The sequence below is a fragment of the Triticum urartu genome, chromosome 7A (assembly GCF_056163025.1).
Source record: "Triticum urartu cultivar PI428250 chromosome 7A, HENAU_Tu73, whole genome shotgun sequence".
Taxonomy (NCBI): Eukaryota; Viridiplantae; Streptophyta; class Magnoliopsida; order Poales; family Poaceae; genus Triticum; species Triticum urartu.
This window is the reverse complement of record NC_141879.1, coordinates 343,540,305-343,612,393: the sequence shown is the minus strand read 5'-3', so window position 1 is coordinate 343,612,393 and position 72,089 is coordinate 343,540,305. Positions and strand designations below refer to the sequence as shown.

General features: G+C 46.3%; 1 protein-coding gene across 3 annotated transcripts; it reads right to left on the bottom strand.

Moving 5' to 3' along the window:
- Positions 1 to 28,752: 28,752 nt before the first annotated feature.
- Positions 28,753 to 63,662, bottom strand: LOC125522068 (sec34-like family protein). Of its 3 annotated transcripts, none has more exons than XM_087533458.1 (25): positions 63,501 to 63,662; positions 63,336 to 63,419; positions 62,924 to 63,010; positions 62,718 to 62,762; positions 62,555 to 62,629; positions 62,366 to 62,461; positions 60,711 to 60,788; positions 60,092 to 60,177; positions 59,938 to 60,004; positions 59,786 to 59,848; positions 59,609 to 59,713; positions 59,349 to 59,453; positions 59,175 to 59,267; positions 58,331 to 58,419; positions 37,024 to 37,243; positions 36,169 to 36,246; positions 35,719 to 35,835; positions 35,584 to 35,616; positions 35,385 to 35,471; positions 35,246 to 35,308; positions 32,397 to 32,513; positions 31,890 to 31,982; positions 30,094 to 30,219; positions 29,913 to 30,013; positions 28,753 to 29,074 (listed from the first exon to the last, which is right to left on the bottom strand). In XM_087533458.1, exons 1-25 carry the CDS (start codon positions 63,582 to 63,584, stop codon positions 28,945 to 28,947), a joined length of 2,322 nt encoding a protein of 773 aa, XP_087389584.1. In that variant the 5' UTR covers positions 63,585 to 63,662; the 3' UTR covers positions 28,753 to 28,944. The 3 variants fall into 3 exon arrangements, with proteins under 3 accessions (XP_087389584.1, XP_048543098.2, XP_087389582.1); XM_048687141.2 differs by having other exon boundaries at positions 59,609 to 59,710; XM_087533456.1 differs by lacking the exon at positions 63,501 to 63,662 and having other exon boundaries at positions 59,609 to 59,710; positions 62,924 to 63,044.
- Positions 63,663 to 72,089: the final 8,427 nt, after the last annotated feature.

Genomic DNA, 72,089 nt, shown 5'->3' with positions numbered 1-72,089 from the left:
TGGAGTAGTTAGGAGGCTCCCAGGCAGGAGGCCTTGCCTTTTCGATCGATGTTGTTTTTGTGTTAGCCTTCTTAAGGCAAACTTGTTTAACTCATGTCTGTACTCAGATATTGTTGCTTCCGCTGACTCTGGTGTATTCGAGCTTATGTATTCGAGCCCTCGAGGCCCCTGGCTTGTAATATAAAGCTTGTATTATTTTATTTTGTGTCTAGAGTTGTGTTGTGATATCTTCCGTGAGTCCTTGATCTTGATCATACACATTTGCGTGTATGATTAGTGTACGGTTGAATCGAGGGCGTCACAAGTTGGTATTAGAGCCGTTTGCCTGTAGGAATCCCCCTTCCACACTCCTTGGCCGGAGCTGAGTCTAGACATTGCAAAACTTTTACTAACATGGTTGTGTGTCTTACGATCCCACGTCGCCATTTGGGTGGTATTAGGATCTTTTATTCCTCATCTATACTCTAGGACTCTAATCTCTCTTCTATTCGGGTTTAACAAATTTACTAAAATCTAACTTAGGTTCTCGAAAATACTTTCTCTCGAAGAGCCCCTTCAGTCCAGATGATCGTCGGCTGCACCAGAAGATTTCAAAGATACTCTTCGATATTCTCTCAAGACCTTGTGCATGTTGCTTTTACAATTCCATACCACCAAAATATCCCTATGGATAAATGCTTACACCTGTCGTTCTTGTTTTTATTTCCACTCGATCTTCTTATTACAAGATACCCCGAGAATACTTTGTGCCACTGCCTTGTAGTTCCTTGCCGCAGAAATACCCATACGGAAAATTCTTCGCACTTATCAAGTATCCACTCATTCCCAGTTGTTCTTGTGTCCCGCAAAAGACTCCGAAATACTATTTGATCTTTCGAAAATCCTCAACAGCCTGTTGTTCTGGGAATTCTTGCATACTTGCATTCTGGTTAATTCCATTGGTCTAGCAATTTACTTTTAAAAAAACCTTTGTGATTGTCATTCCGATCCTTTTGATTCAACATGTGTGTGAATGCACACAATCATCAGTTGTTCCCTGGAATTTATCCTTCCAATTCAGACGTCATTCCGGACATGTGCTGGATCTCGACCAATCAAATTGCCATCGATTGTACCCCTAAGGCTATTCAGCTTATCCATCCCTAATCAGAGCATTTCTTCTGATCCCTTGTCTTGGAATTCTTAATTCCTTTGCATTTGAGCTTTGAGTTAGTCGGTTGTTTCTATAATCCGATGCACTTGCATTCCTTCTTCCTTTGATAGAGTACCGATACTCACATCATCTCCGTTGTAGACCACCAGACCTCTTGTTGGATTATTATCCGATAGTGTCCTTCATATTCAAATAACCTTGTGAGCCTTCCCACGGATATATAAAAGCCTTGGTAAATTATATCCTCTGCTTTCTCAACCATGCTCTGTTTTCGAGCTGGTGGTATTTACTATTGAAGCTTGTGGTATATGTTTCCATGATACCCTACCGGGTTGAACCTATGCCTTCCTTAATATGTGTGAACTCGAAAGTTTTCACGAGTCATACTCTTCTAGTATTTTGCTAGATAAAATTTCAACACTACAACTTCTTCGAAAATGAGAGGTGAATGGAAGGTTATACCTTGAAGAAGTGGGAGTCGACCTTGAACTTTGTGTTCATGCCCATGGACACGATGTAGATCCTACCATAAAAGCTTCTTGTAATAATAACTATTTCTTTGATATAATAACATTTGGTATCTGTGAATTGATCCTATGCAATCGTGGTTCCGACCATATTTTCTCTTTGATCCCATTTCTCGAACAAGTTAAAGCACTTGTCTTTTGCAAGTCAATACACCAGTCGAACCTCTACTTTGATCTACCGTCGAGTATTACCCTCTGGTATCTCGAGCATATCTAAGAACTTTGTTGCATCTTATGAGTCTTCATCAGCTATTATTTCTCCCTGATTCCAAATTTTTCATGGGTTCTGAGTTGTTAGTCGCGCAAGAACACCGGTAAGTGAACCGATTCCGCACTCGGGTTCGATAACTCTAAGTAACCTTCATTGCTTATGAGTTTAATAATCCTTTAAGTCATTCCTAGCCCGATCGGCTATATCATTATCATGCAAAATTTTAACTGTGCTACCCGGTCCTTCTTCCCCGAGCACAATTTCCGACGATGAGCTAAGCTTACGTCGATTTTCCTCGTCATATTATTTGTCCTTGAACAACAAACTTGATTTCGAGTTTGTGTCGTACCCGTGGTTCCAATAACCTTTTTCTTTCATCATTCCTTTGACTTGATGTCATCATTGATCGATTACATCTTCTTGAAACCTCTCGACAATGTGTCGTGATCATCATCAACATGTTGACCCCTTCCAGGATATCAATTGAATTCATGATGAGAAATACCATCCTTGCCCTCGGTGATTTGTGTTATCATCGAAAACATTTTTGCCTTCCCTCCAACACAAACCTGCTCATGTTTGTGATGTACCTTGAGTTCCTTGCTATCCAACTTATGTTATGTTCTACCTTGGAGTATTACTGACTATTATGTCAAGGATGTTGCAAGGATTCCTCCACCTCTTAAGAATTCTTGGTATAGCGATACTTCTCACAAGCACCATTCTTTCTAGGTTCTCGTATTGACTAACCGGGAATATCAAGAAGTGAACGATGCTGCTTGGATTCTGTAATTCTAGCAACCCTAGTGCTTATAAGTTATTGGTCGATAGTTTCATTCTAAGTCTATTTCTTATTGAATCATCATTCAAACATTGACCATGCTACCCAATCTAGATTTCAGGGTGCACCTTTCTATCATTGTTAAATTGTGTATGTTTTCCTTGAGCATACATCATTATACCATTTGATCTTTTTGGAAATCTTGATGAATTGTCGCTGAGTTCATCAGTCACCTCCTCATCCTCTCCTTGGTTTAAATGATGAACTCTTGTGTCGGAACTCGCTCCCGTAGTTCATTTCCCGAGAATCTTATATTGTTTGTGTTGCAACCTTTATTCTCGGGTATCCTAAGTCTGAGGTTTTCCTGACACGAATCAAATCTGAATCTCGGTCGGATATGATGGTTGGGACATTTTCCAAGAGCCAAAGCATTGGTCCTATTATGACCCATTAAGATGATGTCATGCCTAGCACGCCTGGCCGGAGGACCTATTGCTATAGTTTCCTTTTCAGTAAGGTTATCCATTCTTCCATGAGGAAATTGTAAGACTTATTCTATAAGTTATTCCTGAGGGATCCTTTGTGTTTCCAAAGTCTGATCTTCACCTGTTGACCATGTCCATGCTATCTCGAAGCATGTCTGTGGTACTCCGATTTTCAATAAGAGCATTGAAAGTGCAATGCTAAGTTTTCTTTAACCATTATCCAAACACCGTTGTATGGGTAATGCCATGAAAATTCCTCTCCCATTACCTAAATGGTTTTCTACTTTCTATCCTCTCATGGATATCGTGTTCTGCTTGTCCTTAGGAAGGATATACCCTTGAAATATGTGTTTAAACACATTTCCCTTCCATTGTTCTGTTTAATCTGATAATCATATTTTCCTTTCAATTGTTTGGTTTAACCTTCTTGTGAACTATATGATCTAAGCAGTAATATTCTCCTGCTTATGTAACCCCCTCGGTGTACAATTATGTCAGCAAGACCCTGTTACTATTGTTGATGACATTCCGGTAACCACCGATGGATGAGAACTTTACCTATTGGTCCGCCTCGTTCAACGAGCAGGAAGATGGTTCTCTCCATCCCTTGCCCTTGGTACCGACGTTGCCGACATAATTGATAGGCTATCCTCTGACATGCCTTGTTATCATGACTGTGCAAAATATCACCGCCTTTTCTACTTTTAACCCACATGGTGGGCCCATAACCCACGGTCCCACAGGATCGAAACCTGACTCTCCTGTACACCCCCGGTTCCCAAAGTTATTCCTCGCGCTTGATCTCGTATGTAATTCATGGGTCATCTTCCTAGTAAGCTACTTTTGAATCAGACACAATACTTATTCCCGTGATTTGAACCCCTTTCACGCCCCATTTCAGGCATCGAACGTTTGCCTGCCCACTCGAAACTTCCTAGGATACCTTCTTATTTAGCTCTCGATTTTTTTCTCAAGTTTCAATTCGAGAGTTACTCTCTGCCACCTTCCCCGATGTTATCGACCAGGTAGTCAACCTTGCAGAGGTCCGTTCTTTCGGAATAACCACCCTTTATTCTTTCGTAAGTATGATGAAGATCCCGAAGAAAGGATGCGTACTACATCATCATGACCTGAAGCAGAGAAATGAAGACATCAACATAATGGATCGACAGCTTCAAGAAGAGCAACCAAGATTGAGGACGCTCATTAGAATTTCGTAACCAAATCCCTTCCACCTCCCTTCCCCTCTTAAATCTCGAGACGAGATTTCTTGTAGTGGAGGAGAATTGTGACGCCCGTATATTTAAGCTACAGTAATACCCTGCTAATGATGCCACGTCACCACAATTACTGTTGTTAATCCCGCGTTAGTTCAAAGCGATTCAAATTCAAATTTGAGTTAATGGCAAACATCAAAAGTTTTCAAACATTAAAACTAAAATGTTCAGTTTGCGGCAAATAATCCATACATTAATTTGGTCAAGAAACCACATTTTATAAAATAATTAAATGCTCTAAGATAAGTAAAACAACAGCTGAAACAATTATTTAAACATCTCTTAAATGATAAAATTATTGAAAACCACATTTTTATAACTAAAAAGATAATTGAGGCGGTGGTATAACTACTATTACTAATTTAGGTGCTAACTATATGATTTAAAAAAACTAAAACAATTTGAAAGTCTAAATAAACAGAAAAGAAATTGAAAAAGAAAAAGAAAAGACAAAAAAATAACTCACGACCCAACTGGGCCACGGCACAGCTGGCCGCACACCCAGCCGGCCCAGCTCCCCCTCCCGAGTCGTCTTCATCCACTGTGCGTGCGACCGAGCGTCCGCGCCCGCGGTCGTCGCCGGACCGGCTCGCCGTCCATACCGCTGCAGTTACGCGGGCGGATAAGGGCGCCGTCCACCCCAGGCTAACCCTAGCCCCAGGTCCACTTCCCCCTCCCCCCGTCGCTCTCCCCCTGTCGCCCCGGTTCCGCTTCTCCCCTCTCACCCGAGTGCCATCGCCGGCGTCCACTCACGCCCTCATGGCCACTGAGCTCCCCGGCGCCCGAGCTGCTGTCCAGGAGGACCGCCGTCATCTCCTCCATCGCCTGAGCCACTAGTTGGAGCCGGCGAGCCGCCTCGACGCCATCTGCCTCGATCCCCTTCGCCGGACGCCGTCGATCCCCTCGACTCCGGCACCCCCTGGCTCGCCTGAGCCCCCTACCGGCCCTCTGTGAGCCCCCACATCCTCCCCTCTTCCCTTGAGCTCTGGCTCCCCCACTAGCTACCACCGCTACCGCGTCCGAGGACTCATCACCGTCGTTTGAGTCTCCGTCGTGGCCACAGCTCGCAGGACTCACGACTGAGCTTTGCCTCGTGTTCCTGAGCCCCCAGGAACCATCTGATGCCCTTGGGTCGCCTCGCCATACGCTGCGACCCTGAAACCGAGCTCATCGAGATTCGGCCATCGCCTTTTCCCGTCGCTGGCGTCGCTTGGGACCTCCCTCGCTCCTGCCCCTAGCACCGTTGGACGCGGGACTTCAAGCGCGTTCGAACGCGACCAGCGGCGCCCGTTTTGGTGGCATGTAGCCGTTTTCTGATGACATCCCGTGCGTCGCCGCCGTGTTTTCGTCGCCGGCGGCTAAACGTTGGTGCCGCTGACGTGTCCGCTTAACCCAGCCGCTAATGACGTCTAGTGCCACTGACTGCTGGGACCCGCCTCCTAATTAACCACAACTTAATTAAATTGGCTAATTAACTAACCTAATTACTCCCTGACATGTGGGGCCTTCCCTGTATTTTGCCCTGGGTTAAATTTAACCACTGATTAAACGGTTGAAACAATGACAGGTGGGACCACTCCACTGTTCTAGTGGATAAGGCTGACTTGTCAGCGGCTGACTCAGCTGACTGGACCCACCAGTCAGCCTCTTTGTTGCATTTGCTGGGTACACTTCTGTGTACCGATAGTAATTAAATATTAATTTATTTTCAAATTAAATTAAATCCAAAAATTAGTAATTCAATTAAAGGTTTGAAAATTAATCTAAAATAAACGGTAGCTCGGACGGAAAAACTTTGTACATGAAAGTTGCTCAGAACGACGAGACGAACCTGAATACAATGAAGGAAATATGCCCTAGAGGCAATAATAAAGTTATTATTTATTTCCTTATATCATGATAAATGTTTATTATTCATGCTAGAATTGTATTAACCGAAAACATAATACATGTGTGGATACATAGACAAACAGAGTGTCACTAGTATGCCTCTACTTGACTAGCTCGTTGATCAAAGATGGTTGTGTTTCCTAACCATAGACATGAGTTGTCATTTGATTAACGGGATCACATCATTAGGAGAATGATGTGATTGACTTGACCCATTCCGTTAGCTTAGCACTTGATCGTTTAGTTTGTTGCTATTGCTTTCTTCATGACTTATACATGTTCCTATGACTATGAGATTATGCAACTCCCGTTTACCGAAGGAACACTTTGTGTGCCACCAAACGTCACAACGTAACTGGGTGATTATAAAGGTGCTCTACAGGTGTCTCTGAAGGTACTTGTTGGGTTGGCGTATTTCGAGATTAGGATTTGTCACTCCGATTGTCGGAGAGGTATCTCTCGGCCCTCTCGGTAATGCACATCACTTAAGCCTTGCAAGCATTGCAACTAAATGAGTTAGTTGCGGAATGATGTATTACGGAACGAGTAAAGAGACTTGCCGGTAATGAGATTGAACTAGGTATTGAGATACCGATGATCGAATCTCGGGCAAGTAACATACCGATGACAAAGGGAACAACGTATGTTGTTATGTGGTCTGACCGATAAAGATCTTCGTAGAATATGTGGGAGCCAATATGAGCATCCAGGTTCCGCTATTGGTTATTGACCGGAGACATGTCTCGGTCATGTCTACATAGTTCTCGAACCCATAGGGTCCGCACGCTTAACGTTTCGATGCTGGTTATATTATGAGTTTATGAGTTTTGATGTACCGAAGGTTTTTCGGAGTCCCGGATGTGATCACGGACATGACGAGGAGTCTCGAAATGGTCGAGACATGAATATTGATATATTGGACGACTATATTCGGACACTGGAATGGTTCCGGGGGTTATCGGATATATACCGGAGTACCGGGGGGTTACCGGAACCCCCCCCCCCGGGGGGGGGGGTTATTGGGCCTCATGGGCCCAAAGTAGTGGAAGAGGAGAGGCAGCAGAAGGTGGCGCGCAGCCCCCCTTGCCCCAATCCGAATTGGGAAAGGGAAGGGGTGCGGCCCCCTTCTCCTTCCTTCTCTCCACCTCCTCCTTCCCCCTTCTCCTAGTTGGAATAGGAAAGGGGGGGGCAAAACCTACTTGGAGTAGGATTGCCCCCCTTGGGCGCGCCTCCTCCTCTTGGCCGGCCCCCTCCTCCTCCACTCCTTTATATACGTGGCCAGGGGGCACCCCATAGACACAACAATTGATCTCTAGATCTCTTAGCCGTGTGCGGTGCCCCCTTCCACCATAATCCACCTCGATCATATCGTAGTAGTGCTTAGGCGAAGCCCTGCGATGGTAGAACATCATCATTGTCACCAAGCCGTCGTGCTGACGGAACTCTCCCGTGAAGCACTACTGGATTGGAGTTCGCGGGACGTCATCGAGCTGAACGTGTGCTGAACTCGGAGGTGCCGTGCGTTCGGTACTTGGATCGGTCGGATCGTGAAGACATACGACTACATCAACCACGTTGTGCTAACGCTTCCACTTTCGGTCTACGAGGGTACGTGGACAACACTCTCCCCTCTCGTTGCTTTGCATCACCATGATCTTGCGTGTGCGTAGGAAATTTTTTGAAATTACTACGTTCCCCAACAGTGGCATCCGAGCCAGGTTTTATGCGTTGATGTTATATGCACGAGTAGAACACAAGTGAGTTGTGGGCGATATAAGTCATACTGCTTACCAGCATGTCATACTTTGGTTCGGCGGTATTGTTGGATGAAGCGTCCCGGACCGACATTACGCGTACGCTTATGCGAGACTGGTTCTACCGACGTGCTTTGCACACAGGTGGCTGGCGGGTGTCAGTTTCTCCAACTTTAGTTGAACCAAGTGTGGCTACGCCCGGTCCTTGTGAAGGTTAAAACAGCATCAACTTGACAAACTATCGTTGTGGTTTTGATGCGTAGGTAAGAACGGTTCTTGCTAAGCCCGTAGCAGCCACGTAAAACTTGCAACAACAAAGTAGAGGACGTCTAACTTGTTTTTGCAGGGCATGTTGTGATGTGATATGGTCAAGACATGATGCTAAATTTTATTGTATGAGATGATCATGTTTTGTAACCGAGTTATCGGCAACTGGCAGGAGCCATATGGTTGTTGCTTTATTGTATGCAATGCAATCGCCCTGTAATGCTTTACTTTATCACTAAGCGGTAGCGATAGTCGTAGAAGCATAAGATTGGCGAGACGACAACGATGCTACGATGGAGATCAAGGTGTCGCGCCGGTGATGATAGTGATCATGACGGTGCTTCGGAGATGGAGATCACAAGCACAAGATGATGATGGACATATCATATCACTTATATTGATTGCATGTGATGTTTATCTTTTATGCATCTTATCTTGCTTTGATTGACGGTAGCATTATAAGATGATCTCTCACTAAATTTCAAGATAAAAAGTGTTCTCCCTGAGTATGCACCGTTGCCAAAGTTCGTCGTGCCCAAACACCACGTGATGATCGGGTGTGATAAGCTCTACGTCCATCTACAACGGGTGCAAGCCAGTTTTGCACACGCAGAATACTCAGGTTAAACTTGACGAGCCTAGCATATGCAGATATGGTCTCGGAACACTGAGACCGAAAGGTCGAGCGTGAATCATATAGTAGATATGATCAACATATTGATGTTCACCATTGAAAGCTACTCCATTTCACGTGATGATCGGTTATGGTTTAGTTGATTTGGATCACGTGATCACTTAGAAGATTAGAGGGATGTCTTTCTAAGTGGGAGTTCTTAAGTAATATGATTAATTGAACTTAAATTTATCATGAACTTAGTCTTGGTAGTATTAGCATATCTATGTTATAGATCAATAGCTCGCGTTTAGCTCCCCTGTTTTATTTTTGATATGTTCCTAGAGAAAACTAAGTTGAAAGATGTTAGTCCGTGATCTGAGGTTTATCCTCATTGCTGCACAGAATAATTATGTCCTTGATGCACCGCTAGGTGACAGACCTATTGCAGGAGCAGATGCAGACGTTATGAACGTTTGGCTAGCTCAATATGATGACTACTTGATAGTTTAGTGCACCATGCTTAACGGCTTAGAATCGGGGCTTCAAAGACGTTTTGAACGCCATGGAGCATATAAGATGTTCCAAGAGTTTAAATTGGTATTTCATACTCATGCTCGTGTCGAGAGGTAAGAGACCTCTGACAGTACTTTGCCTACAAGATGGAGGAGAATAGCTCAACCAGTGAGCATGTGCTCAGATTGTCTAAGTACTACAGTGTCTTGAATCAAGTGGGAGTTAATCTTCCAGATAAGAGAGTAATTGACAAAGTTCTCTAGTCACTATCACCGAGTTACTAGAACTTAGTGATGAACTATAATATGCAAGAGATGACAAAAGTAACTCCCAAGCTCTTCGTGATGCTGAAATTGACGAAGGTAGAAATCAAGAAAAGCATCAAGTGTTGATGGTTGACAAAGACCACTAGTTTCAATAAAAGGGCAAAGGGAAGAAGGGGAACTTCAAGAAGAACGGCAAGCAAGTTGCTGCTCAAGTGAAGAAGCCCAAGTCTGGACCTAAGCCTGAGACTGAGTGCTTCTACTGCAAAGGGACTGGTCACTAGAAGCGGAACTGCCCCAAGTATTTGGCGGATAAGAAGGATGGCGAGGTGAACAAAGGTATATTAGATATACATGTTATTGATGTGTACTTTACTAGTGTTTATAGCAACCCCTCGGTATTTGATACTAGTTCAGTTGCTAAGAATAGTAACTCGAAATGGGAGTTGCAGAATGAACAGAGACTAGTTAAGGGTGAAGTGACGATGTGTATTGGAAATGGTTCCAAGATTGATATGATCATCATCGCACACTCCCTATACTTTCGGGATTAGTGTTAAACCTAAAATAAATGTTTGCGTTGAGCATGAATATGATTGGATCATGTTTATTGCAATACGGTTATTCATGTAAGTTAGAGAATAATTGTTGTTCTGTTTACATGAATAAAACCTTCTATGGTCATACACCCAATGAAAATGGTTTGTTGGATCTCGATCATGGTGATACACATTTTCATAATATTGAAGCCAAAAGATGCAAAGTTAATAATGATAGTGCAAATTATTTGTGGCACTGCCGTTTAGGTCATATCGGTATAAAGCGCATGAAGAAACTACATACTGATGGACTTTTGGAACCACTTGATTATGAATCACTTGGTACTTGCGAACCGTGCCTCATGGGCAATATGACTAAAACGCCGTTCTCCGGAACTATGGAGCGAGCAACAAATTTGCTGGAAATCATACATACAAATGTGTGTGGTCTGATGAATATTGAGGCTCGCGGCGGGTATCATTATTTTCTGATCTTCACAGATGATTTGAGCAGATATGAGTATATCTACTTGATGAAACACAAGTCTGAAACATTTGAAAAGTTCAAAGAATTTCAGAGTGAAGTGGAGAATCATCGTAACAAAAATAAAAGTTTCTACGATATGATCGCAGAAGGAAAATATTTGAGTTACGAGTTTGGCCTTCAGTTAAAACAATGTGAAATAGTTTCACTACTCACGCCACCTGGAACACCACAGCGTAATGGTGTGTCCGAACGTCGTAACTGTACTTTATTAGATATGGTGCGATCTATGATGTCTCTTACCAACTTACCACTATCATTTTGGGGTTATGCATTAGAGACAGCGACATTCACGTTAAATAGGGCACCATCTAAATCCGTGGAGATGACACCGTATGAACTATGGTTTGGCGAGAAACCTAAGCTGTCGTTTCTTAAAGTTTAGGACTGTGATGCTTATGTGAAAAAGTTTCAACATGATAAGCTCGAACCCAAATCGGAGAAGTAAATCTTCATAGGATACCCAAAACAAACTGTTGGGTACACCTTCTATCATAGATCCGAAGGCAAGATATTCGTTGTTGAGAGATCCTTTCTAGAGAAGGAGTTTCTCTCGAAAGAAGTGAGTGGGAGGAAAGTGGAACTTGATAAGGTAATTGTGAAGGAAATATGCCCTAGAGGCAATAATAAAGTTATTATTTATTTCCTTATTTCATTATAAATGTTTATTATTCATGCTAGAATTGTATTAACCGGAAACATAATACATGTGTGAATACATAGACAAACAGAGTGTCACTAGTATGCCTCTACTAGACTAGCTCGTTAATCAAAGATGGTTATGTTTCCTAACCATAGACAAAGAGTTGTTATTTGATTAACGGGATCACATCATTAGGAGAATGATGTGATTGACATGACCCATTCCATTAGCTTAGCACCCGATCGTTTAGTATGTTGCTATTGCTTTCTTCATGACTTATACATGTTCCTATGACTATGAGATTATGCAACTCCCGTTTGCCTCCGGCAAACTTTGTGTGCTACCAAACGTCACAACGTAACTGGGTGATTATAAAGGAGCTCTACAGGTGTCTCCAAAGGTAAATGTTGGGTTGGCATATTTCGAGATTAGGATTTGTCACTCCGATTATCGGAGAGGTATCTCTGGGCACTCTCGGTAATGCACATCACATAAGCCTTGCAAGCATTGCAACTAATGAGTTAGTTGCGAGATGATGTATTACGGAACGAGTAAAGAGACTTGCCGGTAACGAGATTGAACTAGGTATTGAGATACCGACGATCAAATCTCGGGCAAGTAACATACCGATGACAAAGGGAACAACGTATGTTGTTATGCGGTCTGACCAATAAAGATCTTCGTAGAATATGTAGGAGCCAATATGAGCATCCAGGTTCTGCTATTGGTTATTGACCGGAGACATGTCTCGGTCATTTCTACATTGTTCTGAACCCGTAGGGTCCGCACGCTTAAGGTTTCGATGACAGTTATATTATGAGTTTATGAGTTTTGATGTACCGAAGGTTGTTCGGAGTCCCGGATGTGATCATGGACATGACGAGGAGTCTCGAAATGGTCGAGACATAAAGATCGATATATTGGAAGCCTATATTTGGATATCGGAATCGTTCCGGGTGAAATCGGGATTTTACCGGAGTACCGGGGGTTACCGGAACCCCCCCGGGGGTTATTGGGCCTACATGGGCCCTAAGGGAGAAGAGGAAAGGAGGCAAGAGGTGGCCGCGCGCCCCTCCCCTCCCTAGTCCGAATAGGACAAGGAGAGGGGGGCGGCGCCCCCCCCCCCTTCCTTTCCCTCTTTCCCACTTCTCCTTCTCCAACTAGGGAAGAAGGGAGTCCTACTCCCGGTGGGAGTAGGACTCCCCCTTGGCGCGCCCTCCTTGGCCGGCCGCCCCCTCCCCTTGGCTCCTTTATATATGGGGGCAAGGGGGCACCCTAGAACACACAAGTTGATCTTCGTGATCGTTCCTTAGCCGTGTGCGGTGCCCCCCTCCACCATATCCCACCTCGGTCATATTGTAGCAGTGCTTAGGCGAAGCCCTCCGACGGTTGAACATCAAGATCGTCACCACGCCGTCGTGCTGACGGAACTCCTCCCCGAAGCTTTGCTGGATCGGAGCCCGGGGAGCGTCATTGAGCTGAACGTGTGCCAAGAACTCGGAGGTGCCGGAGTAACGGTGCTTGGATCGGTTGGACCGGGAAGACGTATGACTACTTCCTCTATGTTGCGTCAACGCTTCCGCTTCGGTCTACGAGGGTACATAGACAACACTCTCCCCTCTCGTTGCTATGCATCACCATGATCTTGCGTGTGCGTAGGAAAATTTTGAAATTACTACGTTCCCCAACAGTGGCATCCGAGCCTAGGTTTTATGGTTTGATGTTATATGCACGAGTAGAACACAAGTGAGTTGTGGGCGATATAAGTCATACTGCTTACCAGCATGTCATACTTTGGTTCGGCGGTATTGTTGGATGAAGCGGCCCGGACCAACATTACGCGTACGCTTACGCGAGACTGGTTCTACCGCCGTGCTTTGCACACAGGTGGCTGGCGGGTGTTAGTTTCTCCAACTTTAGTTGAACCGAGTATGGCTACGCCCGGTCCTTGCGAAGGTTAAAACAGCACCAACTTGACAAACTATCGTTGTGGTTTTGATGCGTAGGTAAGATTGGTTCTTCCTTAAGCCCGTAGCAGCCACGTAAAACTTGCAACAAACAAGGTAGAGGACGTCTAACTTGTTTTTGCAGGGCATGTTGTGATGTGATATGGTCAAGGAATGATGCTAAATTTTATTGTATGAGATGATCATGTTTTGTAACCAAGTTATCGGCAACTGGCAGGAGCCATATGGTTGTCGCTTTATTGTATGCAATGCAATCGCCCTGTAATGCTTTACTTTATCACTAAGCGGTAGCGATAGTCATAGAAGCATAAGATTGGCGAGACGACAACGATGCTACGATGGAGATCAAGGTGTCGCGCCGGTGACGATAGTGATCATGACGGTGCTTCGGAGATGGAGATCACAAGCACAAGATGATGATGGCCATATCATATCACTTATATTGATTGCATGTGATGTTTATCTTTTATGCATCTTATCTTGCTTTGATTGACGGTAGCATTATAAGATGATCTCTCACTAAATTTCAAGATAAAAAGTGTTCTCCCTGAGTATGCACCGTTGCCAAAGTTCGTCGTGCCCAAACACCACGTGATGATCGGGTGTGATAAGCTCTACGTCCATCTACAACGGGTGCAAGCCAGTTTTGCACACGCAGAATACTCAGGTTAAACTTGACGAGCCTAGCATATGCAGATATGGTCTCGGAACACTGAGACCGAAAGGTCGAGCGTGAATCATATAGTAGATATGATCAACATAGCGATGTTCACCATTGAAAACTACTCCATTTCACGTGATGATCGGTTATGGTTTAGTTGATTTGGATCACATGATCACTTAGATGATTAGAGGGATGTCTATCTAAGTGGGAGTTCTTAAGTAATATGATTAATTGAACTTTAATTTATCATGAACTTAGTCCTGGTAGTATTAGCATATCTATGTTGTAGACCAACAGCTCGTGTTGTTGCTTTCATATGTTTATTTTGATACGTTCCTAGAGAAAATTGTGTTGAAAGATGTTAGTAGCAATGATGCGGATTGGATCCGTGATCTGAGGTTTATCCTCATTGCTGCACAGAAGAATTATGTCCTTGATGCACCGCTAGGTAACAGACCTATTGCAGGAGCAGATGTAGACGTTATGAACGTTTGGCTAGCTCAATATGATGACTACTTGATAGTTTAGTGCACCATGCTTAACGGCTTAGAATCGGGACTTCAAAGACGTTTTGAACGTCATGGACCATATGAGATGTTCCAGGAGTTGAAGTTAATATTTCAAGCAAATACCCGAGTTGAGAGATATGAAGTCTCCAACAAGTTCTATAGCTAAAAGATGGAGGAGAATCGCTCAACTAGTGAGCATGTGCTCAGATTGTCTGGGTACTACAATCGCTTGAATCAAGTGGGAGTTAATCTTCCAGATAAGATAGTGATTGACAGAATTCTCTAGTCACCATCACCAAGTTAGTAGAACTTCGTGTTGAACTATGATATGCAAGGGATAACGGAAACGATTCCCAAGCTCTTCATAATGCTGAAATTGACGAAGGTAGAAATCGAGAAAAACATCAAGTGTTGATGGTTGACAAGATCACTAGTTTCAAGAAAAGGGCAAAGGGAAGAAAGGGGAACTTCAAGAAGAACGGCAAGCAAGTTGCTGTCAAGTGAAAACCCAAGTCTGGACCTAAGCCTGAAACTGAGTGCTTCTACTGCAAAGGGACTGGTCACTGGAAGTGGAACTATCCCAAGTGATTGGCGGATAAGAAGGATGGCAAAGTGAACATAAGTATATTTGATATACATGTTATTGATGTGTACTTTACTAGTGTTTATAGCAACCCCTCAGTATTTGATACTAGTTCAGTTGCTAAGATTAGTAACTCGAAACGGGAGTTGCAGAATAAATAGAGACTAGTTAAGGGTGAAGTGACGATGTGTGTTGGAAGTGGTTCCAAGATTGATATGATCACATCATCGCACACTCCCTATACTTTTGGGATTGGTGTTGAACCTAAATAAGTATTATTTGGTGTTTGCGTTGAGCATGAATATGATTTGATCATGTTTATTGCAATACGGTTATTCATTTAAGTAAGAGAATAAATTGTTGTTCTGTTTACATGAATAAAACCTTATATGGTTACACACCCAATGAAAATGGTTTGTTGGATCTTGATCATAGTGATACACATATTCATAATATTGAAACCAAAAGATGCAAAGTTAATAATGATGGTGCAATTTATTTGTGGCACTGCCGTTTAGGTCATATTGGTGTAAAGCGCATGAAGAAATCCATACTGATGGGCTTTTGGAATCACTTGATTATGAATCAGTTGATGCTTGTGAACCATGCCTCATGGGCAAGATGACTAAGACTCCGTTCTCCGGAACAATGGAGCGAGCGACAGATTTGTTGGAAATCATACATACTGATGTATGTGGTCCGATGAATATTAAGGCTCGTGGCAGGTATCATTATTTTTTGATCTTCACAGATGATTTGAGCAGATATGGGTATATCTACTTAATGAAACACAAGTCTGAAATAGTTGAAAAATTCAAAGAATTTCAGAGTGAAGTGGAGAATCATTGTAACAAAAATGAAAGTTTCTACGATATGATCGCAGAAGTAAAATATTTGAGTTACGAGGTTGGCCTTCAGTTAAAAACAATGTGAAATAGTTTCACTACTCACGACACCTGGAACACCACAGCATAATGCTGTGTCCGAACGTCATAACCGTACTTTATTAGATATGGTGCGATCTATGATGTCTCTTACCGATCTACCACTATCGTTTTGGGGTTATGCATTAGAGACAGCTGCATTCACGTTAAATAGGGCACCATCTAAGTCCGTTGAGACGACACAATCTGAACTGTGGTTTGGCAAGAAACCAAAGTTGTCATTTCTTAAAGTTTGGGGTTGTGATGCTTATATGAAAAAGTTTCATCCTAATAAGCTCAAACCCAAATCGAAGAAATATGTCTTCATAGGATACCCAAAGGAGACTGTTGGGTACACCTTCTATCACAAATCTGAAGGCAAGACTTTTATTGCTAAATTCAGAGTTTTTCTAGAGAAGGAGTTTCTCTCGAAAGAAGTGAGTGGGAGGAAAGTAGAACTTGATGAGGTAACTGTACCTACTCCCTTATTGGAAAGTAGTTCATCACAGAAATCTGTTCCTGTGACTACTACACCAATTAGTGAGGAAGCTAATGATGATGATCATGTAACTTTAGATCAAGTTACTACCGAATCTCGTAGGTAAACCAGAGTGAGATCCGCACCAGAGTGGTACGGTAATCCTGTTCTGGAAGTCATGTTACTAGACCATGACGAACTTGCGAACTATGAGGAAGCGATGATGAGCCCAGATTCCGTGAAATGGTTTGAGGCCATAAAATCTGAGATATGATCCATGTATGAGAACAAAGTATGGACTTTGCTGGATTTGCCCGATGATCGGCAAGCCATAGAAAATAAATGGATCTTCAAGAGGAAGACGGACGCTGATAGTAGTGTTACTATCTACAAAGCTAGAATTGTCACAAAAGGTTTTCGACAAGTTCAAGGTGTTGACTACGATGAGATTTTCTCACTCGTATCTATGCTTAAGTTTGTCCGAATCATGTTAGTAATTGCTGCATTTTATAAAATCTGGAAAATGGATAAACAAAACTGCATTCCTTAATGGATTTACTAAAGAAGAGTTGTATACGATGCAACTAGAAGGTTTTGTCGATCCTAAAGGTGTTAACTAAATATGCAAGCTCCAGCGATCCATCTATGGACTGGTGCAAGAATCTCGGAGTTGGAATATACGCTTTGATAAGTTGATCAAAGCATATAGTTTTATACAGACTTGAGGTGAAGCCTGTATTTACAAGAAAGTGAGTGGGAGCACTACAGCATTTCTGATAAGTATATGTGAACGACATATTGTTGATCGGAAATAATGTATAATTTTCTGGAAAGCATAAAGGAATATTTGAAAGGAGTTTTTCAAAGAAAGACCTCAGTAAAGCTGCTTACATATTGAGCATCAAGATCTATAGAGATAGATCAAGACGCTTGATAAGTTTTTTCAATGAGTACATACCTTGACAAGATTTTGAAGTAGTTCAAAATGGAACAGTCAAAGAAAGAGTTCTTGCCTGTGTTGCAAGGTGTGAAATTGAGTAAGACTCAAAGCCCGACCACGGTAGAAGATAGAAAGAGAATGAAAGTCATTCCCTATGCCTCAGCCATAGATTCTATAAAGTATGCCATGCTGTGTACCAGATCTATTGTATACCCTACACTGTGTTAAGCGAGGGAATACAATAGTGATCTAGGAAGTAGATCACTGGACAGCGGTCAAAATTATCCTTAGTGGAATAAGGATATGTTTCTCGATTATGGAGGTGACAAAAGGTTCGTCATAAAGGGTTACGTCGATGCAAACTTTGACACTGATCCAGATGATTCTAAGTCTCAATCTGGATGCATATTGAAAGTGGGAGCAATTAGCTAGAGTAGCTCCGTGCAGAGCATTGTTGACATAGAAATTTGCAAAATACATACGGATCTGAATATGGCAGACCCGTTGACTAAACTTCTCTCACAGGCAAAACATAATCACACCTTAGTACTCTTTGGGTGTTAATCACATAGCGATGTGAACTAGATTATTGACTCTAGTGCAAGTGGGAGACTAAAGGAAATATGCCCTAGAGGCAATAATAAAGTTATTATTTATTTCCTTATTTCATGATAAATGTTTATTATTCATGCTAGAATTGTATTAACCGGAAACATAATACATGTGTGAATACATAGACAAACAGAGTGTCACTAGTATGCCTCTACTAGACTAGCTCGTTAATCAAAGATGGTTATGTTTCCTAACCATAGACAAAGAGTTGTTATTTGATTAATGGGATCACATCATTAGGAGAATGATGTGATTGACATGACCCATTCCATTAGCTTAGCACCCGATCGTTTAGTATGTTGCTATTGCTTTCTTCATGACTTATACATGTTCCTATGACTATGAGATTATGCAACTCCCGTTTGCCGGAGGAACACTTTGTGTGCTACCAAACGTCACAATGTAACTGGGTGATTATAAAGGAGCTCTACAGGTGTCTCCAAAGGTAAATGTTGGGTTGGCGTATTTCGAGATTAGGATTTGTCACTCCGATTGTCGGAGAGGTATCTCTGGGCCCTCTCGGTAATGCACATCACATAAGCCTTGCAAGCATTGCAACTAATGAGTTAGTTGCGAGATGATGTATTACGGAACGAGTAAAGAGACTTGCCGGTAACGAGATTGAACTAGGTATTGAGATACCGACGATCAAATCTCGGGCAAGTAACATACCGATGACAAAGGGAACAACGTATGTTGTTATGCGGTCTGACCGATAAAGATCTTCGTAGAATATGTAGGAGCCAATATGAGCATCCAGGTTCCACTATTGGTTATTGACCGGAGACATGTCTCGGTCATGTCTACATTGTTCTCGAACCCGTAGGTTCCGCACGCTTAAGGTTTCGATGACAGTTATATTATGAGTTTATGAGTTTTGATGTACCGAAGGTTGTTCAGAGTCCCGGATGTGATCATGGACATGATGAGGAGTCTCGAAATGGTCGAGACATAAAGATCGATATATTGGAAGCCTATATTTGGATATCGGAATCGTTCCGGGTGAAATCGGGATTTTACCGGAGTACCGGGGGTTACCGGAACCCCCCCGAGGGTTATTGGGCCTACATGGGCCCTAAGGGAGAAGAGGAAAGGAGGCAAGAGGTGGCCGCGCGCCCCTCCCCTCCCTAGTCCGAATAGGACAAGGAGAGGGGGGCGGCGCCCCCCCCTTTCCTTTCCCTCTTCCTCCTCTTTCCCACTTCTCCTTCTCCAACTAGGAAAGAAGGGAGTCCTACTCCCGGTGGGAGTAGGACTCCCCCTTGGCGCGCCCTCCTTGGCCGGTCGCCCCCTCCCCTTGGCTCCTTTATATACGGGGGCAGGGGGCACCCTAGAACACACAAGTTGATCTTCGTGATCGTTCCTTAGCCGTGTGCGGTGGCCCCCTCCACCATATTCCACCTCAGTCATATTGTAGCGGTGCTTAGGTGAAGCCCTGCGACGGTTGAATATCAAGATCGTCACCACGTCGTCGTGCTGACGGAACTCCTCCCCGAAGCTTTGCTGGATCGGAGCCCGAGGAGCGTCATCGAGCTGAACGTGTGCCAAGAACTCGGAGGTGCCGGAGTAACGGTGCTTGGATCGGTTGGACCGGGAAGACGTACGACTACTTCCTCTACGTTGCGTCACGCTTCGGTCTACGAGGGTACGTAGACAACACTCTCCCCTCTCGTTGCTATGCATCACCATGATCTTGCATGTGCGTAGGAAAATTTTGTAATTACTACGTTCCCCAACAAATTGTACCTTCTCCCGAATTGGAAAATAGTTCATTACAGAAATCAGTTCCAGTGATGTCTACACCAACAAGAGAGGAAGTTAATGATGATGATCATGAAACTTCAGATCAAGTTACTACAGAACTTCGTAGCTCAACCAGAGTGGTACGGTAATCCTGTTCTGGAGGTCATGTTACTTGACCATGACGAACCTACAAACTATGAGGAAGCGATGATGAGCCCAGATTCCGCAAAATGGTTTAAGGCCATGAAATCTGAGATGGGATCCATGTATAAGAACAAAGTATGGACTTTGATTGACTTGCCGATGATTGGTGAGCCATTGAGATTAAATGGATCTTCAAGAGGAAGACGGACTCTGATAGTAGTGTTACTATCTACAAAGCTAGAATTGTCGCAAAAGGTTTTCGACAAGTTCAAGGTGTTGACTACGATGAGAGTTTCTCACTCGTATCTATGCTTAAGTCTGTTCGAATCATGATAGCAATTGCCACGTTTTATGAAATCTGGCAAATGGATAAACAAAACTGCATTCCTTAATGGATTTATTAAAGAAGAGTTGTATATGATGCAACCAGAAGGTTTTGTCAATCCTAAAGGTGCTAACAAAATATGCAAGCTCCAACGATCCATCTATGGACTGGTGCAAGCATCTCGGAGTTGGAATATACGCTTTGATAAGTTGATCAAAGCATATAGTTTTATACAGACTTGCGGTGAAGCCTGTATTTACAAGAAAGTGAGTGGGAGCACTACAGCATTTCTGATAAGTATATATGAATGACATATTGTTGATCGGAGATAATGTAGAATTATTCTGCAAAGCATAAAGGAGTGTTTGAAAGGAGTTTTTCAAAGAAAGACCTCGGTGAAGCTGCTTACATATTGAGCATCAAGATCTATATAGATAGATCAAGACGCTTGATAAGTTTTTTCAATGAGTACATACCTTGACAAGATTTTGAACTAGTTCAAAATGGAACAGTCAAAGAAAGAGTTCTTGCATGTGATACAAGGTGTGAAACTGAGTAAGACTCAAAGCCCGACCACGGCAGAAGATAGAAAGAGAATGAAAGTCATTCCCTATGCCTTGGCCATAGGTTCTGTAAAATATGCCATGTTGTGTACCAGATCTATTGTATACCCTACACTGTTTTTTGCAAGGGAGTACAATAGTGATCTAGGAGTAGATCACTGGACAGCGGTCAAAATTATCCTTAGTGGAATAAGGATATGTTTCTCGATTATGGAGGTGAAAAAAAAGGGTTCGTCATAAAGGGTTACGTCGATGAAAATTTTGACACTGATCTAGATGACTCTAAATATCAATTTGGATACATATTGAAAGTGGGAGCAATTAGCTAGAGTAGCTCTGTGCAGAGCATTGTTGACATAGAAATTTGCAAAATACTTACGGATCTGAATCTGGCAGACCCGTTGACTAAACTTCTCTCACAAGCAAAACATGATCACACCTTAGTACTCTTTGGGTGTTAATCACATAGCGATGTGAACTAGATTATTGACTCTAGTAAACCCTTTGGGTGTTGGTCACATGTCGATGTGAACTATGGGTGTTAATCACATGGTGATGTGAACTATTGGTATTAAATCACATGGCGATGTCAACTAGATTATTGACTCTAGTGCAAGTAGGAGACTGAAGGAAATATGCCCTAGAGGCAATAATAAAGTTATTATTTAATTCCTTATATCATGATAAATGTTTATTTTTCATGCTAGAATTGTATTAACCGGAGACATAATACATGTGTGGATACATAGACAAACAAAGTGTCACTAGTATGCCTCTACTTGACTACCTCGTTGATCAAAGATGGTTGTGTTTCCTAACCATAGACATGAGTTGTCATTTGATTAACGGGATCACATCATTAGGAGAATGATGTGATTGACTTGAACCATTCCGTTAGCTTAGCACTTGATTGTTTAGTTTGTTGCTATTGCTTTCTTCATGACTTATACATGTTCCTATGACTATGAGATTATGCAACTCCCGTTTACCGGAGGAACACTTTGTGTGCCACCAAACGTCACAACGTAACTGGGTGATTATAAAGGTGCTCTAAAGGTGTCTCCGAAGGTACTTGTTGGGTTGGCGTATTTCGAGATTAGGATTTGTCACTCCGGTTGTCGGAGAGGTATCTCTGGGCCCTCTCGGTAATGCACATCACTTAAGCCTTGCAAGCATTGCAACTAAATGAGTTAGTTGCGGAATGATGTATTACGGAACGAGTAAAGAGACTTGCCGGTAACGAGATTGAACTAGGTATTGAGATACCGACGATCGAATCTCGGGCAAGTAACATACCGATGACAAAGGGAACAATGTATGTTGTTATGCGGTCTGACCGATAAAGATCTTTGTAGAATATGTGGGAGCCAATATGAGCATCCAGGTTCCGCTATTGGTTATTGACCGGAGACATGTCTCGGTCATGTCTACATAGTTCTCGAACCCGTAGGGTCCGCACGCTTAACGTTTCAATGTTGGTTATATTATGAGTTTATGAGTTTTGACATACCGAAGGTTGTTCGGAGTCCCAGATGTGATCACGGACATGACGAGGAGTCTCGAAATGGTCGAGACATGAAGATTGATATATTGGACGACTATATTCGGACACCGGAATGGTTCCGGGGGTTATTGGGCCTCATGGGCCCAAAGTAGTGGAAGAGGAGAGGCAGCAGGAGGTGGCGCGCAGCCCCCCTTGCCCCAATCCGAATTGGGAAAGGGAAGGGGGCGCGGCCCCCTTATCCTTCCTTCTCTCCACCTCCTCCTTCCCCCTTCTCCTAGTTGGAATAGGAAAGGGGGGGCAAAACCTACTTGGAGTAGGATTCCCCCCTTGGGCGCGCCTCCTCCTCTTGGCCGGCCCCCTCCTCCTCCACTCCTTTATATACGTGGCCAGGGGGCACCCCATAGACACAACAATTGATCTCTATATCTCTTAGCCGTGTGCGGTGCCCCCTTCCACCATAATCCACCTCGATCATATCGTAGTAGTGCTTAGGCGAAGCCCTGCGACGGTAGAACATCATCATCGTCACCACGCTGTCGTGCTGACGGACTCTACCATGAAGCTCTACTGGATTGGAGTTCGCGGGACGTCATCGAGCTGAATGTGTGCTGAACTCGGAGGTGTCGTGCGTTCGGTACTTGGATCGGTCGGATCGTGAAGACGTACGACTACATCAACCGCATTATGCTAATGCTTCCATTTTCGGTCTACGAGGGTACGTGGACAACACTCTCCCCTCTCGTTGCTATGAATCACCATGATCTTGCGTGTGCATAGGAAATTTTTTGAAATTACTATGGTCCCCAACATACACTACCCACATACCTGTCAGATGCCCCTAACTATCTGAACATGGAACTTTCCCCCTCCGGTCATCTATCTGACACAGGTCCGGAACCGGGAAAACATTCCCGGTTGTTTTCCCCCTTCACCTTTATCGCGTAGCCATACGTTAGGTCACACCCGGCACATCTTATTGCCATGTTATGCTTTGTGGTGCTATGTTGCTTTATATTTACTGTTTCTTCCCCCTCTTCTCTCCGATAGACCCCCAGACCGATGTTGCCCCTGTGATCGACTACGTCGACGACGACCCCTCCTTGCTAGAGCAACCAGGCAAGCAAACCCCCCTTGAGCATTCCGATATCACCCATCTCTTTCCCTCTCTTGCTTGCATTAGAACTGCTACTGCTTTATGTATGATCCTACTCTGATGCATAGCCTGTTTTTGTTACCTGCTTTCATACCTTACCTGCTTATCCTAAACTGCTTAGTATAGGTTGGTTAGAGATCCATCGGTGACCCCCACCTTGCCCCAGTTGCCCCGCTTTATGTTCGATGACTCTACCAACGTGATTGATGTCCAGGCCCCGACACCGCACATCACCCCCCCTAGTTGTATGACTCTACAGAGTTACCATCGAGTGCCGAGGGTGGAACCTCTTACATCACTCCTGATGAGATCCCTGTAGTGTAGCTATACGGTCGAGGTCATCGAAGGTGATTTCCTCCTTAACCACTTCCGTTACGGCTCTGTCGTGCGACCCCTCAAGTGTGAACCTGGAGGGTGGATCCTCTTACGTTCACCTTGATGATAACATCGAGTGGATTTCACCGGGGGTGATTCCTCGGGTTTCCCCTTGGTGTTAGACACACAGTTACTATGGTTACTATGACTTTATACTAAACCATGTTACTAAAGACGGGTCGGCCCTGAGGGGTACCCGCGCGAGCTTATTAGCGAGTGATGTGGAGTCGGGTTGACCTGGAAGGTGCCCGCGAGATACTTACGAGGCGTGGCCGGGCAATCTTAGCCCTTGCCGCAAGTACTCGAGACGGGGCGACGGGGTCACATCAATCATGAGTCTCTGCTCGTTACCGCGTGCTCCTAATCCACTACGGTTTGGATATTTGATCCGAGGGGCCTCTGACCTGATAGCACTAACCATCACGTGGGCATAGTATGGGCGTTCTGCATCGTATACATCAGCTGAAGCTTAATAGACGCCAGCGACTGAGCGGCGCGCGCCGGGTTGGACTGCGTAAGCTCCTGCCTTGTTGAAGGAGGTAGCTAGGTCTGCTCACCGGCCGCCCACGCAACGTGCATGAGTTCTCGGGGCGATGGCCCATGACCCCTGGGGGCATAGGTTTAGTCTGGCGTGCTGGCCTCTCCATTAAGCCTAGATCGGGTTGCGGCGTATTGTTTGGCCGAGGTCGGGAATGACTCGGGAAAGTGTGTCCGGCCGGAGTTAATCGAGCGTGGTGGGTAAGTTGGTGCACCCCTGCAGGGAAGAAAACATCTATCGATAGCCTGTCCTATGGTAACGGACACTTGGAGTTGTATCCCGATCGATACAACTAGAACTGGATACTTGAGATGAGAAATGGATATGAGACATGGTTATGATGAATGGATAGTATGGCTCTGGGATTGCTTTCTCGCAGGGAGTCGAGAAAGGATCTCTGGCCGAGGTTGATAACACTACTGCTACTTTACTTTATGCTACTCTACTCCCTCATGTTGCTACAAGATGGTGGTTTCCAGAAGATGCTAGTCATCGATAGGACTAAGCCTTTCCTCTATTCTGGCATTCTGCAGTTTAGTCCACAGATACAGTCCATTTCCTTTGATACAGATGCATACTTAGTTTAGATCTGATGTAAGTCTTGTGAGTACTTTGGATGAGTACTCATGGCTGCTTTGCTACCTCTTTTTCCCCATACCCGATTGTTGCGACCAGATGACGGATCTCAGGAGCCAGATGACACCATTGATGACTACTGCTACCCTGAGGGTGCCTACTACTACGTGACGGCCGCTGACGACTTGGAGTAGTTAGGAGGCTCCCAGGCAGGAGGCCTTACCTTTTCGATCGATATTGTTTTTGTGCTAGCCTTCTTAAGGCAAACTTGTTTAACTCATGTCTGTACTCAGATATTGTTGCTTCCGCTGACTCTTGTGTATTCGAGCCCTCGAGGCCCCTGGCTTGTAATATAAAGCTTGTATTATTTTATTTTATGTCTAGAGTTGTGTTGTGATATCTTCCGTGAGTCCTTGATCTTGATCGTACACATTTGCGTATATGATTAGTGTACGGTTGAATCGAGGGCGTCACACATTGTCACAGGTCTGCTACATCTGTAATCATACATTCAACATGTAATTTAGCAAATCTGCATGTTATCCCCTATCAAACATAATTTTAGTATGCTAGTGCGGCCTCTAGATAAGCTTTCTGAGTCAACTGGATCATGTGTAAATGAGATATTTGTTGCCTCTATTTACATTCCTTCAATTAGGTAAAATTTGTTAATCATGGTGGAGGTCGGAATTTCGGAGTCGTCGCCAGTGCATGTAGTCACCATTGGACGGCTCGTCGTAATCTCGGCAGCGGAAGCGAGCACCCAGAGCGGTTGTATTCGTTCTAGGCTTGTAGCTCATATTGACAAAACGGCAGTCAACTATCTGCCTTCAGGAGAGGCTTCAGGTTCTTCTCCTATTGTGAGTGATGTAGCGTGGGATTTCTATTACGTCAGTCAAGAAGCTGAGAACCTCACCCAAATTTCTTTCATAGCAACTGATGCGATCTGGACCATAGGCATTTATCCATATGATGAGGAGTCTAACTGCTTTGAGTTTAATGAGTTCCTCGGTTTCTGGCCATCTGAGGGCCGTGGACAACTGTGGTGCAAGTCGCTTTGATGATGAAGACTTCCTCTTCCACGAGAATGACTGAAGCTTCAGGCACAAGAAGAAATTGAGGCCCTTTTGGTTTATCAGCAAGCTTTGCTTAAGTGCCGTGCTTAGCTTTAGTGCCTCTATTAAAGTGTTATGAATTAGTGCAGTATGCACCTATGCAACCTTAGTGTAAATTTTTTGTAATGAGTACTATGAACCAGTGTTCTAGATGGATGATAGCAGACAATGTATATCTGCATAAGACTGCTACCCCTAGGCTATTGTAATTTATGCACCTGTCAAACGTTAGATTTGGTTTATGTGTTTATCTATTCTGCTTCTGCTTGTCACTAAGGTTGTTTCTTTGTTTCCCTTGTTGTATTTCTGTAAGGTGAACCTTTTTTCCTGATACGGTCAAGCATTGATCTTAAAAGAAAGACAGAAACATATGTTACAAAGGAAAAGACATTGTTAGCCCTGAATGTGGTTTGCTTGCTCAATATTGATCTCGCTGCCACTGCTTCTGCTGCTCTATATCACTGAGTTGTATGCCCTGCTTCTCTTAATCAAACTAAATGGTTCTGCTTTGTGCTCAACTCCTGTTGTTATTAATCAGGATAAATACTATTGCTTTATCATGCGCAAGTAAACATGCTAACCTGCCTCGTTGGCACACGCGCTTAGGCACAACGTTTGGACCCCGACACCGCGTGCCAGGGCGCGCTGTAGGTCTAGTATTGATTGTATGCGTGGAGTACAGGTTGGTTCGGTTGTGGTAACCGAAAAATATCTACACAAGGGAGAGATAGAGATAAACAACATAGGATGTGTCTAAAGCACATCTAGATATGCTTTAGTTATTACACATCTAAGTGAATGAGTCAAGCATAAAAAAGAAAAAAAAAGAAAAAAAATCCACAAGCATCCCGACGTAAGATCAATGACATAGGACTTAGATGTGCAATAATTATGGCACATCTAGATGTGCTCTAGCAAAACTAAACAACATATGTAAACAAAAGAGAATATATTTCTGTCCTAACAAGATGTAACACACAAGTCATGGTGCAGCTAATGCTAACAACCTACCTGTTTAACATGTGATTGGATGGTTAGAGGGAATGTGATATCCCCAGTCCAGTAGGGTTCAAATCCTGGTGCTCGTATTTATTTTTGGATTTATTTCAGGATTTCCGGCGATGCGCATTCGGTGGGAGGAGACGTTTCCGTTGATGACAAGGTGCCTACGGCGACTTCGTAAATTTCAAGATAATATGACGGCTCGGTCTTTCGAAGGTGCTCATAGGAATAGGGTATACATGTGCGTTTATAGGAGTGAGTGTATGCACATGTATATGAGCCCTTGCATTTGTATTGTGTTAAAAAAACACATTGATATGGACATCTAGGCAAAATTGTATGTGCTTTGATGCAGCCTAAAAAAAAGTCTAATGTAGGTCTTCAAATGGTGATTGACATCGTGTGGGTGGATGTTGGTGGCTATTTTCATGTTGTTCTTTTCTGAACTTCTGTTCTTTTTTTTCTCTAGGTGAGTTTCTTAACAGTTGTAAGGCAACTTTTCTTGATGGTCTTCTTCGTCTTTGGCGGTGGATCAATCCCATCTAATACATGGATAAATACGTCATTGCCAATGTAACTAGAGTGGGTGAGACAATGAGACAAAATATTTCAAGGACAATGAGACACAAAATACTGCATGGAGCACTCCTCGCTAAAAAGAAATGCAGTATTTTTAACTGGTTGAAGTGTTTGACTAGCAAGGAGCTGATGTGTATGGAGTACTATCTCCGTCTAGGTTTATTTGTCCTCATCATATTTTTGTCAAAGTTTGACCATGTATTAAACTTACAAAATGTTAATGCACATCACTGAAAATTATATTGCTGGATTTGTATGTGAATGTAGTTACTAATGATATTGTTATTTCTATGTATAACTTATACTCCTTCCGTTCCAAATTACTCGTCGCAAAAATGAATGTATCTAGAAGTTACTTGTCGCAGAAATAGATGTATCTAGAACTAAAATACATCTAGATACATCTATACCTACGACAAGTAATTCGGAACGGAGGGAGTATAAGTTAAAATCATGGTTAAAATATGATCTAAAATACAAGGAGACTAGTAAACCAGGATGTAGGTAGAAAACATAATTGCAGACACAATCGACAGCTCCATGTCTTAGATGACATTTGCCTTAGTCATTTTTCCTTGCGCATGTCAAAACGGGAATAAGATTCTCTGTCCAATGTCCTGGAGATTAGTTTTCTGCTGCAACGTACATAGTTTTTTTTACACGACCTAGAACGTAGTTTTTGGTGCATGTTACATTCAAATGGATTGGTGCATCTTAAATAGTTTTTATTAGTTGCCCTGTTATGATGTTGAATGCAAGAAATGCAAACATTCAATAGATGTAATCAGTGTCCAATAAAATGCAGCCACTACTTGCAGCCTAACTAAAAATTCATAAGCTAGCCCATGGAAAAAACACAAAACCTATGATTGTGACACACTAATGGCAATTGCCAAAGCAACGAATTCCATATAAAAGGGGGTAAAGCAAAGAAAGGAAAAAAACAATCGAAGAGCAACACACATATGCTTCTAGTATGTGAGTACAGGAGCAACGAAATAATCAATCCGATATGCTAACCCATTAGCAACAATCTTGTATTAGCCATCCACCATGATTGATGTCATATCAAAGTGTGTTTAAATTTGATTACAGGATTAAAAATAACATCACTCTAGTTGAACAATCGAGTGCACTTCTTCACTAAGACTCAGAGGACAAACCATAACAAAACAGATGAAAATGTATGGGCTACAGAAGACTGTCGAGCTGAGATTGCAGATCAGATATAGACAGCATACCAATAGACTGAATTTCTTCAGCCGAGTATTCTGAGTTCAGAAGGGACTGTAGCTGTATATGAGCCTCAACTATATTCGACCTACAACAAAGAAAAAAGCATAAGAAGAAACTCGCAGAAAACAACTTTAGTAGTACATAAAGTGTTTGACCCTCTTCAGTGTACAATCACTAGTGTCAGCATACATGTTAGAATTTCATAGTATAAGAAAACATGAATAAAGGACAATCTTGTATTCAGTCATAACCAAAAGTTAGCTGCGTACAGCTTAGCACATTTCAACTTACTAAACGAGGTACTTGTGTGAAAATCTAGATGATGCACACAAGTAAAAAGTACCACGATTGACAATGATGTATGGAAGTGTACTGATTTTACGAAAACAGTGGAATGGTAAGGTAAAAATTTGCTCAACTACTAGGGACCTTTGAAAAATATAAAAATTGCGTCTGTAGCAGTACTAGGTGGAGATATGCTTCAAGTGCTCTAGTTTGCATAAATGACAACACAGAATAGAAACGGGTAGAAGCGGAGCTTGATCAAAGAACCTCTAGTTTGCAGGCTTTGATCCCCGCACATGCTGCTGAACTCTTGTACCTATTTACTTCTCCACTTAATGAAAAGAGTTGTCTATTCATAATTGTGTAATACCGCCCCTAAGGATGATGAGGATCTACAAAGGTTCTTTCATCAAGCTCTCGCTTTGGGCTCCAGTACATTTATATATATCGGCGTATGGCATCCTGGGAATACAAGTTGCTATTTCCCTAACAAGGATTTGATTTCTATCAATATATGAATGATTTCTTATGGCAAAAACTTAAGTTGGTAGCTAACTTTGGCCAGGTAAGCATTACTACTCAGTGGATAAATAATGCCATGGTATTCTTGATGGGTGTTGTAGGACGTAGAACCTTACTTGATGGGTTTGAATATAATTAATCTTGTCGACGGATTTTGCAAATACAACATCAACTTGGTCATTGCTTTGGGCAGATCTTGTTGAATAGCAGTCCCAACCTGTTTTGGCAGAATGAATAGTTCCATAACATATGAAAAGCAGCACAGTAGTAAATAGCTTTTCATAAAATGACATGTACCTTTTGAACCAGCTCTGCAACTTTATCGGATGAAGCAAATGCTTGTGTCTTAAGGGGTTTTGCTAGAACAGAATCCAAATTCTGGCCCTGGCTACCTGAGGACAGTGCAACTTTGACAGCAGTTACCTGCCATACAAGTGAATCGTGTTACAATCAAAATTTTAGAGTATAGCCTACAACACTGGATATAACACTGATTTCTAAGATTGTGGTCACACATCTCACATTCTGGCTTCGCTGTTTGGCCTGAACTATAAAATGATGGCCTGATTAATACTAGAGATTCGGATAGTCACAACTTGCAATACAAAATGGCAACATTTCAGGACTGCTACAGTTATTACAGCAAGAAAGAAGTCCACTTTACTCTTCTGCAGCATTTCCAATGTCCACATAACATCCAATGTATCATGCTGTTTACCACCACCCCACCCCCCACCCCTAGAGCTAGTTTTGCCCGCTACAAGTTCGAGTATATTGGCCACATATGAAAGTCATGTAACCTGGTTTTGTTTTGCACATCATGGCGTCCATGTCACCCTTCTTCTATCTCCCGTCCTCTCTACTTGTCTCTGCCATCCCTCCATCTTTCCCTCCAACTCTCATGGCTCTGCATGTAGAAGACCTTTCTCCCCTCCATCTTTCCCTTCCACTCCCATGATACTCTGCACGTAGAAGACCTATACACAGCGCCCACACGCTCAACGGCCACCTGAGCTTGCTCTCAGTGCTCATGACATACGATCAGTCCCGTTGAAAGAAACGCTCGTCAAACTAACGGCAAAAGAACATGCCTTGTTTCTAAGGCGTCCTGCTTTAGACGCTTAAGTGATAAGGCGCCCTGACAGCGGCTTAGAAATATGCCTGCTTTAGGGGCATAGGTGCCGCTTAGGCGTCAGAGCGGGTGGTGCTCGCCTTAGGTCGCTTTACCGCCTTATAAACAATGAGAACAGGCAGAACAGACGATTATAATTTAGGATTAGGGACGGAATGGGGAGGTGACAAGTGGGGAATTGGGTACGGGCTGGTCTTGAGCTACTATGCACGCACCGGTGTCTTCTATTCCTGCTAATGGTTGCCAATTCAGCACTTCTTGATGTGTACTGTTGGTAACTCTTTGGTTGTATGACTGCTTTTCCTTGTAAATTTTGACATGCCAAGTTGGACATCTGGTCATCCAGCTGTATAACCCCATGCGATTGGAGTGCCCCACTTGCTTGAGGCAGAATATCAAACAGGTTCCAGCTGGGCAGGGCAACTCTATTCTGTCGGCAGCATGAGACAAACCTGAAGCAGTAGCAGAGCAGCAAGTTCAATAACCAGATCCCAAGTTCATTCTGGATCCTGCGCAGGATGCAGCTGGGAGACCCCCAGCAGACTGGCACCATGTCCAGTCTCGCGGAGGAGCGCTGCGCAGGAGGTCCGAACACACCGGCAAGTCCTTAGACCTATCTGTGTCAAGACCAAGAATGCACCTGCCTCCAAAACCAGTTGAAGGGAAGGCCACATGGGCAAAGCAGGATGACATAAAAAAGACCCTAAAACCAGCCTCGGTGTTAGCCCTACCTATACCTCATTCTTACGAGAAAGAGAAGGGTTTGGCATAGAGAGAACAAAACTAGTAAAGGAAACAAACCCACGCTTCGGGAAGGTGAGGCCAAGGATGTGACCCAACTTTAGAGGTCAAATAGACTAAATGGAACTTTTGTGTGTTATTTAGGAAACGGTGGGGAGAAAAGTGAACATTTTATTACAGCAAAACAAAATACAAAGGGCTAAGTTTCGATTAACCGTACCTTAGTAACAAAAGAAAGCATTGGGTCCACTACTAGTTTAGTGATGGACATTATAAACTCTTCACAAGTAGATTTAAGGCCTTTCTCCAGTTCCTGAAATAAAAGAGTATTCGCAGGGAAATTAGCTGGAATCAACAAAATTGAGCGCAAATGGTTAAACAAACATGTTTGAGTATTCAGTGTTGCCATATTTTAGACATTAGCAACTGCCAACAGCTTCATTACATGTGAAGATGCATTTGTACATCAGCACAGGCAAAGTCCGACTTATGCTCACAAATGCATGCACATCTGCACACTTTATTTCCAATTGTCACGATATGGAATGCTGCTTTCTAGTAGCTGTTGAAGTAAGTCTTCTCCAGCGGTTCAGACTTTGACTCTACCGGTTGGTGCATGAAACTTAATAGTACAAACGATGGGAGAATAACAAAAACATCTTACACTTGATAGCAAATGATCACTTGTAAGCCAAAAGGCAAAATTCTGTCGGTTCAAGTTGCTTACTTTTCTGGCGTCAATTTGATTCTCCAAAATGCGGGGAGAAAAGGTCCTAGCAAGTGATGTTGACCTTGACCAGTCAAATAATGAGACCTGGCCCCTGAGAATCCTTCTTAAGTGATCCTGTAAAAGGAGCACGTGATTTGTTTTGGTTATCTAGGAAATATGATCAACTAACATGATAAATAACATCAGCGTGATGATAGCTAAATGATAATAAAAAAAAGCTTTGGTCCTGTGGAGATCACATGATTAAGTCAAAGTGATATTACACTATTGAAAACCTTAATCAAGCTTCCAAAAATCCAAGCTCACTACAGATACTCCCTCCGTCCGGTGAAGAGTGTACATCTAGAAATTTTAGGACAAATTATGGAGTTAAGCAAAAATTGCATTGGAAAGGTGGAAGCCACCATCTCTCTCCTCTTTAATTACCCAACCCCCAATGAGCTAAGTGCATATACAAATTAAGAAGACCATGTGTGGATTGCTATTGGTCTTGATTACCGTGTGATGAGAGAGAAGTAATGATTTTCTACTTTAAAGTGCATTGGGAAGATAGACATACACTCTTTCGTGGACAAATTTTGAAGCTAGATGTACACTCTTCACCGGACGGAGGGAGTAGATGCAAAGGAAAAGTAGGGAGTGCATTTGAAAAACATAGGGTTTAAGTTTTCTCCAAAGAAGACAAGATTATAGGTGCATCTTATTTGGTATTGCCAACAGATCACTTCTATTATACTGAAATATAGCAAAAGGAAACGAGACACTTATTTTGGACCGGAGGGAGTACAAACTTTTATGATCTCATCACAATGAGACGCCTTTTAGTCCCATACAAGTTGGGGTAGGCTAGAGTTGAAACCATAAGATCTCGAAACCAACTTGGTTCTGGCACGAGGATAGCTAACTTCCATGCAACCCTGTCCATGTCTAGTTCTTTGGTAATATTCCAATCTTCAGATCTCTCTTAACGGACTCCTCCTATGGTTTCAAAACTGCGACACTTATTTTGGACCGGAGGGAGTACAAACTTTTATGATCTCATCACAATGAGACGCCTTTTAGTCCCATACAAGTTGGGGTAGGCTAGAGTTGAAACCATAAGATCTCGAAACCAACTTGGTTCTGGCACGAGGATAGCTAACTTCCATGCAACCCTGTCCATGTCTAGTTCTTTGGTAATATTCCAATCTTCAGATCTCTCTTAACGGACTCCTCCTATGTCAAGTTAGGTTTACTCTGACCTCTCGACATTATCAGCACGCTTAACCGTCCACTATGCACTGGCGCTTCTAGAGACTTGCGTTGCATATGCCCAAACCATCTCAGACGATGTTGGACAAGCTTCTCTTCAATCAGTGCTACCCCAACTCTATTACGTATATCCTCGTACACTATCCTTTCTTGTGTGTCCACATATCCATCATGCAATCCTCCGCGACAAAGTGCTTTTACCTTTCTGCTTTTGATGTCTTTTACTTTTACTCCATTACCTGCTCTCTGGACTATATAACCAGCGACTGAAAACCCTAGTTGGCATCTTTTGCCTTCTGGGTCGAACCTTAGCCGCCACCGTTCATGGTCAGTCTCCAGCATTCCCATGTAATCTCGTATCATAATTAGGAGAGGCCTCTGGAGTCGCTATATTGTGAGATGATCATGTGTGTATCTTGTTGTTTCTCTGAATTCCACTATATGACCGTGATACACCCCCACAGCGGCTGCTGGCTGCTCATTCCCACAGCCCGCACCGTGTTGCCCCCCTTCCACCCTCGTGGTGCCGACTCCCTCCACCTCCACTTCTCCTGCATCCCCACCGCAAGCGGCGCCGGCTTCGCTTAGCCCTGCCCAATCTGCAACCACATCACGCGGCAGTGCTCCCCGATCCAATGACCGAGCTAGGCGGCACTCTAGGAGATGGAGCACGGTCGTGTGACAATGGTGGTTGTGTCCTCTTTATCTCCCTTTCTCTCAGTATAAAAGTCGAAGATGTGACATCCTAGGATCTGGCTGCTGTATGCCTGTCGAGCCCCCTGCTGCAGATACAACTACCCCGGCTCCCAGATCAGACATCATCATCGCCGCACATGTTGACCGTCCAGATCAAGCGTGGCCGGTACCTGGAGAACATGGTGACGGATGGCACACTCTGCAGCCAGCATCGACGATGCCGAGCCAAGGACATGCCTGTTGGGGTATGCCCCAGTTGCGATGATAAAATAACGTGGTGCATAGTATAGTCAACACAAGCAATCGGCGCTAGAACTGTGAAGCAGGACACAGGGAGCGGTATGAGTATGAGCTGTCCGCGACGCATCCGGCAAGGAGCGTCAGCAGAACGGATGGCGTAGCGTGTGTCGTTGACAAGCGAACCTAACGCGCGTCATACATATAACGGGGTGGAACCTCATGAGGGCAGTTGTGACCCATCTGGGGCGGGACCATTTATTGCAACAGAGTGTGCAGGCCTGCGCTCGCATAAAACCTGTCGCATAGGCAACGTATGGTTCGGCCAATGGGTACGAGATAAATCACTAGAAGAGAGAAAATAGCGAGCTGGGTGCCAGGGAACCGAATAAACGCAACTGTTCGATAGGTGATACCCAGGTACATGTGATACATATATATATAGGAATGCTAAAGTAAGCGTGAGTATAGAATAAGTTATTCTACACCCCTAGTAAAAAGTGCACAAAATATAGTAACATAGTATGCAAAATATATATAATGAAAGCAAATGTAATCCAGAATACAAGGCTTCAGCAACAAATTCACATGAATATGCAATGGAATACAGCACAAATAAGCCATACTTCCCATTCCCATGCAAAAGATAAAGTTGCACATACCAGCAAATGGGAGAAATCCAGCTCCTTGTGTGTGACTGAGAACTCAATCTCAAATGGTGCAATCTGTAAACATATAATCAATGAGTTGCCAGATGAATTAATGAATTTAATTACGACTATTAGATAGTTGTATGCCCACCTGTTCCCTTAAAATGAGAAGGTGCTTAATTAGGAAAAGCTGTCCATCCATTGGGGTTGCTCTTTTTGCAATGACCTTGCTTGCACTCTGTTCACAGGACCAACAGTTCGTTTCTAAGACTAACATAAGATGTTGCATATACAGAAACTGCAAATAGCATGTTTTTAAGATCATGGACAATGATAAAAGGAGAAGGGACCTGAAGGGATGCTGAGCAAACTTCTATGGCTTCCTGTGAAATTTAAGTGATATGTCAAGTCAAATGAACAGGGCATCAAGTAGTAAAAGAAGAATTAACCAGAGAAATCAACATAAGCTTTGAGAGGTACAATACAAGGGCTAATCCAGTAAAAACCGAAGATTCCAAGCAGTGATATAGCTTTGACAGGCAAGAAACTGTTTTCTCCAGTGGTCTGTACCATGTCGCATACATGTCTGAGTTGTCACTAACCTACAAATAGAAACATAAGCAATAGAATTTGTTATCCTTTCTCAACTAGATCTTCCCATGCTGATTCAGTTAGAAGCGCCATTTGCTTTCTTAAAATCAGAAATAGCCATCATGCGAAAAAGCAATCTTGGCACATACAGACAAGGAGGGGGGGCATTTAAGTCCAAAATCTACCCATAAACTTGCATGCACATCTGTGAGACAAAATATAGATACAAGAATGTGCAAGCATGACTATACAGCAAAATAGTACAGTATTTTAGTGAATGTATAGGACCAAAAGGAGTTGCACAGGAAATAACCAATTTGTATTGCGATAAGAAGAAAACTAACATTAGCACTTGAAATTGTAGATCTCTCAAGTTTTCCAGGATAATCCAGATCTTCGTCAGAAGGGCGAAAATTTGCAATCTGGAAAAAATAGTTAGATGATAAATATTAAGTAAAAGGTTTCAATAGATAAAACAACAGCTGTTTCATGCTCAAAAGAACTTGCACTTGTTTAAACAATTGAATGAGGTATTTGACAGAAAACAAAAAACATTAGGTGCAAACATGACATAAGGTTCAAAACAAAGTAATGCAAGAGTATTATCCTATGAACTCAGATCTGCTGATCAAGTTTCTTCCACTTTAATCATGGAAGATCACCTTTCAATCCTATGGCTCAGCCTTGGCAGTCGAGCATTATCATATCCAGTTCAGCTTTTAAGGGCTGTCATGCTTGTGCAGAAGCAAGATGGGTAAGCTACAGAGGAGTTATGGGGATCTAATTATGGGCTTAAGCTTCTCAATATGTTACTTCAAGAGGCTTCGAGTTGAGCCCAACTTTCAAGTTTTTAAACAGCCGTCAATGTGCTAACAATTGCTCATTTTCAGGACAATAACACAATTAAATACACTTCTTTTACAATTCATAACAAGTAACCGACCTCCGATTTCTCTCACGATTACCTGTGCAATGCATGCAGAGGCTTCCATGTGCGAAGCCATGTTCATACAGATGACCAAAATTGATACCAAGCAGTTCAAAGGATTATTGTGCGCAAAGAGGACATTTTCATTATAATTTTTTCAGTTGGGCATCACAGCTGATTGACTGAAGGAACCATACTCACAGTACATACGAAAACAAAAGAGGCTGAAGAAACACAACGTCAGCCACACACAAGAGATTTGAAATAGTACCCCCTCACGAATATGAGTCCGAGCACAAAATGCCAGACGCTCAAGAACATCTGCAAGTATCCTCTGCAATATTGGACGGAGTCCAGCTGCTGATTTACCACGTCTACTCAGTTGTTCGCCCAACACTTCGACCTTCAGAATGTCAACGAGTTCACAGAGAGAATCAATGTTGCCTTCATATATCAGTCTAGGCCTCAGAGTATCATATAAGTGTGTGCACCTGAATGAAAAGGCAATTCAGTTAATCAACTTAAATGAAACAGTTGTCTTCATAACAGATATGCATCAACTATCACAGAGTTTGAGTTTATAAAAGTTGAATATCTACTCTCAGGACACAAGTGACAGTTCTTTATGCACTGAAACCTCATCCAAGAAGACAGAAGAGATTATTAGCTGATCTTCATCTTCAGGTTAAATGCTTGTAGCAGGTAATGTATACTATATCTTCCGTTCTTCATTGGCTACTTTACTTTGTTCTCTCAGGTTATACACATTAGGAGTTTAGGGCTCTGCTCGATTTCCTGATCCTCTGGATCCTTGTACTATCGTATTATTAATTCTGATACAACTAACATGAGCCTACATACCACAGTGGTATCATAGAACTTTGCCAAATTGTTAGTATTACTCATGGCTCAACAAAGAAATTCATTTTTCCAAGTTTCAAGATATTCGGATGAGTTGTGATATTATGGAAGTTTGCTCCAGTTCATACTTTTTGTATATCTAGAAGAGATTCGTATACAAGTTCATTGAAATGTTCAATATAGAAACTGAAAGTTACGACTCTACTACCAGTACAGCAGCAACAACAACAACAACAAAGCCTTTAGTCCCAAACAAGTTGGGGTAGGCTAGAGGTGAAACCCATAAGATCTCGCGGCCAACTCACGGTTCTGGCACATGGATAGCAAGCTTCCACGCACCCCTGTCCATGGCTAGTTCATTGGTGATACTCCAGTCCTTCGGATCTCTCTTTACGGACTCCTCCCATGTCAAGTTCGGTCTACCCTGAACTTCGAACTTCCTGCTCCAGCATGTACTCCAAGATGTAACTCTATCAATCTTTCAATAAAGTGCCAAAAGACTTTCCTTTCAAAAAAAAAAAAGGTTCGGTCTACCCCGACCTCTCTTGACATTATCAGCACGCTTTAGCCGTCCGCTATGTACTGGAGCTTCTGGAGGCCTGCGCTGAATATGCCCAAACCATCTCAGAAGATGTTGGACAAGCTTCACTTCAATCAGTGCTACCCCAACTCCATCTCATATATCATCATTCCGGATCGGTCCTTCCTTGTGTGGCCACACATCCATCTAAACATGCGCATCTCCGCCACACCTAACTGTAGAACATGTCGCCTTTTAGTCAACAACACTCAGCGCCATACAACATTGCGGGTCGAATCGCAGTGCTATAGAACTTCCCTTTTAGCTTTTGTGGCACTCTCTTGTCACAGAGAATGCCAGGAGCTTGGCGCCACTTCATCCATCCGGCTTTGATTCGATGGTTCACATCTTCATCGATACCACATCCTTCCACAGCATTGACCCCAAATATCAAAAGGTGTCCTTCTGAGGCATCACCTGCCCATCAAGGCTAACCCCCTCCTCTTCCCCGTGCCTAGTCGTACTGAAACCGCATCTCATGTACTTGGTTTTGGTTCTACCAAGTCTAAAACCTTTCGGTTCCAAGATTTGTCTCCATAGCTCTAACTTCCTATTGACCCCCGTCCGACTATTATTGACTAGCACCACACCATCCGCAAAGAGCATACACCATGGGATTCTCCTTGTATATCCCTTAACCTGGCTCGAGTGGAGCAGCGCGAAGAAAGAGAGGCCCCCACGTCGTCCCCGCGAGCGACTCAAGTAGCGGCGCCGCCATCCCGCCCCTTCTCCCCATTCGCTCCTCTCTCTCCCCTCGCACCGCCGGCCCGAGCCGCCAGGGCAAAGCCCCTCGTGGTGGCCGGCGGCGGGGGCCCTTCTTCCTCCCCAACCACGCCGAGGCAGCGCGGGATGCAGCCGTGGGCGGGGGATGCGGCGCTCACGCGGGGCGCCGTGGCTGCAGAGCGCATGGCCGGGCCGACGGCGCGGCGGTGCAACAGCGGCTGCGTAGGTGCTCCTGCCGGGTGGCGGGATCGATGGAGGCGGAGCACGCTTGGCAGATGGTGTAGGCTGCAGCGGTGGCTAGCCCAGATCCACCCGATCTGGTGGTGCGGGTCGTGGGCAACATGATCTGCGAGCGGCCGCCCCTGCCTCGGCGACGGGCTGGTGGGGGTGGCAGCGCGGTGGGGGTGGCTGGCTGGGCGTGCTAGTCGTGTCCGCGTTGGGATCTTCCTGGTGCGGCGCATGGATGTCGACGGGCGGCGCGAGGAGGCATCTCCGGTGAGCTCCCTTGGCTACTGCTGAGGGTCGATTTGGTGTCCCTCGTCGATGGGCTCACGATTGATGGTGGTCTCACGAGGATGTGTGCCGACTGCCATGGTGGGGCGACACGAGGGTGTGTTCGGTGGGGAGCTTGGTAGGAGGGATGGGTGGCCTCGATGCGGTCATGTCACCTATCACCGGCACAGGAGTGCGCTAGTCCGGATGCATCCACTCCTCCCCCTTTCCTCGACTACAGGCGGGTTGGCGCAGGTCTGCCGATGTTCGGGGCGGAGTGTTTGCGGTGGCTCTGTCGGTCGGGGGCTGCCGGTTGGGCCAAAGCTGGGGCCTTTGTGTGGTCTCGGGGTTGTCTGGTTGCAGGGTAACGGCTCTGGCAGCGGGAGGCACGGTGTTCATGGGCGGAGCGCGCGTCTCAGGTGCGTGCGGGCAGCCATGGCTACACAGGTGGCACTGCTGTTGATGGTCGATGTTCGGCGTGGTGGTTTGGTGGAGGTGGATGAGCGTCGGGGTGCATTACCTGCACGCTTCTTTGGCCGGCCAACGGTGGCGGCGTCCGCAGGCGTCGTTCCCTTCCTGAAGGCTCCGTCGCGGCTGCTCCCGTCTCCCCCAGTTTACTCCGGGTGAAAACTCGATCTTCTGGATCAGATGGTGGCAGCACTCCAGTGCCGTGTCCTTCTTGGAGGCACTGTCTTGGAGTCTTTGCTACGTTGAGGGTCAGCCTTACTTCTTCACGGTGGCTAGCTCATAGTGAAGGTCGCCGGCGTCTCCAAGCGGTCTTATTGTTTATCTTTACTGTGCTTGGTAGCGTTAGGGTGATGTAGTGTCGTGCGGCACCCTTTATCTTGCCTTGGGTGTGTGTTGTGTGTCGGGTGTGCCGGTGCCGCGTGTTGGGTGGTTGGTTGTATGCATGGTTGTTGCTTTATATATAAAGCGGGGCGAAAGCCTTTTTCGTATATCCCTTGACCTCATCCATCACCAAAGCAAAAAAGATAAGGGCTCAAAGCTGACCCCTGGTGCCGTCCTATTTTAATCGGGAAGTCATCAGTATCGCCATCATTTGTTCGAACACTTGTCACAACATTATCGTACATGTCCTTGATGAGGGTAATGTACTTTGTTGGGACTTCGTGTTTCTCCAAGGCCCACCACATGACATTCCGCGATATCTTATCATAGGTCTTCTCCAAGTCAATGAACACCATATGCAGGTCCTTCTTTTGCTCCCTGTATCTCTCCATAAGTAGTTGTACCAAGAAAATGGCTTCCATGGTCGATCTCCCAGGCATGAAACCAAACTGATTTTTGGTCACGCTTGTCATTCTTCTTAAGCGGTGCTCAATGACTCTCCCATACCTTCATTGTATGGCTCATCAGCTTAATTCTATGGTAATTAGTACAACTCTGAACATCTCCCTTGTTCTTGAAGATTGATACTAATATACTCCGGTCCCTATTTTTCTGGCATCTTGTTTGCCCAAAACATGAGGTTGAAAAGCTTGGTTAGCCATACTATTGCTATGTCCCCGAGGCCTCTCCACACCTCAATGGGGAAACAATCAGGGCTCATCGCCTTGCCTCCTTTCATCCTTTTTAAAGCCTCCTTGATCTCAGACTCATGGATTCACCGCGCAAAACGCCTGCTGGTATCATCAAAGGAGTCGTTCAATTCAATGGTAAAGCTCTCATTCTCCCCATCGAACAACTTGTAGAAGTACTCCCGCCATCTATGCTTAATCTCCTCGTCCCTCACTAGGAGCTGGTCTGCTCCGTCCTTGATGCATTTAACTTGGTCAACCTCCCTCGTCTTCCTCTCTCGGATCTTTGCCATCTTATAGATGTCCCTTTCGCCTTCCTTCATGTCTAACTGCTGGTAGAGGTCCTCGTACACCCGACCCCTTGCTTCACTCACAGTTCGCTTTGCAGCCGTCTTTGCCATCTTGTACTTCTCTATGTTGTCTGCACTACTATCCAGGTATAGGCGTCTGAAACAATCTTTCTTCTTCTTTAGCCTTCTGAACATCATCATTCCACCATATCTTTAGCTTTGCTTCTACTTCCCCTGAACACTCCAAACTCCTCTGAGGCCACTTAGTCGGCGTTCTGGAAACGGGGGTACCCAGACTTGCCTGCCTACAGCCCACGGCGTAGCTCCATCGACGGCCCGGTACGGCCCAGCTTCCTCAACAACAACACAAGATCCTCGCGAGGGGCCAAGCCTCGCGAGGCGGACGACACCAAGACCTCCCTGAGGCAGCCTCACCAGGCTGGCTCCCGAAGAGCGAAGATATCTATGCAAGGTGCACCTCGCGAGGCTCACATGACGTGAGCCGTGACGACCAAGGTCAGACGGGCGCCAACGGGCGCATTGTACCAGTTTCCTCTTTGGTGCCAAGGAGGCAAGCATAAGCGCGGAGTCCCGAGGAATCAAGCAAAGGTTTTCATATTTGTGCAACAAAGACCAAGACCACCAGAACAGCAGGATGAAAGTCATCACGGAGCCCACCGCGGCGTCACCAACTTTTGTCAGGATAACTTGTACTAGTTGTCTCTCTTCGAATTTGGCCGTTGTGGGATCCCTTCCCGCCTTACATTTGGGAAGAGGACCAAGGCCACTGTAAATAGGACTTAGCCACCACCATATAAGGGGGATCATTCAGATCATCCTCTCACCCACCAGCTCATCAAGCTCAAGAACACCTCACCTCCTGAGGCCGTTCTATCACTGTACTAGTTCATACTCAGCCCCTCGAGGCAATCCACCACAAAGCTGGAGTAAGGTATTACACCGCAAGGTGGCCCGAACCAGGATAAACTGTTGTGTCTCTCGTTCGTTGGATTCGTCGAGCTAGGCCGTGGGATCAAGGCGTAGGCAGATTGGTGAGGACGAGTTCTTCGCACACACCCCAGTGTTCCAACCTTTTAAGGGTCCGCGGAACCCTGGATCCGACATTTGGCGCGCCAGGTAAGGGTGCGTCGGAGCCTCTCTTCCACCGATCGACTCGCCGCCGCTCCACCGCTTCCATGGCTGACGCTCGTCGAGCCCGTGCTGAGCGTCGGGCCGCTCTCGCCGCTCGCGTCGCCCAGACTGCGCCCGTCGGCGGACCTCCCGTCGTTCTCCATCGCCTGCCGCCAACGCCGCCACCGGCCCGGCGGGGCACGAGCAGGAAGCTTCGTCGCTGAACCCCTCCGTGCGGCGTGATGGACACACGGCCACCCCGTTGCTGACTCCGGCCGGTTCGTCATCTCACGCTCGTCGCGGGCCGGCGGACGCGCAGGCTACGCTGCTCATGGCACGCAAGCTCCTGCGCTACCGCCCTGTCAACGACTTCCACGAAGACTGGCTGGACCGCATCGCCGAGCTTGTCGGCGTCGCTGGGGCTCTCCTGCGTCGTCCTTCTCGCTGCCTCGCCTGCCGCCTGCCGCAGGCGACGTAGCCCATGGAGCGCCTCTGCCACCTCCCCGTCAAGACGTCGCCCTCGGGCCAAAGCGCGCGGCCCCACGGCGTGACCCGCCACGCAGGGCGCCCGCGCATGAAGAAAGCTGCCAGGAGGTCCAGCGGTCGCAAGGTGCTCCGGCGCTCCCTGCACCACCACGTCAAGACCGCGCGCCGCCTGCAATGGTGGCGTGTGAGCGCCAAGATCAGGCTCCACCTCCACGTCGGGCTCCCGTGACCACTACGGGCTGCCGAGCCTTCACTCCCGAGCTTCGCAGCGTCGTCTGGCCGGGGAAGTTCAAGCCTGACCTGCCTCCACGCTACGACGGCACCCCCGACTCTGCCGAGTTCCTGCAGCTCTACGAGCTGAGCATCGAGGCGGCCAACGACGACGAGGTCATGGCGAACTGGTTTCCCATGGTCCTCAAGGATGGCGCGCGCTCGTGGCTCCTGAACCTGCCCGCGGGATCGATCTCCTCCTGGGACGATGCGCGAGCGTTTCGTCACCAACTTCCAGGGCACCCGTGACCGCCCACCTGCCGCGGGTGACCTGCGGCGCATCAAGCAGCAGCCAGGGAAAACCCTGCAGAAGTAAATTCAACGCTTCAACAGCGTTCGTCTCAAGATCACCAAGGTTTCGAACGAGGCCATCATATCAGCATTCTCTGATGGCGTCCGCGATATCAAGATGAAGGAGGAGCTCGCCATACACGAGGATCTGTGCACGGCCCTGGAGATGTTCAACATGGCAACCTAAGTGCGCGAGATCTGAGAAAGGACGCCTCCCTCCTCGAGGTCCCAGCGACCGACCCAGAAGACAAGAAGGCCAAGGCCAAGGACGTGAAGCGCAAGGGGCGGCCGTGCTCGCGGCTGAACCAGAGATGAAGCGCGGCTGCGACCACCCAGAGTCATCCAAGAGCAATCATCCGTTCTGCATCTTTCACAACGTACACAGCCACAACACCAATGAAGGAGCCCAGGGCCATCCGCGACGGGCGCCTCGGTCGACGCCCCGAGCGCAACGATTGAGGCTACGACCGCGAAGGAGGCCGAAGTGAAGGACGCTGGGACGACCGCAGCCCCGCCAGGAGTGACGCGACCAGCCTCGTGAGGACCGCTAGCAGGGCTAGCCTCGCGAGGGCGCCTGAAGAGATCAGCCTCGAGAGGACCGTCCTCAGGGCAACGTTGGCCTCCCTCCGCTGCCACCACCACCAAGAAGGAACGACGACCACCACCAAGACGAGGGGGCTGGGGGCTTCCAGGAGCCTCGAGCCATCGCATGCATCCTGGGTGACGCTCAGGCCCCAGCCTCTCATCGCATCTTCAAGCAGTTCGCCCGTGAGATGAACACGGCCCTTCCCAGGCTCGAGGCCACGCGCCCGCTCAGGTGGTCCAAGTGCACCATCACCTTCAGCTCGTCCGACCAGCTCAAGTGCGCGGCGACTGTCGGCGCCCTCCCGTTGCTTTGTTCGCCCGTCATCTGCAACGTCCTCGTCACCAAGACCCTCATCGATGACGGTGCGGGGCTCAATGTTCTTTCCATAGAGACGTCCGACCGCCTCCAAGTGCCCTATGATCAGCTGCAGCCCACCAAGCCTTTCTCAGGAGTGACCGACGGCTCTACCACCCCAATAGGGTTGATCCGCCTCCCTGTCACCTTCGGCCAGCGCGACAACTACCACACCGAGCTCATCGACTTCGACGTCGCCCACATCCGCCTTCCGTACAACGACATCCTTGGGTATCCAGCCCTGGCCAAGTTCATGGCGGTGATCCATCATGGTTACAATGTTCTCAAGATGTCAGGGAACCGCGACATCATCACGATCGCCTACGAGGCGAAGGATGCGGTGTGCTCTCTCGAGCGCGCCTACCAAGCTACAACAGTCAAGGACCCAGACAACGAGGGCACCATCTACCCTCCTGAGGCTGCCCCCAAGAAGAAGCAGTTGCTCCGCCAAGAGCCTCAGGATAGCGGTGTCTCCAGCAACACCACCTCAGGACCTGCGCCCATGAACGGGGCGCCTCCCTCTCGCGCGTAGGAAGGCGCGCCCGGCGTCCTCCTCAGGCTGGGCTCGGGGGCTCTCTTCTGGAGGGCCTCTGACTTAGCCAATGTAACGAGGGAGGCGCTCGGGCACCACATGGAAGCATGCTTCATCGCACTTTATGATTATCATCTGCCTGCCCGGTACTTCGTTGTCATGATCGTCGTAAGCCCTTACAAGCCCACCCACGACCGCCTCATGATTAAGGGCGGACACGGCGTCTGTGCTCGGGTCCGTCCCTGCAGCGTCGCTAAACCCAAGTGGCTAAGCTCTGGCTCGCGGGCCAGCTCCTGTGCACGTCACCTCCCATGGTCCTTGGTGCCTTATTCTCACATGAGCTAATCGGGGGCGGGTAAGTTAGGGCGCGCGACACGTGCCTTGTCACCACGGGAGCCGCACGCCGGTTGTCTTTCTTCAGGATTTTCGCATGAGAAGACTGGGCACGGCGTCTGTGCTCGGGTCCGTCCCTGCAGCATCGATAAACCCAACGGTTGAGTTCTGTCTGGCGGGCCGGCTCCGTTCACGTCATCTCCCGGGGTCGTTGGTGTTTGTCCTTCTCATGTGATAACCTCAGGAGATTCATTCAGCGCAGGTTGTCTAACCACCTCGCAGGGCCATCACAAGTGTTCCAAATCAAGTTCAGGCGCAACCCGCCTTGAGGTAGGGCCTTGTGAGTCCCGCGCTGGCTCATGAGTGCCCAGACACACCTCCTCCAGCCCTGTCGTGCAAGCCACGTGTCAGGGCGGGGATGTACACGCCCCGGGGGCTCCACTCAGAGGGAGTCCCCATCCACACACCAGTGGAAGCACCATGCTCCGCGCTGGCAGTCGACATGGTCGAGGAGCGGCTATGCCCGTGCAAGTGCGGAAGCGCCATGCTCCGCGCTAGTGATAAACAACTGGGGGCAAACTCACGGCCGCATTAACCTCAGGGAGCCGCCAGGCTCGGTGTTCAGCTTCATCGCAACACTTCCCCTTCAGGAGAGTCGCGTGAGGGGGCTGAGCACGGGGGCTACGCTCAGGTCACGCCTAGTGTACGCCACCCTGCCAGGTCCCTCGGACCTGGTCGTCGTGCGCACCTCCCGAGCGGGACCTCGACGAGGAAAGGTATGGAGGTCTGTTCGTACGTCAAGGGGGACTCCTGAGCATCATGACTCAGGAGACTAACTGGTCACGTAGCCCCTCACCCCTTGGTCTCGTCCTGGTGATCTGGGTGACCCAACGGCGACTGGGGTATGCGTGGGGCCGGGCCCTGCCGACGCAGAACGCTAAGACCTACTCTCGCATCTCCTTCCCGAGGGTTGTTTGTACGTCAAGGGAGACTCCTGAGCTATGTTTTTAAAGCGTCCCTAAGGCGACGCCTAGGCATCGAAGCGCTCCCCCTCCGCTTTGGAAAATCGACCGCTTTGGGCGCCTAGGCGTCCAAAGCGCCCACCTAGGCGTTGCCTAGGCGCCAAAGCGCCCCCCCCTCCCTAAGGAGGTAAGGCGTCGCCTTAAAAACATAGCTCCTGCGCATCACGACTCAGGAGCCTAACTGGTCACGTAGCCCCTCAACCCTTGATCTCGTCCTGGTGATCCGGACGACCCAACAACGGCTGAGGTGCGCGCGGGGCAGGGCCCTGCCGACGGAGAACGTTTAAGCAAACCAGAAGGAAGTCGTAAATCCTAGCAAATTATTACAATACATACCGTCTCTTAAAAAATGCCAAGCACATAAGTTCTTACGCCTCCACGAGGCATGATACATGTCGCAGGAGATAAGATGAAGGGGAGCACCACCAGTGAGCTTCTTCTTCAGCCTTGGACATCGCCATCGCCCGTGATGGGTGCCCCGTCGTCGACAACGTCACCGTCGCCTGTGCCGTCAGCCGTGGTTGTGGGCTCGGCGGCGCCGTCAACCGGGAGCGCAGGATCGATGGCGAGAAACTTTCGCAGCAGGGCCTCCACCTGGTCCTTCACGACTTCAGCAGCGACAGCGCAGTGCTCCAGGTCCACAGGACCAAGCAAGTCTCCAAAGTCGAAGTTGGGGTCGCGAAGGTGGAGGTGCCTGAAGACGCGCGTCACGGCCGAGGTGGAGAGCGCACGGGCTTCTCCTTCCACCATGGGACCGACCCAAGGACAATGCCCTCAAGCGCCGTAACAAGCTGGGGGAGCAGCACGGCGGGGCCTTCCTCAGCAGTCACCAACGGCTCCTTCAACCCCCCCCCCCCCCCCGTAGAGATCCCGCAGCGCCTTGCGGGACCTCTCCTCGAGAGAATCGAAGGCGGCACGATCTTTGGCAAAAACTTTTGCCTTGGCATTCAGCTGGGCCTTCTCCGCCTCCACCTCCTCCTTCAGCTTCTCCAGGCGGCTGCGTACCGCGGCCTGCTCCCGTGCCAATCGCTCCAGCTCAGTGTCACGATCGGCGACCGCATCTTCCGAGCCTTCGGCTTCTCCCGCGCCTCGCGCTGACGGGCCTCGGCGGCCTGTTGATCGCGAAGGGCCAGGCCAGCAGCCTGTTTGCCCTCCTCTGAGGCCGCCACGGCCTGGCCCCATGCCACCCTGACGGACACATCAGCTCGAAGCCATTCCGAGATCAGCTCCAGGCGCCCCGACACCAGGCGCTGATCGGCACCTTGAAGATCGCCGCGAAGCTGGTTCAGCGCAGAAAGAGCCTCCTCCAGAGCATCAGGCGCAGCAGAAGCGGCCGGGGACTCCAGAGCCTTCGGGACTTCGGCAGGCGAGCTGAGGGCGAGCACCTCCGGAGTTGGCTCTGCCGCGGAGATCACCTCCTCGCGAGGACGGGCCTCCGGGCCTAGGAAGGACGACCCAGTCACAGGGGCACGCAGGCCGGCCCCGTCCTTCTGTGGCGGAGGTGGCGCAACCACGACAAGCTGCTGGGCCACGATGGTCCCTGCTGTCTCCTTCGCCACCGGCATTGGCCTAGCCGTACAAGTGATGAGGACATCAATACCATTGTTACATCCACAGCCCCTACTGTTACATATACTGGACCAATTACTAGAGCTCGCGCACGCCAATTAAATTACCAGGTACTTCCGTTTCTTGGTAATGATTCTAATGTTCATGAGATTATGATGCTGCCTAAATTGGATACATTTGTTTTGCTTACAAATGAAGGACCTAGCTTAGAGAAGGATGAACATTGGAGCAAGAACACGCATGGAGTTGATGGCATGCGCAAGGGGATCAAGAACGGAGTTACAAGTGATGATTTCAGGACTTTGAAGCCGCCATAAGGAGTGCATGAAGCCTTGGACGAAATATACAAGATGCCACTTCATAATATTCGTCCATAGGCTATTCTAGGTGCTGCGTCATCTTATTAATGGGCCAGGCCCATGTAATTTCGAAATACTTAAGTATAGGCTATTTTTAGAGTCCGTATGTGTGGGGAAACAAGAGTTAGGGTTGGTTTCGGACCCCACCCTCAAGGGCCACGAAATTCCCCCCTCTTCCTCCATATATACAGCCCTTAGGGCGTCGTTTAGACTTTGGGTTTTGTTTAGATTAAAAGTTCGCCATAGCTGCAACTTCGCGTACTTCGTTTGTGTCCAACGACCAGACCAAGACGTCACAGAACCCCACCTTGATCAATAAAGCTTTCATCTTATATTCGCAATATCCCGATTGCAATCTCAGTTTCTTGCTTGTTCTTCGTTTGCTCGCAGGAAACAGACCCTCGTGGTCAGGTTGATCGTGCTCCGGCGTGGTCAATAACCCTCGAAAGTTGGTTTAGCGATTGCTAAGGCGCGACGTCTCGCACGTTCGTAGTCGGATCGTCAAGGTCGACTCCCACAGAAAACGATAGCCACCATCTCATCGAAACATCGGGACACCTTAGCCTCTATCAAGTGGTATCAGATTTCCAGGTTGCTCGGTGAGATTTTTACAGTTTTTCGTAGATTAGATCGAGTCTGTTCTTCATACCTACAGTCCACGAAAAAAAAAGCCACACAAAAAAAATTAGGGTTAGTTCATCATATCCGAACCAATCTGAGCCTTTGCATAATCTTTTTAGGGTTTTTGCTTTGTTGAATTTGCGGTTGCATCGTCGTGTCAAGTTGCTGGTCTTAGAGTCTAGTCTTTTAGAGTTTCGAGTTCTGGTCATAAGTTGTCACGCCGCCGCCGCACCATCATCATCGCCCATCTACCACTTTTGCTTATCCGCCATCGCTCTGAATCCATATCCATATACCACCACCAATCCGTATCCATATACCACCACCACTACCATATATCACCACCGCTGCCATATACCACAACTATATATCCACCACCAATAAAGCAGGCACAATCACCACTATCTGCCAAGAGCACACCTTCTGGGCCTGCAAAGACCTCTTCTTCATCCATGGCATCAACAGGGCAAACACATGATATTATTTGTCGACGTTGCAAGGGTGGAGGTCATTATGCGAGAGAATGCCCATCTAAGCGTGTGATGATTGTTACTGAGGATGGTGGGTATGAGTCCGCTAGTGACTATGATGAGGAGACTTTGGCTCTTATTACACGTGACGAACACGGTGGAGACGATTCTGATCATGAGACGCAATACATGGCTCCTGAAGATGCTGACAGGTATGAATGTTTAGTTGCTCAACGTGTTTTGAGTGTGCAGGTTACACAAGCTGAGCAAAATCAGAGGCATAATTTGTTCCATACAAAGGGAGTTGTGAAGGAACGTTCTGTTCGCGTGATCATAGATGGAGGGAGCTGCAATAACTTGGCTAGCATGGAGATGGTGGAGAAGCTATCTCTCACCACAAGACCACATCCACATCCTTACTACATCCAATGGTTCAACAACAGCGGCAAGGTTAAGGTAACACGTACTGTTCGTGTGCATTTTAGTATCTCTACATATGCTGATTATGTTGATTGTGATGTGGTACCTATGCAAGCATGTTCCTTATTACTTGGTAGACCATGGCAATTTGATAAAAATTATGTACACCATGGTAGAAACAATCAGTATACTCTTGTTCATAACGATAAAAATATTACTTTGCTTCCTATGACTCCTGATTCCATTTTGAAAGATGATAGTAATAGAGCTAATAAAGCAAAACAGGAGACAAATAAGAGTGAAAATCAGATTGTGGCAAAAGAATTTGAGCACCAAATGAAGCCTAATAATAAACCATCTACTGTTGTTTCTGAAATTAAATTGAAAAGTGCATGTTTACTTGCCACCAAATCTGATATTGATGAGCTAGATTTCAGCAAATCTGTTTGCTATGCTTTTGTGTGCAAAGAGGCATTATTTTCATTCGAGGACATGCCTTCCTTTTTGCCTCCTGCTGTCACTAACATTTTGCAGGAGTTCGCTGGCGTCTTTCCACAAGACCTGCCACCGGGATTACCACCTATTAGAGGAACTGAGCATCAAATTGACTTAATTCCCGGTGCATCATTACCCAACCGTGCACCATACCGTACCAATCCAGAGGAGACGAAGGAGATTATGCGTCAAGTACAAGAACTGCTCGACAAAGGTTATATACGCGAATCCCTTAGTCCTTGTGCTGTTCCTATCATTTTAGTGCCGAAAAAGGATGGTACTTCACGTATGTGTGTTGATTGTAGAGGCATTAATAATATTACTATTCGTTATCGTCATCCTATTCCTAGGCTAGATGATATGCTTGATGAATTGAGTGGCTCTACAATATTCTCCAAAGTTGATTTGCGTAGCGGATACCATCAAATTCGTATGAAATTGGGAGATGAATGGAAAAAAACATTTAAAACTAAGTTTAGATTATATGAGTGGTTAGTCATGCCTTTTGGGTTAACTAATGCACCTAGTACTTTCATGAGGTTAATGAACGAAGTTTTACGTGCTTTCATTGGACGATTTGTGGTAGTTTACTTTGATGACATATTGATTTATAGCAAATCTTTGGAGGAACATTTGGAACATTTACGTGCTGTTTTTATTGCTCTACGTGATGCACGTTTGTTTGGAAACCTTGAAAAGTGCACCTTTTGCACCGACCAAGTATCTTTTCTTGGCTATGTTGTTACTCCATAGGGAATTGAAGTTGATAAAGCCAAGATTGAAGCTATTGAGAGTTGGCCGCAGCCCAAAACGGTCACACAAGTGAGGAGTTTCTTTGGCCTCGCTGGTTTCTATAGGCGTTTTGTGAGAGATTTCAGCACCATTGCTGCACCTCTCAACGAGCTTACAAAGAAGGATGCGCCTTTTGTTTGGGGTACCGCACAGGAAGAAGCCTTCACGGTATTGAAAGATAAGTTGACACATGCTCCTTTACTCCAACTTCCTAATTTCAATAAGACTTTTGAGCTTGAATGTGATGCTAGTGGAATTGGATTAGGAGGTGTGTTATTACAAGATGGAAAACCTGTTGCATACTTTTCTGAAAAATTGAGTGGGCCTAGTCTGAACTATTCTACTTATGATAAAGAATTATATGCTCTTGTTCGGACCTTAGAAACATGGCAACATTATTTATGGCCCAAGGAATTTGTTATACATTCTGATCATGAATCTTTGAAACACATTAAAAGTCAAGCAAAACTGAACCGTAGACATGCTAAATGGGTTGAATTCATTGAGACTTTCCCTTATGTCATTAAACACAAGAAGGGTAAAGAAAATGTTATTGCTGATGCCTTGTCTCGTCGTTATACTATGCTTTCACAACTTGACTTTAAAATATTTGGTTTGGAGACCATCAAAGATCAATATGTTCATGATGCTGAATTTAAAGATGTATTGCAGAATTGTAAGGAAGGGAGAACTTGGAACAAGTTCGTTCTTAACGATGGATTTGTGTTTCGTGCTAACAAGCTATGCATTCCAGCTAGCTCCGTTCGTCTTTTGTTGTTGCAGGAGGCGCATGGAGGAGGATTAATGGGACACTTTGGCGTCAAGAAGACGGAGGATATACTTGCTACACATTTCTTTTGGCCAAAGATGAGACGGGATGTTGAGCGTTTTGTTGCTCGCTGCACTACATGTCAAAGAGCTAAGTCACGACTCAATCCTCATGGTTTATATATGCCTTTGCCAGTACCTAGTGTTCCTTAGGAGGATATATCTATGGACTTTGTTTTAGGTTTACCTCGAACAAAGAAGGGGAGGGATAGCATATTTGTTGTCGTGGATAGGTTCTCGAAAATGGCACACTTTATACCATGTCATAAAAGCGATGATGCTGTTAATGTTGCTGATTTGTTCTTTCGTGAAATTATTCGCTTACATGGTGTGCCAAATACTATTGTTTCAGATCGTGATACTAAATTTCTTAGCCACTTTTGGAGATGTTTATGGGCTAAGTTGGGGACTAAGCTGCTTTTTAGTACTACTTGTCACCCCCAAACTGATGGACAAACTGAAGTAGTCAATAGAACATTGTCTACTATGCTTAGGGCTATTTTGAAGAATAACAAGAAAATGTGGGAAGAATGCTTGCCTCATATTGAATTTGCTTATAATCGCTCATTGCATTCTACTACTAAGATGTGCCCTTTTGAAATTGTGTATGGTTTCCTACCTCGTGCACCTATTGATTTGTTGCCTCTTCCATCTTCAGAGAAGGTTAATTTTGATGCTAAAGAATGTTCTGAATTGATTTTAAAAATGCATGAGTTAACTAAGGAAAACATTGAGCGTATGAATGCTAAATATAAACTTGTTGGAGATAAGGGTAGAAAACATATTGTGTTTGCGCCTGGAGATCTTGTTTGGTTACATTTGCGTAAAGATAGATTTCCTAATCTGCGCAAATCAAAGCTAATGCCACGTGCTGATGGTCCTTTTAAGGTGTTAGAGAAAATAAATGATAATGCATATAAACTTGAGCTACCTGTAGATTTTGGGGTTAGTCCCACTTTTAACATTGCAGATTTGAAGCCTTATTTGAGTGAGGAAGATGCGCTTCCGTCGAGGACGACTTCATTTCAAGAAGGGGAGGATGATGAGGACATCAATACCATTGTTACATCCACAGCCCCTACTGTTACATATACTGGACCAATTACTAGAGCTCGCGCACGCCAATTAAATTACCAGGTACTTCCGTTTCTTGGTAATGATTCTAATGTTCATGAGATTATGATGCTGCCTAAATTGGATACATTTGTTTTGCTTACAAATGAAGGGCCTAGCTTGGAGAAGGATGAACATTGGAGCAAGAACACGCATGGAGTTGATGGCATGCGCAAGGGGATCAAGAACGGAGTTACAAGTGATGATTTCAGGACTTTGAAGCCGCCATAAGGAGTGCATGAAGCCTTGGACGAAATATACAAGATGCCACTTCATAATATTCGTCCATAGGCTATTCTAGGTGCTGCGTCACCTTATTAATGGGCCAGGCCCATGTAATTTCGAAATACTTAAGTATAGGCTATTTTTAGAGTCCGTATGTGTGGGGAAACAAGAGTTAGGGTTGGTTTCGGACCCCACCCTCAAGGGCCACGAAATTCCCCCCTCTTCCTCCATATATACAGCCCTTAGGGCGTCGTTTAGACTTTGGGTTTTGTTTAGATTAAAAGTTCGCCATAGCTGCAACTTCGCGTACTTCGTTTGTGTCCAACGACCAGACCAAGACGTCACAGAACCCCACCTTGATCAATAAAGCTTTCATCTTATATTCGCAATATCCCGATTGCAATCTCAGTTTCTTGCTTGTTCTTCATTTGCTCGCAGGAAACAGACCCTCGTGGTCAGGTTGATCGTGCTCCGGCGTGGTCAATAACCCTCGGAAGTTGGTTTAGCGATTGCTAAGGCGCGACGTCTCGCACGTTCGTAGTCGGATCGTCAAGGTCGACTCCCACAGAAAACGATAGCCACCATCTCATCGAAACATCGGGACACCTTAGCCTCTATCAAGAGGGAGACATCAAACACAACGGCAAGAACAAGGAACAAAGACCAAAACGGCGCACTTACTGGTCCACAGCAGCGTAGTCCCTCACCCTCTTCTGAAGCACCATGCCCGCAGGCTTCGTGGACCGGGCCGTTGGCGTGCGAGCCCCAGCTCCGGACAAGGGCACGGAGCCCAGGTCCGCGGCAGCCTCAGCCGGCGGCGAGGCGAGGGCACCGCCTCACAGGATCAGCGCCAACCTGCTCTTCTTCGGCACCCCCTGCTTCAGCTCCTTCGAAGGGGTGCCCTTGGACCTCGTGGAGACCCTGACAGAGCGTGGTGACTCCCTGACAGGGTGCTCGCCGGCATCGTCATCATCGAAGAGGGTGCGAAGGTCGGTCTGGCGCGGGGGAGAGGTCTCCCCCGCCCCCTCCCGGGTCGCCTCCAAGTCCGCCCTCTCCTCCTGGTCAGACTCGCCGGAAGATACCGACACCACCGAGCCCGGGAGCCGGGAAGGCTTCGGAGGAACAAGCCCGCGCTCGTCGAAGACAGGCATGGAGGCGGCGATCTTCTCTCTGCCCGGACGGCGGTACAGCGGAAGATAGGAGTCGGGGGGGGGGGGGGGGGGCAGCCCTGGTCCTTCCCGAGCAGGGTACGCAAAATCTGGTCCAACTCCTCCTGGGACAAGTCATCCGGACGCAGCCGGAGGTCATCTCCTGCGCCCTTCGAACTTCCACAGGGGACCCGAGTGCACCTGGAGCGGAGCCAGGCGCTGCGTCAGGAATTCCTTGACGATCATGGCCCCCGTCAGCTTCTCCGCCTTCGGGTCATCGGTCTTCAGGTTTGCCGCCATCCTCTCCAGCAACGGCTCCGCCCTGGGATCGGTGAGCTTCTCGTGAGGCCACCCTTCCTGGGGCATCGGCTGCGAGGTCGGCAGCACCAGCCGGGGGTGGATGCGCTTGGCATCCATGAAGATCCACCTATTCCTGAAGACATCCACCTTCCCGGCTCACGAGATCGCATTGCTGCCATGCGCCGCAACGAAGTTGGCGCACCCCGAGCACTGTGTGCCGTTGACCCGGAGGTAGAAGAGGTGGCGGAGCAGCGCCATGGAAGGCATCACCCCCAGGAACGCCTCGCAGGAAAAGGCAAAGATCGACGGGAGGAGGATGGAGTTGGGGTGATGGAGGGCGTGGAGCTTGTAGTGCGAAGGGCGGCGAAGAAGTCGGAGAAAGGAGGAACCAGCCCTGCGAAGACGTTGTGTTGGAAGAAGGGGTAGAAGGTGCCGCCCAGGGTTTCTGACTTAGCGGAGCCGAACTCGAGCGCCGTCTCTCCCCTTTCATTGCTGAGGTCGGCCGTCACCTGGAGCACGGTGGCGAGGTGTTTCTCGGTGATGGTGGACGCGCTCAAGGCTGGCTCGAACCAGGAGGCTTGGCGCCCGAACGCGACGGAGGATCCAGCCTTATCGGTGGCAATTGGTCACTGATTCGGGATGAGATTGGCGGATCTGGAGGTTTTCTGAATAGAAGGGAAAGGGAATCTGGAGCAAGACGAAGGAAGGGTAATGAAGGCTTCGCGGCAAAGGCCAGCCTTTTTGTCAGCCGGGAGCAGTTGTCGAGGCAGCGTGGGAGCGGAGACGCCCACATCCCATTAATCGCCACGCGTCAACCGAGGCCGCGGGCGGTTGGGGCCCACAGCACTTCGCACTTGCCCTTTGGCTTCGCCTTGAAACCAAGCTCGAGCGCGCCTTGGGCCCGAGGGCTACCGTCGGCGTCCTGGGAATGGGGGTACCCAGACTTGTCTGCCTGCGGCCCACGGTGTGGCTCCATCGACGGCCCAGTACGGCCCAGCTTCATCAACAACAACCCAAGACCCTCGCGAGGGGCCAAGCCTCGCGAGGCGGACGACACCAAGACCTCCCTGGGGGCGGCCTCACCAGGCTGGCTCCCAAGGAGCGGAGATATCTATGCAAGATGCACCTCGCGAGGCTCACATGACGTGAGCCGTGACGACCAAGGCCAGGCGGGCGCCAGCGGGCGCAGTGTACCAGTTTCCTCTTTGATGCCAAGGAGGCAAGCGCAGGCGCGGAGTCCCGAGGAATCAAGCAAAGGTTTTCATATCGGTCAACAAGACCAAGACCACCAGGACGGCAAGACGGAGGTCATCGCGGAGCCCACCGCGGCGTCACCACCAGAGGCTTTTGCAGGCGAAGACCACTTTTATCAGGATAACTTGTACTAGTTGTCTCCTTTCGACTTTGGCCGTTGTGGGATCCCTTCCCGCCTTACATTTGGGAAGAGGACCAAGGCCACTATAAATAGGACTTAGCCACCACCATAGAAGGGGGATCATTCAGATCATCCTCTCACCCACCAGCTCATCGAGCTCAAGAACACCTCACCTCCTGAGGCCGTTCTACCACTGTACTAGTTCATCATCAGCCCCTCGAGGCAATCCACCACAAAGCTGGAGTAAGGTATTACACCGCAAGGTGGCCCGAACCAGGATAAACTGTCGTCTCTTGTTCGTTGGGTTCGTCGAGCTAGGTCGTGGGATCGGGGCGTAGGCAGATTGGTGAGGACGAGTTCTTCACACGCACCCAGTGTTCGAACCTCTTAAGGGTCTGCGGAACCCCGGATCCTACACACCTTACGAATGCAAGTCGTCATCTTCATCCACATATTGTCTACATCCCTCCTTCCTCCCAAGGCCTTGACTGTCTTAGCTCCCTTCCCCTTGAGCTTCCACCACTTCGTTCTAGCAACTTCGGCACGCTTGTCTCGCTAGACATGAATCCGAAAGTGGAAGCCAGTCTCTTCAGATATCATCTTACAATCTAGGCACGCACGCCTGTCTTCTCTTCTCAAGAGGATGAAATCAATCTAACTAGAGTGTTGACCACTACTAAAAATCACTAGTTGTGATTCTCTCTTTTTAAAGAGGGTGTTAGCTACGATCATGTCATAGGCTAGAGCAAAGCTTAGGACATCTTATTGATTCCTGATGCCATAGCCAAAGCCCTCGTGCACCCCTTCGAAACCTGTGTTAGACGTACCCACGTGACCATTGAGGTCTCCTCCTATGAAGAGCTTCTTGCCAATCGGTACACTCCTAACCAAGTCCTCCGGGCCTTCCCAGAACTCTCTTGGTGTTCTCGTTGTGGCCTACTTGCGGGGCATACGCGTTGATAACATTGAGAACTAAGTCCCTAACTACCAGCTTGACCAGGATAATCCGTTCCCCACGTCTCACATCTACCACTCCATACTTGAGGCTCTTGTTGATCAAAATGCCTACTCCATTGTTGTTTGCAACGGGCCCAGTGTACCACAGCTTGAAGTCGGTATCCTCCACCTCCTTCGCCTTCCGCCCCCTCCATTTGGTTTCTTGGACGCAAAGGATATCAACACCTCTCCTCATCATTGTATCAACTAGCTCCTCGAGCTTACCTGTCAGGGACCCTACGTTCTAGCTACCTAAGTGAATCCTCCTAGGCTCGGCTAACTTCCTTACACTTCGCACTCGTCGAGTCAAATGCGAAGACCCTTGCTCATTTTCCACTACACATGGGTGTTGATGTAGCATGCCACTAAGGATGCGACGACCCAATACTTGCTCACTTGCCACAGTATCCAGATCAAAATACGGCGCGCCACCAAGGGGGGTGACGGCCCGACCCTTGCCTATTTGACACCACACCCGGGTTCCGATGTGGCACGTCGTTGAGAGGGTTACGCCCCAACGAAAATCTTTTGGGTTTCATCTCCATGAGAGTGGCCGAGTTTTGACGTTGGCTCGCCAAACCTATGACAACCCTGCCATTTATATCTCCGAAAATGATAAGTACCTGACGTCAGGTTCGAGCACATGGCAAATCAAATTTTTCGATGGCAATTTTCTGTCAAAATAAAGAACGAAGCCATGCTTACCAACTAAAGTTGCCATCCTCACGTCACTAAACTTGCCATCGGAAATATTCGATTTGCCATGTGCCCGTACCTGACGGCCGGGCGTTATCAGATTCCTATATCTCTAACAGGTGGCAGAACAAGCAAAAACCAAATTGACTACTAGCTGACAACTACATACTCCTACTGGCCAAGTATTGGTCTATACAGACCTACACTAATACTGAGTTAATTAAGCACAACACAAGGGTTATAGCTAACATATATTGCATGTAAACCAGAACATAAACCAGACTTGCTACATCTATACTGCTAAGTAACAAAACAATACTTCCTCCGTCCCAAAATTCTTGTCTTAGATTTGTCTAAATACGGATGTATCAAGTCACGTTTTAGTATTAGATACATCTCTATCTAGACGAATCTAAGACAAGAATTTTGGGACGGAGGGAGTACTTCCTGGCAACATACAACATGCGGTAAAACTTGTAACAAGGTGTTAGGACACATTATTGGTTATTGACCTCTTGGTTTGTCAAACTAACTTTACGTGATACCAAGTCAAGTTTTTTTTTTTGCGAGGATTACCAAATCAAGTTGCTGAACTGCACAAATAAATCACTTGTAACTTGTAGGATTGCCAGCATGAACGTAAATGGCTTTAACAGAACTAAGGGGGGTTAAATAATCTTACAATGGGTCCATTAAAGGAGCCATACTTGAAACATCTGATGCGGATGCTGGGAAGAAGTGAGCAAAAAGCTGGTGCTCAAACTGGCATGCCTGAGAAGAAATGGGAAACAAGTATAACATTTTTTTCTAACAGTAAAGAAGATATAACAAAAACAAATCATACCACAAGAATGCTACAAGCTTCGATAAAATATAAGTGTGATACTGAAAATGGATATTGCAGAAAACATAGAACTACTTACGTTTTAACACGCTGGATAATTTCATGTGCGTTTCAGCGGCGGCATAAATATTCTAGTAGGTTAGCCCGTGACCGCTCGTCTATCCTTTGTACATTGTGCGCAAAAAAATAGTTTGTTTTTCTACACAATCACCGTGATTTAGCTGCCATTTTATTGTTAATGCGATTGTGTACCCAAAAAACTGGATTTTATTTGTTAACATTGGATTACCGAAGAGAACATGATTTCATTTGGTTGTCAATAAGATGTGGAACAGCTGAGGCGTTTTTAAGGGGGGGGGGGGGCATGGGAGAAAAAACAGAGATGGGAGGGGGGAGTCAAAACGGAGAGGAGGAAGGGGGATGACGTTCGTGGACAGGTTGCACGAAGGAAAGAACAAAATGGGAACCTTATGTTCTTTTTAGTAATGTAAGTAATAAGCATATAGATAGGTAGTAGAGATTTCATGTGTAAACACACAATACTAGGCCACTGAATATACAAAGTGTGATGCTCAATGTCCTCTACCTTACACTTCTCTGTATGCTACCACATATAACAGTAAGTTGTAACTTAGGAAGCAAATGAAATCTAAATAGAATAATTAGCTAAATATGTGGTTACCTCCATCAAATAGGCACAACCAGACCTTGTAAAAGAAGGTAAGGCCTCTTTTTTAGCAAACTCAGAAATGCGTTGCTGCACCATACCTCGTATCTAAAAGCAATATTGCAAGCGATAGGATATAATCAAGTTAAGGACTTAAGGTCAAAACAGAGTACAAAGGTTGTAACTTACCAAGTACAGCCTCTGCTCACAAAACAAACTGTGACATTCTGAAAGAACCTGCGCGTACTCTTTCTTAGAGGATCTACTTTCAATCTCATTGAAAACCGGTTTTAGCTGGAAAGAAGAAAGAATCAGGAACAACAGAAGTACAGAACTACAACTGAATACTACCAGAGCTTCATGGATAGAGTATCTATAGATGGTTTAAACTTTTCAATGGACTACAGATGTGTTCGGAAAAAACCATAGATCATGTAGAAAAAGTATACCTCCCCAGCTGCTGCCTTGAAACGAACATAGATAAGAGATGCTTCCACACCCTCTGTAACGGCATTTTTGCCAGAACCACTGCCTCGAATTGCGGCTTGAACCTGCTAATAAGTAAACCTACTATCCAGTAAATATTAGCTACAGCACTCTACATATTAAATGCAACAGAGGAGCACCTGGGATGAAGCGGCTTTCAGTGTCGACAAGACATGTGACCGGATCATACCTAATGCTCGAGACTGCAATACAAGAAGTAGATAACTATAGGTTAACACGCTCTTATTCGTTATGACTAGAAATGTAGTTTGCCTCACACGTAGTCCTTCACCTGAAGTTGGCGAAACTTGACCAAGTAAACAGCAGATTCAGCATACAGTGGATTATTTTCAACATATCTATATCCACCAGAGGATAGAAAATGAGCTCCATAAATCTCAACACAGAAAAGGAGAAAATGTCACTGTTATGCAACAACTACTTACAAGATACAATCATCAAGTCTTTTCAACAGTGGGAGAAACTGTTCATTTCCAATGTTCATAGTCTGAGAATAAAAGCTAGTAGAGGCCTGAAAAGTGGAAATAGGTAATTAGACAAAATGAATCAGCCTATGGAGACAAATGGAACTTGACTACAGATTCACGTGTCATCACGTCACATATATATAGTAGCCTGAATGTCAGTATTTTGATAAACTGCAGTGCTTGGTAAGTGGCAAAATGTGGTCAGCAACCAGAAAAGATCTAGATCTCAAAGATATGGAATCCATGGAGCCTAAACCATATCCATATATTCTTTCAACAACCAAATGACAGCTCACTTCTTTGCACAAATGAGCACCAGTCACCCAGTTGAGAAAGAGCAAGGATGCAAATACCAGCAGAAACTTCACAAGTATGTTCATTATGTAGGCTTTCTCTTAAGTTTGTTAATTCAATTATAGGATAAGGATTAGAGCATTGCAGAATCCAGTATGTTTGGTTAAGGATGCTCTCATCTGAACTGAAGAAATTGTTGAAAAGGTATTTATTCAACCAAATACATTCATGATGTCAAACAGAAACTTATTTTCAAGAGACAGACTAGAATGCCAAATCTTACATTTTCCAATTCATCAAAGTAGTTTAACCTACTTCGGAGTGCTTCAGCGAACCCAATGAGCCTTTGTTTCTCCACCAACTGCATAAGCATTTGAAAGCAAAAAACAGACCAAGATGGCCAAATTACAAGATAAATAAGCTTTTAGGACAGTAGTATACTACTAGAAATAGAAGAACACAAAATTAAAATAAAAAAGTTAAAATGAAAGTTACACCTGTCTCCAGTAGGTGAAATAAAATATGTTTTCAGATGACAAGTTGATAATACAGCCATGCACAAAAAAGAAAATGGGAGATCATCATTACAGCATTTATTCTGTAAGCTGTCCAGCTAGTTGAGAAACCCAAGTCTTCCTTGTAGAACTTCCCAATAGCCTAACTTGGATTGATTCCCTATGATATCCTTACCAGAGTAATTACATAACATGATAATTTATCTTAATCCCACAATTCACAGCACTATTAACAATATCGGCCGATATTTAAGGTAATCGGCCAGTTAATCCTGAATCCCTAGGCCACGGATGCGATAACACCTTATGCATCGCGTTAACTGATCCAGCGGATTAATCGGCTGTAAGGCCAATTTATCCCATTGGGCCGATCAACTAAATAGAGGGAGAGAGAAATTTGGGCTCCAAAATTTTGTTTGAGGTCAGCCCGTTCCCTCCCTTCTCACTCTCCCCTCCCTCCCGTGGTAACCCTCGTTGGAGGAGGCTAGGAGCAGCCGCCGCCGCCCCGAGCAGCTGCCAGGGCCATCCGCCAGAGGCGCCTGCACTCCTCAAGGATACAGGCACCGAGCCTCTTCCTCCTGCTCGAGCTGGCCACCCCCTCCGCCCTCCCCCTCCCCGAGACCAGCACCAGCAGCACGGCAGACGAGCTCGCCTCCCCCTCCCCGAGCTCGCATCCCTTCTTCTTCCTGCTCCAGGTCGCCGCCCCCTACCCAAGCAGTCTGTGCTATATGCTGATCTGCTTTGTGCTATGTTATACGCTGCTCCTGCTCTGTGCTATATGCTGCCGCTACCGCTTGTTGCCTCTCCTTTATTGCTGTTGCTGCTGCATTATTGCTATATGTAGCTAAGACATATAGATATGGCCCTAATTAACCTACCGATAAATGGGTTACCAACAAATTCAGTTAATAGGTCGATTGCCGATTAATCCCTACTCCTCACCCAACCGAGCAGCTACAAGTTACCGATATCCTGAACACTGAATCACAGTACCAACTTATGGAAAATATTTTATAAGGATCCATACAGGAACTGGTATAGCAGGAGAGGAGACCACATACAATCAACTGATCGAAATGTCAAAACAAATTGTAAATTTTCCAACAAAATATCTAGTTGATGCAATAAGTAGGGATATAAAAAATATCTATAATCAGAACATTAACATGGGATTCAAACTGAACAGATGGCAAAAGACATGCATGATTCAATAAGTAGGGAGACAAAAAATATCTATAATCAGAACATTAACATGGGATTCGAACTGAACAGATGGCAAAAGACACGCACGTCAATGTAACCTGACAAATTTTAGTCTTAAAGTAGGCATGAATGCACAATAAATTATAAACTAAATATCATTTCTTGTGGAAATCTCACAATGGATAGTTAATTCAGACAAGAATGAGTAGAAGGGGCATACAAGTTGGTCGCAAGCATCATGCAAAGTTTGTGTCTTTATGGCAACACTTGAGTGCAAGGATTGTAGTTCTTCAAATAAGTTCTGTGTGTCATCCACCTGAATGGAGGTACTTAATGTTAAAATGAAGGATGTGTATGTTCACTACAAAATTTCTTCCACATAAACTAACAGAAAAGTTCACAGTCCTACTTGTTGAAGGATGTCATCACATGTGTTAACACGTTCCTCTAATGTACTCTCGTAGAGGCGATACTTTTCCTCAGTCTGTCAAAAAACAAAAAAGGAGGGGTTAAAACTCTGCACGCCGTTCCAAGCTGTGCACTACTTACTGAAGAACAGCATATGCACAAACCTCAGATTTCATAGCTGATTCCAGTTCAGCAAACCATTTGTAAAACTACAGGTGGTAATCAAAGTATTAGCTCAATCTGCAGAAAATGTGTACCTTTTATCCTTAAACAACCTAAGGTTAAACATGAAACATAAGGACGACAAAGAAATGAGATCGCAAAGTTCCCTATAGTCAACCAATATAAATAGCAACGAGGGAAAACTTACCTGATGTGTATTCACCAAGACAGCATCCATTGCACCCGCCTCCTCCAAAGCAGACTCTTTTTCTGGCACGGCCGTACCTCCATCTTCCTGATATAACAGCCCGATCAATTTTAGCCTAACCCTGATGGCAATGTAATATAGAACGGGAAGCATGAGCTAATGATGTTACAGTGATCGCCATTTTTTGTTAATTTACTAAACCCTTGTACTGCAAAGTCTGTAACACTATTACTGCTAATAAAATATCTCAGATCCTTCAAAACAAAATGAATTTGACAGCACTCCGACACAATACAAACACAGCAAGGGAAAAACTGAAACCGAATTACAGAGACCCAGACGAGATCACATTATTTGCCATCTCGGTTAGTGAGGCGTAGCTTAAACAACAAATGCGAGATCGGCGTCTTACCAGATTGACCGGGAACGGCCGCTCTGCCACAGCGTGCGAGAGCGCGGAGATCGCGGCATTCTGCTCCTCTGTGACCGGCGCGTTCTGCCAGAAACGAGGCCTCAGATCAGATCCACCCGAACTGTTAATCGCGGAGGGGGGAGGGGGGCATAGGCGGGTACCAACCTTCTCCCACGCGTACGCGAAGTTGTAGCCCTTTGAGAAAGCTCCCGACCTGGGCAGGGTCGCTTGCTTCGTCGCCATGGACATCCTAAGGCGTGGGCTCGCACGGAAGTGGAGGAAGACGAAACGGGACAAGTGAGAAGAATGAAGTTTGTTTTTACTTTCTTCTTAGGCATTATAAGCATATTTTCTTTCTTTCTCTCCAATAGAAGATGTACTACTAGAACGTGCTCCCCTCAAAAAAAAAATGTTTGTGCTCTCTGAGCCAATGCCGAGAAGAATGAAAAATATTTCCAGAATAAGGCCAACTCCAGCGCGTGACCCCATCCTGTCCGGATGCGTTCATTTGAGGCAAAACAGACAACCAGACGGCTCAGCACGTGGGCGCAAACAGATTTTTGTCTGTTTTCTGTCCGTTTTCGACTCATCCCGGCCCAAGTTTGGGCCGCTTTTGGGGTGAAACGGACAGCGCGCGGACGGGCGGGACGCGCGCGCTTATCCTCCCCTGGCCCGCTCGTCGGTGGCACAAAGCACCACCCCAGCGCCCCATTTCGTGTCATTTTCCCTCAAACCCTCCCACGTCCCGCCCACCATCCTCTCCCGTCCATGGCCGACGCCCCGTCAAATTCCGATGGACAGGCCATCGACCCACCAGGAAAGGTGAAGAAGAAGGCGGCCAAGGGTCCGAGGAAGCCGCGTTCGGAATGCACGCTGAAGGAGCTCGCAAAGATGGACGCGGAATCGGTGAAGAGGAGGAACCGGAGGGCGGTCGTCAAGGGCAAGAACGCAGCGGCCAAGTTCGCCGCCGAGCACGATGCGGTGGAGGCCACGTGGCGCAAGGCCGAGGTCGACGAGAAGGAGGACATCATTGTTGGAAATATGCCCTAGAGGCAATAATAAAAGCATTATTATTATATTTCCTTATTCATGATAATTGTCTTTATTCATGCTATAATTGTATTATCCGGAAATCGTAATACATGTGTGAATAACAGACACCAACATGTCCCTAGTAAGCCTCTAGTTGACTAGCTCGTTGATCAACAGATAGTCATGGTTTCCTGACTATGGACATTGGATGTCATTGATAACGAGATCACATCATTAGGAGAATGATGTGATGGACTAGACCCAATCCTAAACATAGCACAAGATCGTATAGTTCGTTTGCTAGAGTTTTCCAATGTCAAAGTATCTTTTCCTTAGACCATGAGATCGTGTAACTCCCGGATACCATAGGAGTGCTTTGGGTATACCAAACGTCACAACGTAACTGGGTGACCATAAAGGTATACTACGGGTATCTCCGAAAGTGTCTGTTGGGTTGACATGGATCAAGACTGGGATTTGTCACTCCGTATGACGGAGAGGTATCACTGGGCCCACTCGGTAATGCATCATCATATTGAGCTCAAAGTGACCAAGTGTCTGGTCACGGGATCATGCATTACGGTACGAGTAAAGTGACTTGCCGGTAACGAGATTGAACGAGGTATTGGGATACCGACGATCGAATCTCGGGCAAGTAACATATCGATTGACAAAGGGAATTGCATACGGGGTTGATTGAATCCTCGACATCGTGGTTCATCCGATGAGATCATCGTGGAGCATGTGGGAGCCAACATGGGTATCCAGATCCCGCTGTTAGTTATTGACCGGAGAGTCGTCTCGGTCATGTCTGCTTGTCTCCCGAACCCGTAGGGTCTACACACTTAAGGTTCGGTGACGCTAGGGTTGTGAAGATATGTATATGCAGGAACCCGAATGTTGTTCGGAGTCCCGGATGAGATCCCGAACGTCACGAGGAGTTCCGGAATGGTCCGGAGGTAAAGAATTATATATAGAAAGTGCTGTTTCGGCCATCGGGACAAGTTTCGGGGTTATCGGTATTGTACCGGGACCACCGGAGGGGTCCCGGGGGCCCATCGGGTGGGGCCACCTGTCCCGGGGGGCCACATGGGCTGTAGGGGGTGCGCCTTGGCCTACATGGGCCAAGGGCACCAGCCCTACTAGGCCCATGCGCCTAGGGTTTCCATGGGGGAGGAGTCCAAGTGGTGGAAGGCATCTCTAGGTGCCTTGGGGGGGAGGGAATCCTCCCCCTGGCCGCCGCACCTAGGAGATCAGATCTCCTAGGCTGCGCACCACCCCCCCTTGGCCCTCCTATATATAGTGGGGGAGAGGAGGGACTTGACACACCAGCCCCTGGCGCCTCCCTCTCTCCCCGTTACGTCTCTCTCTCGTAGTATAGGCGAAGCCCTGCTACTGTGACGCCCTGCATCCACCACCACGCCGTCGTGCTGCTGGATCTTCATCAACCTCTCCTTCCCCCTTGCTGGATCAAGAAGGAGGAGACATTCCCCGTCCCGTACGTGTGTTGAACGCGGAGGTGTCGTCCGTTCGGCGCTTGGTCATCAATGATTTGGATCACGTCGTGTACGACTACATCATCACCGTTCTTTGAACGCTTCCGCACGCGATCTACAAGGTATGTAGATGCATCTGATGAATCGTTGCTAGATGAACTCCTAGATAGATCTTGGTGAAACGAGTAGGAAATTTTTTGTTTTCTGCAACGTTCCCCAACAATCATCAACAAAGCGCACGCCCTCCTCATGCTTGGGCTTTGCCGTCTGCGCGGGTTTCTCTGGAGCGGCCGTCGGCCCGGCGAGCACAGGCTCGCCGGTCGCCAGGCCTTAGCACTGCCCCTCGCCAACGTCGCGGGCCATGCCTTTGTCGCCCGGTTTTCCCCCGCCAAGGCACGATGGCCAGACCCGTTTTTCGGGGTCGCCGAACTTTGGCGTGATCGCGCCGTCCACCCCGCGCCCCTCAACCATCATTGACCTCAACGTCACGTCGGGGTCCAGCAGTGGCGGTTGGCCGTTCGTCGAGATGCAAAGAAAGCAAGCACGGTCGCCATCTACGGGCACCATGTCGTCACCCTGCGTCCTGTTCGACGAAATGCCAACACCAACGTCAACGGTCGACGACCCCTTCTACAGCCAGTTCATGGAGAATGTGATCTACGAGGGTGGGCACGGCGGTGCCTACAATCCCGAGGAGACCCAAAGTCAGGATGGTCGCGCCCGGTACGTTGCCAATGAAGACAATGAGGCCCACGACCATGCTGACTACAACCATGGTGACTCGTGGCATGAAGATCATTACATCTATTGTGAAGGTGATGGTGATGAAGAAGAATGCATTGTTATTGGGGGCGAGCCATTGTTCATCGACGAGCTCACCCAAAGAGCGGAAACACAAAAGAGGAAGAAGAGCATTCGTATGGGTTCATACTCATAAAGAAGAGGACAAGTTGATTTGCCAATGTTGGATGGAGATTAGTCAAGATCCGAGGACCGGTGCGCAACAAAAGGGACTTGTTTTTGGACAAGAGTTCACAAAACATTCCATGAAAGAAAGTTGTTTGTGCCCTACAAATTTACGAGCGACTGTGGCATCACCTCCATCCAAAACAGGTGGTTGTTCATCCAACAAGAATGCAACAAGTATTGTGCGCACTTGAGAGCGTTGAAGCACGACCTGTGAGTGGACTCGGCATTGGGGACATGGTATGCTTGTTAGGGAACGTAGCAATTCAAAATTTTCCTATGATCACGCAAGATCTAACTAGGAGATGCATAGCAACGAGAGGGGAGAGTGTGTCCACGTACCCTCGTAGACCGAAAGCGGAAGCGTTTAGTAACACGGTTGATATAGTCGAACATCTTCACGATCCAACCGATCCAAGTACCGAACGTACGGCACCTCCGTGTCCAGTACATGTTCAGCACGATGACGTCCCTCGAACTCTTGATCCAGTTAAGTACGAGGGAGAGTTTCGTCAGCACGACGGCGTGTTGACGTTGATGATGAAGTTACCGGCGCAGGGCTTCGCCTAAGCTCTACAACGATATGATCGAGGTGTGTAACTATGGAGGAGGGCATCGCACACGACTAAGAGAAAACTTGGTGTGCCTTTGGGATGCCCCCCTCCCACGTATATAAAGGAGGGAGGGAGAGAGACCGGCGCTCCTAGGGATGCGCCAAGTGTAGAGAGTCCTAGTAGGACTCCCAAGTTCTAGTAGGATTCCCTTTCCTGTTCGGAGTAGGAAAGAAGGAAAGGAGGGAGAAGGAGAAGGAAAGGGGGAGCCGCGCCCCTACCCCTTGTCCAATTCGGTTTGGGAAAGGGAGGAGGCGCGCGCCACTTCGTGGCCCTTCTTCCATCTCTCCACTAAAGCCCAATAAGGCCCATTAACTTCCCCGGCGAATTCCCGTAACTCTCCGGTACTCCGAAAAATACCCGAATCACTCGGAACCATCCTGGTGTCCCAATATAGCCTTCCAATATATCGATCTTTACCTCTCGACCGTTTCGAGACTCCTCGTCATGTCCATGATCTCATCCGGGACTCCGAACAAACTTCAGTCATCAAATCACATAACTCATAATATAAATCCTCATCGAATGTTAAGCGTGCGGACCCTACGGGTTCGAGAACTATGTAGACATGACCGAGACACATCTCCGGTCAATAACCAATAGCGAAACCTAGATGCTCATATTGGCTCCTACATATTCTACGAAGATCTTTATCGGTCAAACCGCATAACAACATACGTCATTCCCTTTGTCATCGGTATGTTATTCGATCGTCGGTATCATCATACCTAGTTCAATATCGTTACCGGCAAGTCTCTTTACTCGTTTCTTAATGCATCATCCCGTAACTAACTCATTAGTCACATTACTTGCAAGGATTATAGTGATGTGCATTATCGAGACGGCCCAGAGATACATCTCCGATACACGGAGTGACAAATCCTAATCTCGATCTATGCCAACTCAACAAACATCTTCGGAGACACCTATAGAGCATCTTTATAATCACCCAGTTACGTTGTGATATTTGATGGCACACAAGGTGTTCCTCCGGTATTCGGGAGTTGCATAATCTCATAGTCAGAGGAACATGTATAAGTCATGAAGAAAGCAATATCAATAAAACTTAACGATCATTATGCTAAGCTAACGGATGGGTCTTGTCCATCACATCATTCTCTAATGATGTGATCCCGTTCATCAAATGATAACATATGTCTATGGTTAGGAAACTTAACCATCTTTGATTAACGAGCTAGTCAAGTAGAGGCATACTAGGGACACTCTGTTTGTATATGTATTCAAACATGTACCAAGTTTCCGGTTAATACAATTCTAGCATGAATAATAAACATTTATCATGATATAAGGAAATATAAATAACACCTTTATTATTGCCTCTAGGCCATATTTCCTTCAATCTCCCACTTGCACTAGAGTCAATAATCTAGTTCACATCATCATGTGATTTAACACCAATAGTTCACATCTTTATGTGATTAGTTCACATCGCAATGTGGCTAACACCCAAAGGGTTTACTAGAGTCAATAATCTAGTTCACATTGCTATGTGATTAACACCCAAATAGTACTTAAGGTGTGATCATGTTTTGCTTGTGAGAGAAGTTTAGTCAACAGGTCTGTCACATTCAGAGCCGTATGTATTTTGCAAATTTATATGTCTACAATGCTCTGCATGGAGCTATTCTAGCTAATTGCTCCCACTTCAAATATGTATCCAGATTGAGACTCAGAGTCATCCAGATCGATGTTAAAGCTTGCATCGATGTAACTCTTTACGATGAACTCTTTATCACCTCCATAACCAAGAAATATTTACTTATTCTATTGAGGATAATTTTGACCGCTGTCTAGTGATCCACTCCTGGATCACTATTTGAAGGAAATATGCTCTATAGGCAATAATAAAGTTGTTATTTATATTTCCTTATATCATGATAAATGTTTATTATTCATGCTAGAATTGTATTAACCGAAAACTTAGTACATGTGTGAATACATAGACAAACAAAGTGTCACTAGTATGCCTCTACTTGACTAGCTCGTTGAATCAAAGATGGTTAAGTTTCCTAGCCATAGACATGAGTTGTCATTTGATTAACGGGATCACATCATTAGGGAATGATGTGATTGACTTGACCCATCCGTTAGCTTAGCACAATGACCGTTTAGTTTGTTGCTATTGCTTTCTTCATGACTTATACATGTTCCTATGACTATGAGATTATGCAACTCCCGAATACCGGAGGAATACTTTGTGTGCTACCAAACATCACAACGTAACTGGGTGATTATAAAGGTGCTCTATAGGTGTCTCCGATGTTACTTGTTGAGTTGGCATAGATCAAGATTAGGATTTGTCACTCCGATTGTCGGAGAGGTATCTCTGGGCCCTCTCGGTAATGCACATCACTATAAGCCTTGCAAGCAATGTAACCGATGAGTTAGTTGCGGGATGATGCATTACAGAACGAGTAAAGAGACTTGCTGGTAACGAGATTGAACTAGGTATTGAGATACCGATGATCGAATCTCGGGCAAGTAACATACCGATGACAAAGGGAACAACGTATGTTGTTATGCGTTTGACCGATAAAGATCTCCGTAGAATATGTAGGAACCAATATGAGCATCTAGGTTCCGCTATTGGTTATTTACTAGAGATGAGTCTCGGTCATGTCTACATAGTTCTCGAACCCGTAGGGTCCGCACGCTTAACGTTCGGTGACGATCGGTATTATGAGTTTATGTGTTTTGATGTACCGAAGGTAGTTCGGAGTCCCGGATGAGATCGGGGACATGACGAGGAGTCTTAAAATGGTCGATACGTAAAGATCGATATATTGGACGACTATATTCGGACACCGAAAAGGTTCCGAGTGATTCGGGTATATTTCGGAGTACATGAGAGTTACGGGAATTCGCCGGGGAGTATATGGGCCTTAGTGGGCTTTAGGGGAAAGAGAAAGAGGAGGTTGCGCGCCCCCAAGGCCTAGTCCGAATTTGACTGGGGGGAGGGGCGGCGCCCCCTCCTTCCTTCTCTTCTCTTTTCCCTTTCCTTATCTCCTACTCCTACTACATGGAAGGGGGAATCCTACTCCCGGTGGGAGTATGACTCCCCAGGGCGCGCCATAGGAGGGTCGGCCCTTCCCCCTCCTCCACTCATTTACATACGTGGCCAGGGCCACCCCATAGACACACAAGTTGATCATTGATCCCTTAGTCGTGTGCGGTGCCCCCCTCCACCATAATCCACCTCGATCATATCGTAGCGGTGCTTAGGCAAAGCCCTGCGTTAGTAGCAACATCATCACTGTCATCACGCTGTCGTGCTGACGGAACTCTCCCGTGAAGCTCTGTTGGATCGGAGTTCGTGGGACGTCATCGAGCTGAATGTGTGCTGAACTCGGAGGTGCCGTACATTCGGTACTTGGATCGGTCGGATCGTGAAGACGTACGACTACATCAACCGCATTCTCATAATGCTTCCGCTTACGGTCTACGAGGGTACGTGGACGATACTCTCCTCTCTCGTTGCTATGCATCACCATGATCTTGCGTGTGCGTAGGAATTTTTTTGAAATTACTACGTTCCCCAACGGTGGCATCAGAGCCAGATTTATGCGTAGATGTTATATGCACGAGTGGAACACAAAGAAGTTATGGGCGTGGGTATATACATATTGCTTGCCGTCACTAGTTGATTCTTGATTCAGCGGCATTGTTGGATGAAGTGGCCCAGACCGACATTACGAGTATGCTTATGCGAGACTGGTTCTACCGACGTGCTTCGCACACAGGTGGCTAGTGGGCGTCTGTTTCTCCAGCTTTAGTTGAATCGGATTCAATGAACAGGGTTCTTTCTGAAGATCAAAAAGCAATCACTATACCACGTTGTGGTTTTTTTGATGTGTAGGTAAGAACGGTTCTTGCTCAGCCCGTAGCAGCCACGTAAAACTTGCAACAACAAAGTAGAGGACGTCTAACTTGTTTTTGCAGGGCATGTTGTGATGTGATATGGTCAAGACGTGATGAGATATAAGTTGTTGTATGAGATGATCATGTTTTGTTGAAGTTATCGACAACTAGCAGAAGCCTTATGGTTGTCTCTTTATTGCATAAGATGCAAGTGCCATGTAATTGCTTTACTTTATCGCTATGAGATAGCAATAGTTGCAAAAGCAATAGCTGGTGAGACGACCATGTGACGGCATGTTGATAAAAGATCAAGATGATGTAGATCATGGTGTCATGCCGGTAACAATGGAGATCATGACAGTACTTTGGAGATGGAGATGAAAAGCACAAGATGATGATGGCCATATCATGTCACATATTTGGATTGCATGTGATGTTTATCTTTTGGGTTTTTATCATTTATGCCATCGGTCATGTCCCACTACTCAGTTTTTCCACTAGGAATTTCAACTGCTCAAAAATGCCATCGCTTTGTTAGACACATGTTCAAAAATGCCACTGGGCACCATTATTGTGATCTCAAATCTCTTTTGCCATGTTATAATGACATAAATACCTATGAACCAGCATGCCAGCTCTCCTTCTATCTTACTACAATAAAGTGTGGGGCCCACTTGATCCCAACGATGTTCTTATTTTCCTATAAAATTATTCGCTTGGTTACTCCTGACAAGTGGGGCCACACTTATCATTGTGAGATAGAGAGAACT

Excerpts from the sequence above, each read along its gene's own strand:
- LOC125522068 (XM_087533458.1), bottom strand. The coding sequence starts at position 63,584 with ATGTCCATGGCGACGAAGCAAGCGACCCTGCCCAGGTCGGGAGCTTTC. Across the intron at positions 59,268-59,348 it reads GTGAGCAGAGGCTGTACTTG|ATACGAGGTATGGTGCAGCA; the intron begins GTAAGTTACAAC and ends TATTGCTTTTAG. Across the intron at positions 36,247-37,023 it reads GGACTCATATTCGTGAGGGG|ATTGCAAATTTTCGCCCTTC; the intron begins GTACTATTTCAA and ends TATTTTTTCCAG.